The sequence below is a fragment of the Parus major genome, chromosome 1 (genome assembly GCF_001522545.3).
Source record: "Parus major isolate Abel chromosome 1, Parus_major1.1, whole genome shotgun sequence".
Lineage (NCBI taxonomy): Eukaryota > Metazoa > Chordata > Aves > Passeriformes > Paridae > Parus > Parus major.
Window position 1 is genome coordinate 74,681,931 of NC_031768.1, and position 62,658 is coordinate 74,744,588.

Below are 62,658 nucleotides of genomic sequence, written 5' to 3' on the forward strand. Positions count from 1 at the left end.
ATAGTACAACAAGCAGCAAATGAATTCTCAAATGTGTTAACGTTTCTGATGGGTTCTTTGATCATGCACATATAATGCATAAGCTCTACTCCTCTACTATCTAGAAAAGCTATGATGGGGACTTACCCAGTCATTTTGGTACCCTGAACCCACTCCATCAACACCGAGTGATATTCTGTGAGGGCAAAATCAATAGCTGCTATACCTGGTATTAACAAGGGAATAAGATCTCAGAAAAATAAAATTAATGCTATCAGCAGCCTTAGTAATGCATATTGATGCTGTCACACATAAAAAGTACGCAGATATGTGATGGAAAAGTCCTGCTGCAATAGTGTAAGTATGCCCTATCCCAATAATGTCCTCTTGACTTTTCCTTCACAGCGTTAACTGCAAATTTAATCCCAAATCCTTAATATTCAAATTTAAAGCATTTGAAGATGCCTTTTTCTTTTTTGCTTTAAAACATTACACCTTCAACAAAACCTGCCTCAAACAGGATGCTCTTAATGGCATCATTATGGTGTTTTCAGTTTCAGTAATGCCAGTATGAAGTACCTCCACTGAGGTCAATGCAATCATTTTGGGTTCATCTATTAGAGTAAAAATGTTAGCAAAAGACTAGAGAAAATATTATCTGTTTCGGCTATTTTTTACAGCAGGAACCACCACAAGCCAGAGAGCTACAGATAATCACTGTTTGTTGGAGAAGGCTGAGGAAAATTATTAGAGGGTGAAAATTGTTACTGTTTTCTGTCAGCCCTAAAAATAAAGTTTTTATTTAAAGACAATAATGCAAAAATCATAGAGAGAAGCAGCAGCCTGCTCGGGTATGCTGAAAAATATGGAAGTCTATACACATCAGGAAAACAGAAAACTTTAGAAGTCGTCTACTTGGCCACATGAAATGATCTGAAAGAGTTGCTGTACTGTGTGCAGTGAGAGAGACAGTATTTCTTGCATCTCAAAAAGCAACACACTCCCAATTAAATTTCGTGTAAGATTTTAAATGAAGAAGGATGTACATTTTTACATAGCAGCAATTCAGTTGCGGAATTCATTAACGCAAGGTATTCAGTGATGACCCAAATTCATGAATGGAATTTGGAAGGTTTAGATAGATTTATGTAATCTAACAGCTACTACACGTGAGGGTATGGTGGCAAACAGTGGCTCATTGTTTTGTTGAATACCAAATAATTTGCTGAATACCATCTAAATTTACCCAGTTGTGCTAACACTGCAAGACTTACTATAGAGGAAAGGAAGCACCTTTTCTAGTGCTGGTTAAGAATTGCATCTAACATTTTAGTGACTGTTTCACATTAGAAGATCGTGTGAATCTACTTATCTACCAAAATTTCAAGCTCTTTTCAGAATGACTGTCCCACCACCAAGGCACACCACCCTGTTCTAAAGGCCATAATGAGGCTGAAAGGGATCTGTGGTACTACTGTGGGCTTTCTCTAGATGAATTCCAGCCTCAAAGCAGAGATATCAGGGAGCAAAGTAAGGTGGTGCCAAAAAACCTGTTTGCATTCAACACCAATTGACACAGTTCAGGCATGAGCTACAGAACACAGTATAAGTAAGCATTCTCACAGGAATGCCAAGAGCATGGGAATGCCACTCCATTAACAGCTGTTTGTGCAAAAATTCTGAAGGTAAAATTGAATCTCTAATGTTAAATACTGTTTTTTTTTCAATTACAAGACAGTGTCATGGTAATGCTCCTGATTGCATACTTTTGACAATTAATTCACTCCAAGTTCAACCAGTATTCTGAAGTGAATGGCTCCCCAATATAAAAACTGTTTTTTCATTACAAAAATGAGATTTGTAAAAGATCAAAAACAAGGTTCTTGTCATTTGGGATTGGACATAGGATCAGGAACAGCCTGAATCAATACTGTTTCATCTTTCCTTGAAGGGAATCACTCTCATTATGATCATTATGCCTAGCAGAGCCTTTCTTTCTCATGATGGTTATAACAACTCACAGCAGTTAAGGATGAAAGGAAAAAACATTGCAAAATACACTAAGAGACTTCCTAGTTGTTACTTCAATGCTTCCAATTCTCCTCTATTTTTGAATATCTGGGGGAATATGCAGTATGGGCTGACATTGCTTTGAAGTGGAAAAGTATATAATAATGGTGCTGTTGTTGATAATTTAGTAGATTTTGTCTTAGTAGAGACATTTTTGCTTCAAAATTATTTTAATAATTTCTAGAGGTTCCAAATATGGATGGAAAGAGCAGTAGAAGAGGTGGGAAAGAATCATAATGAGCTGAAGAGTTGTTGTAACTTTTCCTCTTGGTTATGTTATTTTCTTCATTCCTACCTTCATTGCCAGAAATAGGAATGAGGATTGATTCTTTGCATAAAAAGATTTAAGCTTTTACCTCCTGGGAGTGAAAAGTTATGTAATATTTTGAGCAAAAGTCAAAATGCTGGCACTGGTCTAGTATTGGCACAATATTCTTTTAAGTGTGCCTTAACTTTGCAAATAAAATTAAACCACTAAGAACTTCTCCTTGTCATAATTTTCCAAACTATTAGGTGGCCATCCAGTCCTGATGCAAAAATATATGATTTTAATTTAGCAGTGAATAAATACTTTATGATCATAAGAAATACAATCAAGGAAAAAGTCACTTCTCTTACTCATGTTTGCTATGGTTATGAAGCAGAATGTTTGTATCATATCACTATAAGTTTATTTCTATAGTTCCTACAGCTCAGAGTTCATACATTGCAAATCATCATCAAGAGGATGGATAACTAATGGTTAGTACTTTCCACTGAGCTACTTGCTCCCACAATATGATGTCTACAGCACAGAAATGTGGATATGAGATGCTCAGTACACAATGGCTGTATGTAAAGTGAGGAATGAGACCACCTATTTGGACATGTCTGCCAGCTATGCAGATCTAAGCTGCTTGCCAGGTCAGCTCAATCATTTTTCCATGTTCTCTCATACAACCTTTAGAAAGGCCCATGCAAATTCCATCCCTCATTACACTGTCCATCTTCATATTCTAATTTAACACTGGGTTCCAACAAAAAGGGTGTTTCGAAATCCAGCATACCTATCACTTAAAACACTAATCCTAACTTTTGCATGCTGTCATCCTGAAATTTTTATTACCCTGCTATCTCTTGGCTCTAATTATTGTTGTAAATCTTTCAGCTGTTAGCTGTGCTTTCATCATGTTTATATGGTAGCTAAAGCGATTGGCCCACAGTTCTGTTTGTTTTGTTGGCCTCCTTGTTATTACAGAAGAGGAAGCAGTAAAAAATTATATTCACCCCTTTCCCACAAATTAATTATATTCTAGAAGTAGTACCTTGGTACTAGTTTATTTAACAATCAAAAATCACCGAGCAAGAATTTCAGTGTGAATGCCCTGGAAATGCCTGATCAGACCAAACACGTTGTTAATAAAAGGATCCCATGTCTAGAGTATTTTTATCAATCTGACTGGCATTCCTCCAGGCACCTGCAGCTTCTGTACTTCACATGTAAAATGTTGCCACTGTATCTATTTGAATAAAATATATTGCAGTGCAATCCACTTATCCATTCTGAGAATAGCACAGTTTGTTTGCATCTTCAATCTATCCCATTTATTACTCATGAGATCAAAGTTTGTTTTTGCCAATCAAATGATGCAAAGAACCTGCATAAAAATAAACAGAAGTTTCATAAATCAAGCCTTAAGTGCCTAAATGTATTTTTTATTTCAAGCAGTAATTTAAAGAGTTTAAGAAGAAACATAATCTGGTAATTTGTGCTAGAGGTACAAACTGTGAAAGTTACATTGTTCCCTGTTGGCAAGTCATTTCCAGGCTACATCTATAAAGCACAGGAAAAAGTAACATTTTTGTAATTACTTCAAATTCAGTATCAGATGATATAAACTGTGCATTCGCAAGCTGATGTGCATCATCCACAGCCACAGATGTTTAGAAGTGTACCTGCATCAGGTAGGCCACAATCCCTTCCATAACCACCAACCACAGATGCTTTGAGGTATGTTCTGCTGGGGATTTGGTCGCAGGTGTTTTGCAGTATCCTGTTCTTGAGTGGATTCATCCACAGGTCACAGTCCCTTCACTTTGAGTTCCCACTGGAGTTCCAGCCTGTCCAGCACAGCAATACAGACAGCAGCGATGCCCAGGCCATCTGCCAGCCCAGATGTGTTTCCCTTGCTGTTATCAAACTGTTCCCAGAGTCAGATGATCAGCAACACAACACTGCAGCAAGCAGCAAAAGTCAAATGCAGCCATGAATGAGCACTGGGCTCTTGCATACAGTCAGACAAGCAAGGACAGGGGCCTGTCAATGAATAGATAAATAGCAAGAACAGCTATGAATTCAATCTTGCACATTCCAATGAAGTCTGTCTGTCGTTATCTCAAACCCTTAGAGCCCCCCATTAGGTGCCAAAAAGGACTGTTGTCATTTAACCTCAGAGGACTCCCAGGAATTTGTGTCAGCAAAATACTTAAATGAAAAAGTGAGATTAAGAGAAGATGGATGTACAGGCAATCACAGTGAGAAGTTCAGATATTTGGAAAATATCACTGTCTCAAAGTAACAAGAGTTACTGATGGCAGTTTCTTGTGATACTGACTTTTTCCTCTTGAGTCCTGTAGCACATTTTTTCAGTTCAGGACCAAAGTCTGATGTTTCACCCTCACTGTTTCAGGAGAATGTGCTTTCCAGCTACTTTGTGTCATTGTTACAGTATTGGTCCATGTGTGCCAATATCATGGTTCTCAGGGGATCAAAACCCCAAACGAGTTAGCAGCTCACAAACTGTTAATTCCCCTAAAGGTGAATTGTCTGCCAAACAAAATGACCACCTGATTGTACTAACTCCAGTATAGATATTTCATCTTACTATTAAGGTAGATTTTGAGCAGAAACAGAAGTAAATCCTCTGGAATCTAAAACATTTACAAAATGAAGACTCACATTCCAGCATATTGCAGCAGTGACCTAGTTCACATGCATTTTCATAGCAACAGCAGACATATCTCCAGTCTTTGCTTAAAAGACATCAGTCATAATTACTATCTGGAAAAAGGATCAGTTAAATGAAAGTATTTTAAGACCATCAATACTAAAAGCATGGAACTCTGTGACAGACATAATTTAAAGATTTTTTAGCTGCTAAATCACAAACAGTATTCCTTGCTTTCAGAAAGAGTTTGGTCTGTGTTTCATACCTCAGGACTGATTCATTTTGTCAACTGGTTTTCCTCAACATAAATAAGAACAAACAAGGAAATATATGAAATCTATTAAAAATTCCATCTTATTTCAGGATACTCAATAACAATAAAATTAAAAAATTAGGAAAAAAAAAGGAATAAAATTTGGCAGCCTTATAGTTGAAATAGAATGCTCAGTGCTGCCTTCCTTCCAATGCAGCCACATATTGCTAGGCTCTGAATTAATACAGGCTGCTATTCTGGATTTATTAATTGAAATATTACCATATAGTGCATGAAATCCAGGGCAGACTTTATTAAACAGTTGAACAGTTTTCCTCCAATATTTCATTATACAGATTTTAACCCTCTTCCAATTCTCAGAAACTCATAAATCTAAGTCAATGACAACAAGACAATACCAGTATCTTATGAAAATATATTGGCAACTTCCCAAAATCATGGTACAATCTAAATTTTGGCATAGCATGTTAGAAAATTTTTTATGATTCAAGGGTCTCTACAGTAGATTATATCATGACAGCTGGCACAGAACCCTTTTAATTCCTGCTTAGTTGAATCTTATTTGTCATCTTTCTGTGATTAATTTTTATTTTAATAAAAATAATAACAGAAATATTTGAATAAAAGAGACTGCTAATCAGATAATACAATGCAACTAATGCACATGAAGAGAATACTGCCTGGAGGAGACTCACAGACTTACACTGGGAATGTGTTCAATACACACCTCTCCCAGAAATGTCAATGCACAGAAAATAAGTGAATAAAAGTCATGTTCTTCAAAGCCAAGTGTGACACCTACATGTCACTCAAAGTGTTGAGAAAATAGATCAAACCTAGAAGGACTGTTGCAAAAAGATCTGTCAGACAAATATTAGTCATGTTTCCAAACCAAACTCTGAATTAGCTTTTTGCCTTTTTAGCTGCAAGGGCATGCCAACCTGTGAGAAGACACATACTGCAGCTCGTAGTAAGCTTAACAATTGCACCAGACCTAATTAGACTGGGTTCAGGATTTTTGTTATGAGGTTCAGTGCAAATAGAGGCCAGAAGCAGTAGCAGGAAGACTTAATCATATTCAACAAAGAGCATCCGTCCCAAAGCAAAGAGCTTACCTGGCTACCCTATCACTGCAGTGCACCCATTTGTGTTATTCAGCTCCTCTGGACTCTGACAAGATAAGCAAAAGCTGCTTGTCCCACTTCTTTTTAAATAACATCATCATTTAATATTACTTTGTTATTAGTTTTTATAATAATAACAACTACTAAGTTTTCTTATTATATCTACTTCTTCCTCAACCTGTGTGTTTGCTCAAGAAAAGTAGAAAAGTAGAAAAGAAAAGTAGAAATCCTCCCCAATATCAACACAATATTCAGCTGGGGGAAAAAGGACAAGTATTGTTTTCCAGAATATACTAGAAACAGAAATATAAAGGAAGCACAATTTTTATTGAATTGTCTTCTGCAGACTCTTCTAGTCCCTATTTGAAACCATTTTCTGTCTAATTTTTGATTTTTTTTTATTTTTTTTTTCTTGGTAAATGGCCTTGATGTACTATTAATTTTCTAGTAGGTTTGCAATGTGATCAGATTAGTGTCTCTGGAACACTTTTTTCACAAAACTTCACACAGCAATATGTTCATAACAGTAGTGGATGAATGAGTAATGGAAACAAGAGGAGCACTAGGATCCTCCTCCTTCCCAAACACAAGAGAAGAAACCAAAAATTACAAAAAGTCAGTGAGCACAAGCCAGCCTCAGCTCCAATACAAATAAAAGAGAGCTAAATACTCCTTGCAACAGCAGAGGTCATGCATGACTGGCAAAGGTCAGAATTAGGGCTCAGGTTCTTTACAGCTGATGAAATTGCAATAATGCAAAGGCAAACCAATAGATTGGTAAGTCAGGATAGTTTTAGCAATGGGAACTGTAAGGTGCTGATGTTTCATGTGGGCACAGATTCTTAAAAAAATATAGCTAATCCTGGTTGTGTCAATATAATTTAGAACTTAATTCCTTACTTTAAAAAAAAAAATTGAATGAAGAAACACAGATTTGCTAATGGTATGGATTAAGGAGATTGACACTTTGAGTCAAACTGTGTTCTTATCTCTCCTTCTACAAAACTCAAATGTTAACTTTGCATTGCCAAGAAGCAAGGATTAAAGCTGCCCTTGCTAGCATTTCAGCAAAACATGTTGCATGTTCCTGTCTTTTCCTGATTGAAATAGTTTGCTGTAAGCTAGCAGTCTAACTCCGACGTCTAAGAATATAAAAATTACATGGGGTGTGAAGCAAGGTGTGATCTATTATGTTTGGAATAAGGCATTTTGGGATGGAGAATAAAAACTAATTTAAAAGTGGGATCTGTACAGAGCAGACATTAAGCTAAGTACAGGCTGGGAGTGACTGCTCTGGCTGTAACCTAAATTAATGATCCTTAAGAGAGTAAGACAGCCCATCAAGTATGTCAGCTAGGAGAGATGACATATTATAGAAGTGAATTTCTGTGGCACAACAATGGGTTACTGCCTGATGAGATGTACAGAAAACTACAGTGCTCATAAAACTTTCACTGATCAAATACTGAGTCCACAGTTTTGAACACCAACTGGAATTGGTACTTTGGGTTCCCAGATTTCCCTTTGTAGGTCTTTCCTGAGGACCAAGTTTCACATGTGAATAAAAATAGTTTTCCTTCTTCAAGCTGGGTGTTTCTGGTTTTTCATTGATCATCCTTGTGAGTTAACTCTATGCTGGACCTATTTTGTTTCACCTTCGCCATCTTCCCAAAGCCATTTTAACGTCTGATGGATAAAATGGATCTGAGATGCTTATGTTTAGGATGTTCAGGTTTTTGATAACTCTGTTGTGAGGCTTTAATTTGTAATGCTTGTGTGAATGTCCTAGCAGTTACACCATCTACCTCAACAACATAAGATCAACTCTTACCAATCAAGGACATTCCTCTAAGAGGTCAGATTGCACCTCTGAAAGAATTGCCTTCAGGCAGCTCCTGCCAGGGCTCTGAGTGTTCTGGCAAGCCTAAACTGGTAATAACAAGCCCTGACCAACCTCACCTGTGACCTCCATCCACATGCCTATGCTCATTCACCCAGCAGCTCTATTTCACCTCTTGCCCGAGCCTTCAGTCCGTGCCTGAGCTGCAGCACAGCTGTGCTTGTCCCCAGCTGCCCTGATTTAGAGACCAGTTTTGCCAAAGGAACTCCAGACTGACAAAGGTGGTAGCCTTGTATTGTGTCCCCTGGAATGACATTAGACTTATGACATAGCCTTCTTTTTAAGCCCTCTCCTGCTGTTCCTTCCCAACTGGACTCCCAGGACCAGGCTCACCACCTTGACTGGGGCTGCTGGTGGACCTTGTCACTACCACCACCCTGCCCTGCTCAGGTCCTGTGGCTACCCTCAGTAGCCATTCTCACTGCTCCCTGCCACTGGATATCATACAACACTGGGGGGAAAATAATCCTCTTATCTTTATCTGGGAATCTATATAGGAAATCATTATTTACACCATGTACAAAAGTGCATGATTACTCCTACCAAATTTTCCCAGGATGTTTCCTTCTCAGGGTAGGAACAACTTCCAACTACTCCAACACCTTGCCAGAAATTCACCTTCCACAGAGCAACAAACACCAAAATGAAACAAGACCCACACCAAAGCAATCAACACAAGAACTTCCAGCACCTCTGCCTTTATACAGCAAAGAGCCTGTGCAATTGTGCAGTGTGCCTCAGTGTCTGCTAACTCATCACTTCTAGGTTAGATTCATGTTTATCTCCCACAACCCCATGACTGCTCTTTGTTCCATCTATCTTAACTACTCTTTTCCTGTAGGTACACAAGTTAAGCAATGTTAATTAGGATGTTCCCAAATAAATTGCTTCCAGTCTGGTTAAGCCTAATGTTCACTTGAGTTGTGCAAGAGCTGAAAGACTTAGATATGTTAGATACAGATACATCTTATACATAGATATATATCCTCTAAATGTATGTTAGTTTAATAAAATACCTTTTTTTTCTCACTTTAAGTTTTGTCTCTGTAACAATCAGAGGCCCTTGTGCCTAGTAACATATGGATTACTAGTAGTTCTAAGCTTTTCTGGAATGAGGCTAGCTGAAGATATACAGCCATCATAAAGAAAAGCTTTGGAGGATCACCTCAGAAAATTCACAGTAAAAAGGTGTATACTGATCCTTGGATACCTTGGTCATGAAAACCTCACAGGAAGCTCTGCAGAACAAAGGCCTAAGAGAATGCTGGAAGTATAATGCATGCAGTTATTTTCAATGAATGCAGACTGAGGAACCTAATTAGGCTAGAATTATAAAACAATTAAATATTTATTCAGCATTTTAATTCACCACTCACTTGCTGAGAATTACAGAGTAAATGCATGTCTGCCCGTAGGGAAGCGAGCTAGGTTTCACACAGTACCCGAGTACAGCTTCACAAACTGCTTGTAAGCTCTCAGGTGAGACACTTCAGCCTCTCTGGCTCAGATATGTGGCTTAACATGGGAACACCGTTGTGCTGCAGTGAACATAAATGTAGTAGTACATGCTAACTATTCTACTGGGGCTTTGCTGCTGATCATTAACTATTCACATTAAAAATAGTTATTTCCTCTGATAAATATTTTTCAAGTTGTTTTCACTCTTAAGAACATATTAACAAATTCCCTTTGAAAAACAAATTCCCAACACCACTTTTATGTTATGAGTACTCAGGAAAAATTTGAAAGAACTGAAAGGGTTATTCCCTCTCACTTTTCCCTATAGCCTTTGTGGACGGTTTCACAATTTTCCAAGTATATCGGGAAATTTCAGGATGCCTCCACGGCATTAGTGCTGGTGACTTCAGAGCCTCCAGCAGCCGGCGGCTGTGTGACGGTCAGCAGCAGGCACCTCGGGAAGGCGTGCGCGGTGAATCCAGGTGTTGGCTCGGTGGATATGATTAACGAGGAAGATAAATCCTCGCAGTCGAGGCTGTTCTGGTAGATGTCGAATGGTATTTGGGAAACAGCCTGACATCGCCAGCCGTGAGCGCTGTTCTCAGGCGGCGCTCCCGGAGCTCGGCCCTGTTCCCACAGGTGCTCACAGACCGCCACTCGGGTGTCACCTCTGCAGCACCTGGTGAAGAACACACATCACTCCGCATGCTAGCCTCCCCTTACGGGCACCGCAGCGCTTTGCCGCCCAGCCTGCCGGAAAACGCTGGGAGGAGGGAAAAAAGAGAGAAAGAAGATCCCACCTCGCCGGGCCCATCCCCGGCCCGCTCCCCGCCCCGCGGCCCCGCCCCGGCCCGCCCCTGGCCCGGCAGCGCGCAGACCGCGCCCGGCGAGCTCGGCCGGTTCCTCCGTGGCCATGCGGCTCCTGGCCCGCGCATCCTGCGCTCTGTGGCTGCTGCTGCTGCTGCTGGCCCGCGGCTCCCGTGAGTAGCGCCCGCGGGGGGACGGGCCGGGCTGGGCCGGGCCGGGCCCAGCCGAGCTGGGGCGGGTGGACGGGGGGGAGCCCTGCGCCCCTCGTAGCCGCTGTGCCTGGCGGCTGCCGCCGCATTCCACTGGGCTGATCCAGGCCTTGTCCCGCCGCTGGCGGCCGGAGCGGGGCCGGGGCTGCGCCTGGCTGCCCCCGGGGGCGCGGCAGCGGGACAGCTCCGAGTGGGAGCCGGGGTCGCACGGCCGGCGTGTCCGGGAGCTGTATCAAAAACGGAGAGGAGGGGTTAATATTCGGGATGTTTGTTCAGTAGAAGCCACAATGCCAGGAACCCCCCGAGAGTGTTTGGGTTGGGGGTGCGTACGCCCGCAGGGATGCGCGGGCGCGGCCCAGTCTCGGCTCCGCCCCGGGACCGGCCGGGGGACACGGGGGAGCCCCCGGGGGCCGGGCTGGGAAGGGCCGCTCCGTGCCCCTTCGGGGTGCTGCTCTCTGGGGCTGTGCTCGGGGCTCCGGCTCACGGTGGCGGTGCGGATGGGACAGCCGCTGTGCTTTGTCGCGTTTCTGTCAGGTGCTTACAGCGGTGCTCTTTGTAGTTAGTGGTCGGTTCTAGCAAATGCACAGCCTTGTACCCGGGCTCAGAACACCACAGTCAGGGGACCAGAGTTGACGGGCACTGAAATAGACCGAGAAGCATACAGGTCTGACCTTCTGGAATTGCCTTTTCAGAAGACTGAAGTGTCTCATACGGTGCCACACAATTTTCCAAAGTAAAGAAGCCAAAAGATGATGGGTATTTGGATAAACCTGCTCTAAATACTGCTGAGGAATCTCAGTCCAGCAGTGTTTATATGCTGTTGTTTAATCTGGTGAAGTTGTAATATAAATTGATTTTTTAAAAAAGAGAATGAGGAATGTAAACAGCCTTATAATTGCCCTTCAAAAACAAGGGCAAGTTATCTTTAAAAGAAGCTTACAGGTAACCTATTTATTGCTTTGCTAAAATCCTATGGCCTCCATTTAATAACAGTTGCTTTTCATTTCATGTGGTATAAGATTGCACTGATCTGTCTTCTGTCATGCTGCTTCCTGAGTGCATGTGATTTAACTCAGAGTACAGTCACTGCTGTCTCCTGGAGCAGGGCTCCTCTCATCTAACTCCTGAAACTCAAATGTAGTCCTTCCTCCGTATGTGAATTGGTTGTCTGGGGTTCAATTAGGATATGTTGAAAGAAATTGTGTCCTTTTAAGGCTCAGTTTAATGTATCTGTTGAAATAGCTTTTTTTTTTCCCCCTCTGTCCACTTAGAAACTTCCAGAAAGTACTGCTGAGATTTGTGTTGATTTCAGCAGAAGTTTGTGATTATCTAATCAACACTACAGGAGGAAGTGTGAAGTCCATCAAATACTCTTATATACAGGAAGTGAAAGTGGCATTAAATGTGTCTTCGCTCTGCTTAATATTTTTGTGCAGACTGGTTATTTCAATATAATGCTGTGCTTTTACTCTGCTGGGCAGTTTGTTTCTATGTGTCAGTCAAGTCAGTGGAAGAAACATCACCAAAATAATATGGTTTATAAAAAATCTTTCCCACTGTTATGTAAAATCCATCTGGCTTCCTGGTACCTGAGTAAGGAAAATCCCCTTTCCCTGTCAGGAAGTGGCCGTCACCCCTTTCCTGCTGTGTTGAGAAAAGATAGCTTGTGACATCTTCCAAGCGCTTGCTTGTATACAGAACTACTCACAGTAAAAAATCAGCAGCAGCCTCCAGCCCTGTAAGCAGGCATGATATTTTGATTTTCTGTATCATCTGCTCTTAGAAGAGGTTACATTCATATTGCTCTAATGTCTCTGCTTTAACCATTCCAGCACCTCAACTCTTCCTCATCTGGATTTCTTGGAGATTACTGAGCAAGTGTGTGATCTTTCTGATGGACTGCACATTGTCATTGCTTCTCTACTTCTGGGTTTTTTAAACCAACAACAGCAGAATTACTTGGGCATGAAACTCCCCTCTGTGCCTGCCATGCATTAAACTTGAAAAGAGAAAGTGCCCAGAGAGGATTTTATATATATCTTTTGACATGTCCCCAAAATGAATAGGTAAAGCTGTTCTTAGTAAAAATGAGAGTTTATATACCAACATTTCCCGCAGCATAAAGTTTAGCTACACTAGACGTAAAGTGTGTGAGTCCTTACAAATGAGTTTGTCTTCTGTGTGAAGGTTGGAGTGAGCAAATTGACCTTGGTCACATGCAGGTAGTTGAAATGACTACTGCCATTAATTTGTGTAGGTTTCTACTACCAGGGTTCAGCTGTGGAGAACAGTAATTTGGTATGTGTCTGAGCTGGAGACTACAGTTTGCAAACATGAATGTTATCCACTGTGTTGATTTTTGCAGGACCTGGCAAAATCAAGTCCATTTAACATCCTGTCCTTTTTAGCAAGTCTCAGAGCTATTCCTATCACCTTGTATGCATTTGTTTAACTTGCAGGCACAAGTCTTCAGTGTCTGCTACTTCAGAAAGCCCCATTCCAGATATAAAACTGGAATAACTGAACTGATTTTGCCCTTTTGAAAGTTTGCATATCCAAATTGTCCAATTCATGACTTTTGACGCACTAGAGCAACAAAACCACAAGAGGCCCTGAAAGCACTTGAAATCCCAGACTCTGACAGGGGCTTTCACAGGAAGCACATTTGCCTTCAGATAAACCCCAGCCAGCCACGGTTCTGTGTTTTTTCTGCTGCATCTGCGCCTGACCTTAAACAGAGCAAAACAGGGTTGTCAGACAAAAATCATGTTGATCCCTCATCCCTGTCCTTTTCCGGTTTGTGGTGTTCTGATGCAGTTTTAGGTTGGGGATATCCTTGTGTTGGTTCTGTTTAATCATGAAAAATGGGAGCAAGAGATCCTTTCTTTCTGTCCCCTCTCTTCTGGGTCGCAGGCACACAGCACAGGCAACTCAGCACAGAGTTGCTCTACTTAAGGTTCGTAGGCCCAATGTTGCAGCCGATGCTGTGGCCCCAAGAGCTCTGCTTGTGCACAGGATGCTGCAGCTGGCTGCCAGCTCTCTCCCCTCTTCCTTCCTGTACCAGCCCATGTGTGTCTACACCTGGGTCAGTGTGGATTTCTAACCCTTGCACTTCTGTTTCCTGGAGAAAGCCAGAACCCCTCCCTGTTTTGCTTTGGGACAGTTGAGCTGTGAAGCCTGTGGTCTGGGATAAGAGGTTCTACTTGTCAGAGCCATGGCTACATAAAAGCTGTGGTGCTTTTTACTGTGCTTAACCCAGGCATCCTTTCTGCCTCCTTTTGAAGTCTCCTGTTTGCCACTGTAATGATACACGCAGCTTCAAATTCAAAGGCACAGTCTCAGGATAAGAGAACACTTGGGGAATAGTATCATTTTGAGGTGTTCTTTTATCTCCCTCATCCCATTCACTGCCATGTGTTCCAATGTGGCTTATGTTTATGCCAAACCCCATTTAAGGAGTATTTGTATTCTGGAGCCAATGCATGTTATTCAGATTTGGATTTGTTTAGAAAGGGAAGAAAAATAAGAATCTTTTAAGGTGGATAAAGTCCTCGATATCTTTCAAGGTGTGCAGTCCAAGCTGATCTGAACTAAACTAATACAGTCCTGCCTTTACTTCCGCCTCTATTTCCTGCCCCTCTCTTTCAGCTGGTTATAACACAGAGCCCTTTCTGCTGGGTAAAAAATTTCTCAGCAGAAAAAAACATTGTGTGCTGTTGAAGAGGGACATAATATCAGTTCTGTGGTGGCTTAGCTTTCCCAATCAGATCATTGTTTAGTGTGGGGGAACTTGCTGTGATATAGAACAGTTTTTTTGCAGGGTTGGGTTCTCTCTGGGGAAGTTTAGTTTCGCAGTGTTCCATCCTTTGTTTGTTTTCCCTAAGCTCCCTAGTTAAACAGTGTAACATACCTTGCAGTGTTGCCTTCGGTCTTGATATTGCAGGTATGGTGATATACAATGAGTTATTTTGCCATTTGTATTTGCAAACTTCACCACTTTGAGACCTTGACTAAGGTTTTGTAAGCACAAAGAAAATGGCCTATTTCTGTGATACCCAGTTCAGATTATTTGTTTGTCTTTTACGTGATATTAGGTGATCAGAACTAAACTGCTTAGCAAAGGCAGAACCCACAACTGATGATCTTGTATGTGTGTGAATATCAGTGTATTCCTTCTCTGTGATTTATCTTTAAATTTTACCTCTTCTTTGGATGTGTGATCCTTCTCAGTCCCATTCCCCACCTGCCAAATGCTCAGTGGATGCATTAACTTGCTCTTAGTCCCAAACTGAGTAATGTAATTTCTTAGTGGAGCTAGTTGTGTTATCATGTTGTCCATGTAGGGCCAGAGTAAGCACCTATCTGCTTGAAAAGGCCTGGAGAAGATTTTTTTACAGGAAAAGATTTAAGTGAGACGTTCTTTCTCTTCTGCTGTAGGTGACACAGGTCAAATGGTATTACTGAAGGAAAGTGCCTGATTTTTGGCCTCTTTTGCTCTCATTTCATCTCAAGGAAGATGAAAACTTGGCATGGTGTTGATGGAGAAGACAGAGGATGGAAGGAATTGCAGTTCATTTGGTGGTTGGATAGTATAAATGGTGTCATTTTTAACGTGTTCAGAGCAGGCTGTTGTGCTAACATGCTTTTATATCATCATTATGACTGTCCATGGTAAAGTAGTCATTTAAATGCCCAAAGCAAGTGGCAGATGCTATACCTTTTTTTTCTTCTTCCACCTAAAACTATCTTATTATTCTTGTGTTTTTTAATGTAGGAAACGAAGACGTGAACAGCACGACTCCAATTCCAAGCAATGGGTTGCCAGGTAATACTTTTGGTATTTCTGTTGCTGTTCCTCATCAAGTAGCATCAAGAAAAGCAGTCTGTATTATTTTCCGTACTATAAACTGTCTTTTAATAATTTGCCCTTTATTTTATTTTATTGAATTGTGGGCAGCTGTAGGGCAGAAGGGAGGTACTGTGGTTGTCACATCTATTCCAGGACAAATAAAGATATTTAAGTGAAATAGTAAAACACAATTCAGTTTTCCCATATCCTTGGGAACCCCAGAGCAACAGAGAGAGGAGAAATAAAATGGGAAAATACTTTGTATAGAACTAGAAACACCTGTCAACATCAATTTACAGTTAAAAGGCAAGCCAAGAAGTCTGCTAGATTAGAATTCAGTGATATTCAGATAAAGGCAAGGCATTTTTTCATTTGAGTAATTTTTGCCCTCTACTACTTGAGTCATCTCATTTGTTGGCCAACAGTACTCTGCTCATTAACTCACTCTTGTGAGTCTTGTGTTAATTGCAATACTGACTCGCACCCAAATTCCAGGCAGTAGATGTGGCTTCCTTTTACCTGTAGGAACATGCAGTCCATGTCCAGACCTGTCCCAGGACTGCAGAAGTAGGCGCTTAAAACCTGGTGGAAAACTAAAGATGTGTTCTGGTTACAGTACTGGGCCTGTGTGGGATAAAAATCAACATATGCAAGAAAGAATGTGTTTGTACTATCATAGACCCTTTCTCAAAGGCATTTAAATCTGCAACTTAATGTCCCAGTTATGTTAGTATAATGGTTGAGTGTGCAGTACACAGTGTAGGGGGCTACTTGGCTGTGATTATACCAAAGAAAATAGCAAAGTAATTACCTCTGTAATTTTCACTCCCTACCATTTTTTTGGTATGAAAATGTAAATTTGTTCTTAACCTGACCTTGCTCATAACATGAATGCAATTGCAAAGGGTTTTAGACTAGACTTTTCCAGTGGTAAGAACAGCAGATCCATTCAAAGGAAGTAGGTAGAGATCTGCTTCTTTATTGCAGTGGCTCTGTTTCTCTCCTCTTAATCTCTGAGGTTATGTGCTTTGTTTTTCAGCCATGCTAAAAGCAGCAGAGCTGCTGCAAGGCACATAACCCTGCCAGTGTGGGATGTTGCTGTAAAAGATGACTTACTTCAGAGAAAAGAATGATCATAGAATGGGCATTCACAACAGTGCAGAATGAAGGGAGGAAGGTATAGACAGTAACACTCCCAAAAACAGCCCAGGTCTTTGCCAGGAGGAAGGGATGCTTAATCTGTGAGAAACACAGAAGAGGGACGCAGCAATGAGGACAGAAGTGAGTGGGGAGGTGCCTGAGAAACCTAGAAATAGGCAAGAGGACCATGAGGACAAGAAAGAGAACTGGAACAGGAGAAGTGAAACAAGGGAGAGAAAGGCAAAACCACTAAGACTGGGTTGCATTTTATGTCTGGGAAAAGGTACTTTCTTAGGACCCTTTTTGTTAGAGAACGTAAGTATGCAGGAAGATGTTGCTCAGAGTTAACTGTCTGCCCCTACTTGACTACAGTATATTCCCAATATCATCCCAGTTTGCAACAGAGATGCAACAAAATGAAGGGAAGGGTCAAGGGACAGAAGATGGAACTGAAATAGAGGAATAAAAATACAAAACTGCTCCTCCCCCCACCCCCCAGTGCATAAGTAGGTTAAGAAAGTCAGTGACAGTATGGTTATTTTACAGCAAACGGATTAAAACAGGAGATAGAAATAAAAGATGACAAACAGAGGATGTGTAAAGAATCAGATGCAGACCATTTGGACACTGCTGTGCATACAGTGTTAACTATTCTGTACTGAGATCTAGAAGTATTTTGCAGAGAGATAAAAACCATCTGCTTTGGGGTGAGCTATTCTCTGCTGTATTCCCAACTATACTCCCCAGGCACAGATACCCTGAGGACAGTATTGTGTTGTGAGTACCTTAATTATAGTATGTTAAAATGAAAAATACTGATTTTCTTGTTTGTTTTTTTTTTCCTTGAAGACAATAGCAGTTCATCCACTGTCACTTCATCATCCACACAATCTACAGCAGCATCTACAGGAGGTATGTATCTGTTCATCTGTTAATTAGTGTGAACCAGGAAGTTAGTTCCAAAATTAACCCCGATCATACTAAATTCTAAAGAATACGCCTAAAAAACAAAAATTCTAAAGAACAGGCTTTTTTCTAAAGAAAAGTGGGTATTTGAGACAGCTCTTACTATTTTAAGGCTGTTTATAGCTGTTACCATTATAAGGGAAACAACATTTAAAACAACTCTGAAAAGCGGCTGTCTTGTTTTTCAAATTTAGATACCATACTTCATCAGTAATTGCATTTGTGATGCTATTTAAACACAGGAATCAAAATTTAGCTTTGAGGAAGAATTGCAAGAAGTAGGGATTTTTTATTGTTTACTCTTCATCTTTAAGCAAACTTCTTCCATTCTCATGAAGTAAAGATGAATAGGTTGTTATGAGAACAGTGCATACCTATTTAATGTTATTTCACAGTAAACAGATTTAGGGTATAGTGGAATCCTGGGAGCTTGAGTTTCAAGAGTAGGACTCCATTTCCTTTTACATAAGACTCATAAAATCACAGTGTCAGGGTTGAAGGAGAACTTCAAGATCATCTGTCCAGCCATCAGTGTAGCATCACCATAACCACCCCTAAACCATATCCTCGTGTGCCACATCCAGGCTTCTCTTGGACACTTCCAGAGAAGGTGACTCTACCACCTCCCTGGACAACTTATTCCAATGCCCAACCACTCTTTCAGTGTTTTTTTTTACTATCCCCTGGCACAACTTGAGGCCATTTCCTCTTGTCCTTTCATTTGACACATGGCAGAAGAGACTGACCCTCACCTCTCTACAACCTTATGGCACCTAATACATAAAAAATAATTCTTAGAGAGCTCATAGCACAAAATAGTGCCATTTAAACCGGTATCAACTAAGTGGAACAATTTGTCATGGATGTATTTACATTGTTCTAGCAGTACCATACTTCCTTCAGAACCCGTCAAAACAACTGTAAATAAGTTAAATTAGGAAGTTAAAACATTAATCTTCTGGAAGAGCTTGCACAGGTAGATTTCACTGCATTAGTCAGGACTGCATAAGAGTTAACGTCATGCAGTTGTTCAGGCTGTGATGCACAAATAGAATACTGTATCTGAGAGAAGCTAGTTCTAGAAACTGGGGCCCCTTTGTGCTAAGAGCCATGTGAAAGCAGGGCAGAAATGTTGTCTCTACTTAAGATGCTTTGTGTATTTGTGGAGTTTTAGGCTGATCGTAAAGTCCCAGCTATGTAATTTTACTTCCAGTACAACTCTTATATTCTGTCTCGGTAATTTCCAGATAAGCTCTGAGCTACTGCACTCAGAAGTTGCTTGTTTTTTTTCATTTAAGTATAAAATGCTCACTGGAATAAAAAATACCCCCACCTTTGTGAAGACCTTCCTTCTGATAGGAAGCAAGTGGTGCACTGTCTCGTTCCATTGCCTGCAGTGTAGCAGTTCAAGCATGTCTAACTTGGAAAGTCCAGAGATTTCTGTAATCTCCTTGTTGCCTTATGGCCATCCCCTAAGTGTGTGAAACCACAGTGTTTCACCCATCCTGTGCTCCTTCTGACTTCTGCTCCAGCCCTTGCAGGTTTCTTGGAGAGATCCGAATTTTACTAGTTTTGGATTCTAACATTAAAAAGAGGCTTGAGCCCTTTACTGTTAGGCATAGGATAAACCTAACAGATAGCTCTGCCTTGCTTTGCAAGGTTTGCTGATTCCCATCCTTTCATCTTTTTTTTTTTCCATTAGAAGTGTCATAGATTTTAATAGTGTTCACATATTTTGATTATCTGTCTCAACCTCATCATAGTAGAGATCTAGTGGGTATATGTACTTAATTCACTTTAAGTCTCTCCCATTTTTTTGAAGGAGGGGAAGGGAGCTCTTTGTGAAGGAAGCAAAAGTGTTTCATTCAGTCATTTTCCATGCAAGAGAAAGTAGTTATTTTAGAAACGGCATTCCATAATAATCTTGCATGTTAGCACAGTGCTTACACAATTTTTGTGAGTTTTGTGTTCATTCTTGTTGAGTTAGAACATTAGGTGAGTAATAGCACGTACTGCTAAAGATTCGTATCTATATCCTATATATATTTTTTTCTAAATTGATTATTATAGCATAGCTATTTCATGCTTAAACACAGGTAGCAAACTATGTAAAATGCTTGCTTGTCTCTTTTAAAAACAAAGCATCGTAAACCTGAACTATATTACTGGCATGCATCCTTTTTAAATAATAAGAATTAACACAGGTAGTCAAGGTTTGTTTAGTGTAGTGTTCGATGAAGCCCAGCTGGTCTTCTGGGGGAAAGTAATTAGGGAAATAGAAGATAAAAGGACAGATGTTGCTAGCAAATATTCTTTCATCTTTGCTCTGTTTGTAAAATAATACAGGTAAGATTTTCCAAAGATGGAGAAGAACAGATTAGTGCCTGATTCATGTCAGCTTCCCAAATTCTCCAGCTGCCTCAGATAGCCTCCTAATGATGTTTTGAAAAGACTGATGTTAAATACACCATGAAAGATAGGTCTAGAGATTACACAGATATTACTGTTAAAGTTACATCACCAAGGGCTATGATCTTGATTAAGTGAAAAAAGGATTGCTACTAGAAGAGAGGTGGGGGGGGAAGTAATGTGCAAATGTACTGAAATTCCTCATAGATGTTTGGATTTTTTTCATCGTGACTCAGGTTTTCTGTAGGGTAATTTAATACCCATAGAGAAAGTGCCAGCTTTGTGTAACATCATTTTATAATGTTACACATCTAACAGTTAGCCATTGTATTGCTCAGAAACAGAAGGCCCTTTGGCACTCTGAAATCTCGGCTCAAAAACCCACAGAAAACTGCTTGACACTTGTAAAGAGATTTGTCCTTCTGTGGTATCACTTATGTTGGGAATGTACTTTACCAGGTGTGGTTTCATGTCATGTAACTATAGATGGGTTATATGTAGACATTTCCTTGCTTGCTTCCTACAATGAGGAACCATTTGGTATCTGTGGATCATTGTATCTTTGGGGAGTTTTACCTGTCAGTATTAAAATGTGCCCTGAATTTTATCTGATGTGTTTTACGCATGCTTCATAGAGGAACTGAGTTTTCGTAATTGTAACAAGGTAAGCAAATGAATATAGTGTTCCAATTGTTCCACCTCAATGGATGCTCATTTCAAAGGGTTTTATGGCACAATACAGTTACAACATTAAAGAGCAGGAAAACAAATAGCATTTACAAAGGAGTCTGTATTTTGGTATTTCAGTAGTTCTAATGCTAAATGTCTCGGAAGTGTTGTGTAGGCTAGTTCCTTTCTGCATGTTTACATTGCTATATTGATGAGTTTTTTGAAGTTTTTGATGCTTATATCAGTACTGGAAACTGTGATAGTTAAATCTTAGCAAAGACAGTTTTGTATGTAGTTCCTCATGTTTTACACAACACAAATTTTATTCTACAGAAGCATTTTAAGTGCAGTATAAAAAAGGGCAGAAATTTGGTATCAAGGTTACTCTGTAATTGAGATGAAACTATCCTTCAATTACTCTAATTTTAGACAATTTCAAGAAAACATGGATATAATTAGATATTTGAAATTCCATATTGAAAAGCTTTTGAGGTGTCTCAAATGAGCCCAGTTTGTGTGAAGCTATAGAAATAATAGAGAAGTTGGCAGCTGCTGGAAAGGAGCTCTTTCTAGAATTCTTTCATACATAAAAGCTATTTGTATCCTATTGTCTGCTTAGAGAAATGTTAGTTGCATAACAGACTCATGTTTCTTGTTAGTTTCTTCTTAGAAAAATAAATTATTGTTTTACAGTCATTTTTAGCTGGCTGCCTTCCATGAAAGTTCTAAGGATTTTGCTATAAAAAGCAATTTCTATTATTCTTGAGTTTTGTATCATGGTATTTTTATTCTAAACAGTTCATTAGTGTTTTCTGAGGAGGGAAGGGGAAGTGTTAGGTAAAAGTAAAGTAAAAGACACTACGTCAATGAAACTTAAGAAAAAGCATTCCAGCCTTTGTTTTAACCTTGGCAAGACTAAATAAATTACTTAAGCATACATTTACTGTAGTTGAAATTTAATCGTGTTTATCCTTACCACATAAATGCAGAATTCTCTGTGGTAAGTTTTTAATGTACATGGAACCCTAGTAATGCTGGTGTTTTGTTCAAAAACAAATGAAAGAAGAAATCATTGCTAAAGTTGGGGGGATGATGTTTTCATGCAAACCCTGTTGTTACGAAAAAAACCAAAAACTGACTCACCTAGAAGTCATCATATCTTGTCCAGGTTTTCTTTATAGCCTTTCCTTTGAAGAATTCTTGACCTTGAGGCCCAGAAATCAGAGCCTAGGTCTTCCCAGAGGAAAGTCTGTATGCAAGTCTGGATGGCATGCAGTGGCATTTTTGTTGCTACTCTGTTGTTCTATTTGGGCATGATAAATGTGGTCTTACTCAATGCAGGTACAGTTGTTTATTTTCATGAATTTTTCTGCGTGGTATCACAAAAATTTCCCAGGTGTGTCCACCAGTACTATTCATCTGACCAGTAGCAGTCAGCCCAACACCACCACCACCACAACTGTGATCATGACAACTCAGCCCACCAAAGCCAGCCAGACAGCAACGCCCACCACAGCTGCACCAGTCACATCGCCACAAGGCAATATTACAGGGGTGACCACTTCTAAGACTTCCTCCGCTTCTGTAACAGGTGAGTTTGCAGTTCAGAAAGCTCATAAAGGCTTGGATGCATGTTCACATTGGTTGCAGAACAGTTAGTTTTACAGGAGTGTAAAAAAGAGAAGAAAGTATTTGCATGCTGAAAAATAAGACTAAAGTGGGAGTTCATCGCTAAGCTGGATACAGTAATGTTGCTCTGAGCACTCCGCTTACTTAGGACTCACTTTAACCTGAGAGACCTGACAGATTTAAGGAAAAGAAAAAAAAGTGCAGCCACCAGCAAGGAGATCAGCAATGTGAGGGAGAAACCCTTGATTTTGAATATTTTGAATACAACTTCTGTGTTCAGCTCTCCTTTCTGCAGTTTATTTGAACTCATTTCTAATGCTTCCTTTTTCACAGCTGACTTGTATCTCAAAATATGTCTACTGGCTTGGTAAAAAGACTGAGCTCTGTTAGCAATTTAATGATTGTTACCCTAACAGAGAATAGAGCATGACTGTGCACGAGTCACCCTTTATGTAAAAGTTGTCAAATACAGTTTAACTGTACCTGGTAATACAAAAACAGTGAGTGCAGAATTCAGTATTTCCTTGTACTTGGCTGTGTTCGCATCACTTCAGGCTTGCACTTTTAAACACATCAGGAATGCTTACATATCAGTGAAGCATCATTGGGTAGGTGAAGGTGTCACCAGAAGAAACACTCTGTATGTAGCAAGTACAAATAGAATTGGGCACAGACTGGGTGTTTAGGTGGGAGTTTGTATGATGTAACCAGTTCTAGCAGCAAAACAGCTATGGATTATCTGAGATCATGTTGCCTGTGTCAGTGTTTATGTCAAGCTGCAGAGCTGATCTCACTTGGGACTGTGAGGGTACAATTCCATGAGACAAGGTAAAGCAATCTCAACAGCTCATTGCTACCAGGTGTTCTGCACCCACAGAACTACACTGACAGACTTGGTGGCTGTTGGTCCCCTCTTGCAGGATGACTCAGTATGTTCATCTGACTAAAAGCAACTTCCTTTTATGCTTGGGTTTATTGCAGGCCAGCTTAGTTAAATTGGCTTATGGAGGGTATGAAAAACACTAGAACTGGCCTAAGGAGGGGGCAGGGGAGATAAAAGGTAGGGAGAAAAAGGGAGATGGAGAGAAGGAGCAGTCAGTCTTTGAGAGACAACAAGCAGGTGGACCTATGTCACCAGAATAGGACACTTAAAACCAGAGCCCTAGATTTCAGTGTGCTTGGTTTGTATCTTGACAGTTGATCTTGGTTAAATTTGTCTAATTGGGTCTTCAGGTGGTAAATCAGTGGTGAGGGCAGGATGTGGAGTAGTCCCTCAAAACACAATTTTGCAAGCTCTGTAAAATGTGCATTTTGTTTTCTTCTTTTCAGCCACATCAAAATCAGAGGCTGTCATAGTCAAAACCTCCAGATTTGATGTGGGCAGTTTTGTAGGTGGCATTGTGCTGACTCTTGGAGTCCTGGTCATTCTCTACGTTGGATGCAAAACTTACCACTCTAGAAGAGGCATTCAGTACAGAACCATGTAAGTTCCCAAGGGATTGTCCCTTGGCCATTTATTACTGTCTTGGGGGGGAAAAGGAAAACCAAATGGGCAGAACGAGCTCTGAAACATTTGTTTAATATGTGTTATATTAATAGCAATAAGAGATTTAATTCTGATGTTTTCTCATTCACTACTTCTGCCATTCACCATTAGGCATAAGCCTCTCTCCTCTGGGTTTTTTTCTCTGATCTATTAGATAAAATAATTCTATTTTTTCAAAAGGATCCTTGTCATTTAGCTAGTCCATGAATAGTTAACATTTCATTGAAACTTCCTGCAGCTTGCAAGATTTCTTTCTCTTAGACTCTTTTTGTCTATTCATTCTTCAGTGTTGTCTTCCCTCTTGCCATTAATTTGTAGTGAATTCTAATCAAAATTGTACCATCACACTTGCTATTTATGCTCAGTTCTGCTCCAGGCTTCAGGACTTGCCCACATTTAGTTTAAGAACTAGGTTGCTTTTGTTTTCCTCTTCAGTGTCATCCATCTCAGCCAAGAAGTTTTAAGTGAGGTGAGGTCATAAGACTTGTTGGGATACTGGTGTTCAGGCCTTTTTTTCTCTCCATCTTGACTCCTCATTACTGGTCATGGAATGAAGCCAGTCCCTGCTGCACCTTTACCCAAAGTGGTGTTTGTGAATAGGTATTGTAAAATTTACATCAACAGTCTTCAAAATGTAGAGAACCTGCTGCTGAGCTTGTACAGTGGCTTTGATTAATTAGTGTTACTCCTGGTGAGATAGAGGATAAACAGGCCTGAGCAACAGCTGATGTAAGAATATGTGAATGATGTGTGAAAGACAAGTTGTTAGGGAAGCTGGAGGAGTGTTAATAAAACTGTTCAGCTAACTTCAGGCTTGCCTCAGAGAGGACTGTAACTCGCAGATCAATGCATCCTTACTCCTTCCTAGCAAGGCATCCTCTGCTCACAAAATAACCTTCTCAGCAGGAGCTGGGTGGCTCTTTCTCATGTGGACTGTTGCTTGTAGTGCAGAACATTAATTACTGTGTTTCTGTTACAGTGATGAACACGATGCTATCATTTAAAGAAGACTTCAGAGAAGACAGTGTTGGAAACCCACCCTGTCACAGCTGTTGTAACTTCTGAAAGAGTTTCTTTCATAAAGATGATCACAGTCTCTAAACCTGTCTTGGGTGTTATGCAAAATGTGCAGAAGCTTTTTAAACATCCTGATTTTTTATGTTGGCTCTTGTAAGAGGAGCTCAGCACTTTGTAGACAGTATTTTCTTTTTCCAATTTTTGTAACCAGATTTAGAGAAAACCACATACTGAGTCATTTTAAGGTACACACACAGCTCTCTGAAATAGCTAGTTACTAGCACAGGCAATTGCATCAATGAAATTCTAAGTAAGTTCAGGGAGTTTTTTCTAAAATTTCATATTAAATTGTATTTATTTTGAAGTTTGATGTGACCTTAGTTTAGAAATTTTGGGTTTTGAATAACTCAGTTAATTTTTAATAGGCTTCAAAGGAGGTGTGGTTAGATAACTGTATAGAAGGTGATAATGAGTACTCTAAATGTCAGTCATTAGCTTGCCAGTGAGCTACAGATGCTTTCCTTAATAGGCTCTATAAGGAGAGTAGCTGCAGGAAACATGGACAGAATGGAGGTATCCAACCATAACCCTTTTCTCTAAAAGCTTCTTTTTTTCTTGACTGTCCTAATGAAGCTTGTGCAATTGAAGATTTAATAAAAATGAAGAAAAGTAATTTTGTCATTATAAATATAAAGAAATTCTAAAATTGGCTTTTAAACTGAAGGTAGCAATCACTTGGCTCTTGATTTTTATCATTACAAAGCTGTCTGCAGTGTTTCAGCAGCATTTGATAATTGTTCAAAGTTATATAGAGAAGGGAAAACCTATAAGACAGCATTTTAGCAGACTATAAAGTGCATTTTTACAGCTGTTTTCAGAACTTGATCCTGCTGCACAGGTGTACAGAGCTTTTTGTGTGGTCAAAGGCCCAGCTGATGGCACTGGGGCATCTCTGAGCACACATTTAGCTGAAGGCTCAAATGCTCTGGGGGTGCTGTGCAGGATGGTTGGTGCTGTTCCCATGTCACTTCTGCAGGTCCACTCAGGTAAATCTGCTGACTTACACTGCTGTAAGGAAAACTAGAGCAAATATCAGGAAACACAGGACTGCATCTCTTTAAGTCACTGAATGATTGTTCAGTCTTGCTCAGGCTTCACTTGTAGACCTGTCCCCATGGAAGAGGGTGTGGTGGGGTTTGACTGTCCTGGTTACTGCTGGCACCAGTCTCTCCTGCTGGGCACAAGGGAGATGGTGACAAGTGAGGACAGTCACAGTGGGAACTGCACACAGCTCAGTTGGGGGCTGCAGAACTCTTCAGGGAAAATGTAACTACTCTGGAACAGATTATTTTCTTAAGCAGTTGTTTATTCTGACATGCAATGTTAAAGTGCCTGCTTGGTTTTTTTTTCCTTTTTCATATGGAATAATAAAACTGTTTCCAAGGCAGAGCCAACTCCAGCAAACCATGGCTAATGAGTCATTTTATAGCTACTCACCTGAAAAGAAGGTAACAGGGCTGTTTAAATTTTTTAGTGTTTGAGGGTCAGGGGGAGATAGAGTGATTTGGAGTAACTTTTGTATTTTTTCTTAATTGTATTATTTGGTGGAATTTTACTGGATTTGACTTGAAGAATTATGGAAACAATTCTTTCATAGAACTGTAATTCCTTACTTTGTAAAAATTAAGCTAGTAAAGTGCAACTCAGTTACTGGGATTGTCTCACCTCTGCTGTACAGACAAATGAAATTAAATCTTTGGAGTTACGACATTAATTTCAGTTGATTTTTTAATTTGTTAGCCAGTTTTGTAATTCCCTCAGTCCTTTCCACAGTCATAGCCATTCGATAAGAAGCATTCACTGTATATATTTTTAAATGCTAGGATACCAAACCTAGTTCATTTTTGCCTAGTTCAATAATTTCTGATTAATTCTGTGATCTCATTACTACAGTAAAGCACAAGTATGTGCTTAAGACTTCAGAAGTGTCAGTGCAAACATAAAACCAGACCTCCTTCCAGGTGTTTGGAATCTAGACAAAGGGCAGTGCAACTGATAAATTTTACCTTATCTTTGCTTTCCAGCAGAAAGTGAAAGCCCAGATTTGTTACTAATATATAAAAGAAGCTGATGCTCTGGTCATTCAGCCCTTCCTTAACTGAGTTTACTACCACTTGTTAAGATGACTCAAGTGTTTGTAGTCCATCCCCTCACAGGACTGTGTGTGTGTTTCTTACAGTGCTGGTGGCTGAGCAATGCAGTTGCTAATTCTGTCTGCCTTAGGAGCCCCTCTGGTGACACATCAAGGAACTGCATTTGCAGGGTCATGTTTTAAACCCCTCACCAGCATTCGATTCATTACTATAGCTCTTTCACACAGCCCCTATGCAAACATTTTACCCTTCATATTCATGAACTTGTGCTTCATGTTAAAGTGTTTTTATCTAATACTACAGGGTGGGAGAGTCAGTCACTGACCACAGAACATGGCCAGCCTAGGTTAGCTTTTATAAATGTTACTTTTGCCCTTCAAACACATCAAGATCAACCTTACAGTCGCATTTCAGGGCTGCAGTATTCTGCCTTCATCCCACAGGTCCTTTCCTTTCCTTTTTATGCAGCTCTCCTTTAGCCTGTATTCCGCTACCAAACTTCCAGCTTAATTGGTTTGATGGGGCTCTGTATCAAGGGCTTCAAAGCACTTTGGAAATGCTGCAGTGTTATACCTGTGTTTTTATTTAAAAAAACAAACCAAAGAAACCCCACTTCATACTGTTAAAGCAAGATCATGCTGCTGTGATAATATTCAGTAACTTGAACATTATCCTTTTGTAAATATTTCTTACCTTTCTTCTTTATTCAGAGCTCTTACATACTCTTGCCACTCTATTTTTGCCCTGAAGAGTTACATAGCATTCTTAACATGCTTTGTTGAAAAATATGTAAATAACGTGACAGTAATACCAAAAGTGAAATGGATGGGCATGAGAGGCTGGAAATTGCCTAGAGAACTCAAGAGGTTAAGAATTTAGCTGTGATACGGAAACAGAGGGAATGAGGATGGAGAAAGTAAACACATTTTCTAGACAGCACTGAAGGAGTCCCAGCTGGTGGTCCTCACAGCTGCTGTATTTTCAAAAAACGTTTGTGCTCCAGCTGGGAATACTGGTGTACTCCAAACACAGGATATGTGCAATACCCCAGACTCTCGTGCTTGATGGGTCCCAGCAAGGAAGCTGGGCTGGAGCATCAGTAAACACTGTGATCACATGTTCCATTAGAAACAGAAACACAGGACTGGGGATTTAGTTGTCTCAGGAAGTTGGCTGTGCAACAGTAACCTCTAGAGCAAAACTGACACCAGTTACACTTGAAGTAGCTCTGCAGAACAGAGAGTGCCTTCCCTGTCCAGAATAGATGTTGTGCCTGAATTCACATACCTGAGGTGGGATATGTGGAGAACTGAATTTCAAGTTTAGTCCCTCTGCAGCATTAACCACGACACTGCACATCTCAGCCTCACTAGATTACAACTGCCACAAGGCAGAATTCAAGGCAGATGAATGCACTATTTATAATTTTCATGTGCCTTTCTTCTGGTGTCTTGTGAGGAACATAGCAAAAAATCAAGTTCTGAAAGTATGATATGCTATGGAGATACTACGCTACCACTAACAGGCACAAAAAGTAGCAATATAAAGATTTTTCTTTTATATCATGCTAATGGGGTTCCTAGGTGTTTCCTGCATAGCAATTCATTTTGGCATGTAATAGCAGTGCTCTGTTATGACTGGTGGCAGTCTGATCACCTGTGGGCACTAGAACTGCATGATGCCTTCAGTTTGAAGAACACTAGGCTTCCTGGTTCATGTTTAAAAGCAAACAGAAGAGAGATGTGCATTCAGTGAAAAAAATTACTCAAAAAAAAAAATTCAGGATACTGCTAATTAGAATAAAGCTGCATGGCACTGGCTTCACAAAACACGGAGTTCCTTGGAGAGCTTCTGTATCTTGCAGAATACAGTATCAGAAATCACAACTGCTTCAGGTTAGATCCATTGCAGCTGAGGTAAACTTCAGCAAAGAAATGGCGCTTTTGCAGCAGCTGGGAATACGAAACAGCTGGGAATACTGTCTTCTATCTTCATCCCACAACAAGTCTGACCACTAAACTCCAATGATACTGAAGTTCACATCCTCCACACCCTCAAAGCCTTGCAAACACTCGCCGGGAGCTCATGACAAGCTGTGGGGCTGAAACACTGATGTCCAAGAAGTTGAGCTGTTCAGCCAGCAGAGCTGCACAGGATGCTGGGGGTAGGGGCCTATTTATTGTTCAACCCAGTCAGAGCTCTGGAAAATTCAAAGGAAGTGGATGCAGAATGAAGTCTGAGCACGGTCAGCTGGTTCTCAAGTGACAGAAGTCACTTGACCCTCTCCTTATGAAACACTAGACTGTTACCCATGGTTTAACCCTTTGCCAGGGTTGTTTGCAATGTGCTATAGACAAGCCTGACTACAGCTTTCTTGGAACAGTCCTAAGGAGAACGTAAGTGCTCACATGCACAGCATTATCAATCAGGGCACCCAGTCATTATAGCAGGGTGTAGCAGTCATAACCTACATCAGCCTTCCTGCCAAAACTAGGTCACAGTTTTACCCACCAGTTTCTAGATCAAGTTCTTCCACTTCTCAAAGCAGTTCAAGTGAAAACCAAGTGCAGAGAGCCAGTGCTGTTTGAAGGGATATTCAAAATACTCAGTGATGGACTGACTGGTATGTTGCAGGTCCCGAGGGAGGTACACACAGGCATCACAAATGACACTGAACACTTTTTAAAGCCCTGTATATCCTCTCCTCTGATTTTGATATAGTTAATTGCATTGTTTAAAAACCCTATCCTCTTCCCTGCTCAGAAACAAGGCATACCTGCTAGCAATTCCACACTCTTCAGATGAGCCTGACCTCCCCAGCTCCCCATGTAGGTTCATCTTCATCTGTAGAAAGTACACTTGGTTCTAATATTACTAATTTCTCGCCTGGAACAAATTAATGAAATTTCAAGTCCTGAGCTTTCTTAAGAAGCTTTCACAACCTCTTAAGTTGCTAGACAAGACAAAAGAGCTTTCAGAGGCATTTCAAAACCTGAAAAGTGCATTGATCAAAGCTATTTAAAACTACATGCTAGGTTTGAAACATTTTTACCTTTTTAGTAACAAAAACAAAGGGAAGATATGTACATGTAATAAAATTGGACAAAAGTCTGCATTTGAAAGAATTACAGCAAGCCAACCTACAGGTAAAGAATCCAAGTCTGGACTGAAGACTTTGTTATTATCCACACTCAGGCTCTAAGTGTGGGCAACTGTGGGCTGAAGATAACTGACTTCAAATGAGAGCCAGACCAACTGACTCCTGCAGGACCTGATGCCATTAACCTGGCACTATTCCTCCATGACATGACACGAGATCCTTGCAAATTACCTATGAGCATCTCTCTTTGTAGGTATCCACCATGCAAGTCTAGAGATACAAGGCTGAAAAGGGTAATGAGTCAACCAGTAAGTGAATAGGAGCTTATAAATAATACCAGCTTACGAAACAAAACCCAAGACTTCAGAGGTGCCTGGGAGATCCTATTATTTAACTGCACAATCCCTGCAAAGTTCCAAACACAGAAAAGTAGCTTTTACATTTAATCCCTAGCATAGACCGTATAGATACTCTTTATCTCATCTTTAGGGTCATAAGGACAAGGATTTCTGTCATTTGAAAGACCAAACCAGAAGGAAGTATCAGATGCTATTGGGGTTTGGAGAGGGGGAGCTACTGTTTGTTTTTAAATAAAGAGGAAATCACCAAACAGCAAAGAAGTTCATTTACCTGCTCAAAAATGAAATAAAGACAAATGGAATTAAATTTTATTGTACTTTTTCAGGCAAACAACCCCAAATTTTTTTCAGGAAAAGACAGCATTCTAATCACTGCAGTCTACAGAGAAAAGTCAACAATGGTGACAGAGTAAACAAGCTCAACTTTGAGAAGTAGAAATATTTTATTTCAGTCTTCATATAAACTATTAGTAATATATATTACACAAGTATCAAGACATGAAAAAACTTTAAAAGTCCTGCTGTTCCTGCAACAGTTAGCCTCTTTTCTCCTTAAGTCAAGAAGAAAGCCAAAACAGAAGTCGCTGAAGTTAATTAATATTAACTATTAATAACAGCAATTTTAGTATATTTCCTCACATCCACATAGAGGAAACTCATGAGAACAGTTATGCCAAGCTCCATTTTAGGAACTTAACCAAAAACTTCTTTGAATAAAAGTGACACTAGTGAAACTCCCTACTCAGAAAGGAACGCCACAAAAATCTCACCCTAATATTGAGTTAGTTTTATGAACAGAGAATCTTTGGCAGTGAAGGCCTTCTGTACATAATCATAGACATATCATAATGAGGATATACTTTACTATCACAAAACTTCGTTAGGTAGTTGATTAATCCTCTTCTGTACCACAATTTTCCATTCTTAAGATACTGCTGTCTTAAGCTTCAGCAGTTGGAGGATGGCAGTAACAAAGACATTTTGCAAATTTCCCTCTTTATGAAAGAAATGTCCGGACTGTACCCTTTATTGTCCCCCTGCAAATAGGGCATTTCCTAAGAGATGGGGCACATTCTTTGCACACCACTAAGTGACCACATGGAATAAAAACAATAGAAACTTCTTTGTCCATGCAAACTTTACATGTTCTTTCCTCCTGCAATCTTCTTAATTGTTCTTCCATAGGTAAACCTGGAAAAAAATAGGTAATTTTTTGTCAGCCTGAATACATGTGACTATATCAAAATGTATTTATTTAAAGTGTAGCCATGCCACTTTTCACCTTTTACTTCCCTACCTGTAATGACTAAATATAGATGGCAGTGAACATTTTTCAGAGCTCAGAAAGTGGCATGCAAGGAACTAGTCTGTACTTTCCACTTCTGTGAGATGACAGTCAGGTCACGGTTGGAGGCCAACCAGTGTTTACACTTTAGGAAATGCTGTACTTTTCTTGGTTGGATATCAAAAACAAACACAGCCTGACTGGTGGGAGTGAGCTATATCCAGGCTTGTGTACTTTTCTGCAGTTTATTAACAGATTAAACTGCAGGACCAGAGCAAACTCAATCTCATGTCTGTCAAGTTTTTATCTACACAGCTGTTGGTCAAGCTGGATCTCAGGACATCTAGAATCCACTCTGGAAAAGCAGAGATGATAGCTGTTCTGAAATGCTAATGCTATTTGTTCTCCAGTCTTTACCAAATGCCTGAATGCTTGTATCAGGATCAAGTCCAGCATGTGCTACTTGAATTGCTGAGCTCCAGAAAGCTCTACATCCTGTGATATGCAAAAGCATGAGCAAGGCACAAGGTACAGCTTAGAGTTGATCGACCTACTTGCAAGTATGCACATGCACTTAACTTTTGGTTAACTTTTTCAGTCTGTATTACTAAAGCAGAATCAGAGATGGTAAAGCACCAAACCTATTTCTTAACCAAAGTATTTTTTTTGTGTTAGCTGCTTGTTGTACAATTGTCTCTAAGATAAGAAGGTAGAATTAAAGGTACCTGAAACATCCTCTGTGGGGACATACTTGATGGTCTTCTCCACTAGAATAAAAGAAAAAGAATCCTTATCATTTAACTAATCTATGTTCAAACAGCATCTGTTAGTTTCTTTTTCTTTAGACTGCTCTGAGAGCACTGATAAACTTCTATAAAAGGATATTCGTCAAAAACAAAAGGAAACCAGATAGACATACCAAATAAATCTTTGTAGAGGACAGGGTCACAATCTCGTAGACAGTTCCTGAAGATGCTGGCTGCTTCATTTCCTTTCACTAAAATTGTATCTATCAGTTCCCTTGCCTGCAATGGTATCTGAGTCTTCTGCTTAATAACATCATGCTCAAGTTCTGTTATCACTTTAGCTGATAGTAAACTCCCAAGGATTGGGAGTACACATGTTAAACGTTGGAATAAAGCCATTCGATTCTTCTGGATCAAGTACAAATCATCTGCAATGTAAGGAGGAATTAGGTAAGAGAATTAGGAATACAATACTCCAAGCTGCACTTCTGTTTAACAATAATTAATACATTCTTCACTTGCAATGTTTGCTTATTACACATCATTAATAAATCCCTCAGCAAGTTTTAGTGGTATTCACGTAATGAACAGACTTAAGGAAACCACATACAAGCAGCTCCTGAGCCAAAGCCTGCTCACAAAGGAAACTTCCTGCAAAGAAAAAACTAACACCAGTGCTAACTCATCAAGATGCCAGAGGTTAACTTTTGTCAGTGCTAGGCTGCAGATAAATGAAAGCTCTTCTAAGAAGTGTCTAACAAAATTATGCACAAGAAAACCAGAAGTACAGCACAACCAGACGCCGGAGACTATTTTACTACTCTACCACAAACAAGAACAAAAAAATTTCCAGTAGGATTAAATGCTGAATCCATCTATGGTTTTTTGACAGAAATGCAACTAGAAAAGAAGCAGCCTTAATTACATTTATAATTGAGAAGTTTCATCATGATTCATAGACTCAAAATCAGAAGGACTTCTTCAGGCTTCAAAACTTACACAGCATTGAAGAAACAAGAAATTTTAAAGACACATCAAATAACAAATTGCTGACATACATAAGCCAGACAGAAAAGCAATCTTTGGCCATCTTACAGAATCTGAATTTATAGAAGTTTATGGCCCCCTCTAAGAGGTGGATATGGTGGCTTACTGATTCAAGCAGCTTAAAGAGTAGAAAAATTTGGATAAAAATTAGTAGAGTGCACCAAGTGTTTCATTAACAGCAATATCAATGCACACAAATGAAAAAAAAAAGGCTTTGGATGGATGAGGTGATTCTGAACCCTTGGCCTCTGCTATTCTCTGAACCATTCTCCCAAAAGGGAATGAAACAATTCTCAGACTGCTAGTTCCATACAGATATCCTGACAATGCTTTAAGAGAAGCTGATCCTAAAAGCAATTAAACTAAATCACTTAATGCATAAAAGCAAATATAAAAACTATACGTATTACTAACTGCTTCAGGTTTCACTTTTATTTATGCCTGATGCCTACCTGATGCCACTTCTTCCAACTGCTTTTCTTTCTCTTCCTCAATCTTCTCATCTTCAGCCATAAGCAGATCAGACACAAGATCATTAACAGTCTTGTAGTTTTCTCCACTGGCCAAGATTTTACTTTGCACTGTTTGCTTTATTAGCCTTCTACTGAATCCCATCTCCAAGGCAGCTTTAACCACAGGTGTATTCATCATGATTGCATCTTCTGAATGACTCTCTCCAGGTTCAAAACGAATAACTAATCAAAAAGGGAAATCCTCATTTATAATATAAAGAACAAAATACCCATACAACCCCAGAAGCTAGGCACATCAACATTACCTACACACATGAACACTGAGCAGTAAAAAGTTTCAATTGTTTAAGGAGAATTTTGTTTAAGTAGCTTTAAAAATGGAAGCCAGTCACTCAGTCATGGATTGAATCCAAGATAAACATCAGTCCATGTTAGGCCTTTGTTAAAACCTAGGTTAATCCAGAGAAACCACAGAGAATTCCATTGTGCGTAGCAGCTTTTTTTATACTTAGTTATTTCTAATTTCAGCCTTGAAAAATGGCCTGGGGGTATGCCAGGGGTGGGGGAGGGAAGTCAGAGTTTATAGCACAAACAATTGCTCTATTCCAGCTTTTGATCAGTAATTTGCATTTAATTTAGTAAACACTAGACACATGGGATTCTGACTCATTGTCCTCAGCCAGCAGGGACTAAGACAGCATTAACTCCCAGAGGGTGAGTGGGTTTTTCCACTATAACTAGAGTCCAGTCTAGAAATAGTGATACTTCAGCTTGTCCTACCTTCTTCCTTAACTACTGCTGCTCAGCTCAGAGCATTTACCTAGTTATGTGCCTAGAGATGGAACTGCGTAACTGCATAGTCATGACACCCTCTAGCAACTGTTCCACCAAGCCCAACACTTGTCTTACTTAACCCAACACTGAAATGAAAAAAAACACAGCAACCAAGTGTGCAAACCCAAAAATTTCAGTATGAGGTGCTAGCATGAAAATAAGGAAAATGAAAAACAAGATCTCTTGGAGGTGTTTCCTTGGAGTTTGTCAACACAACATCAGAATGATTAAACTTTTAGGAAACAAATGTAAGAATTGGCTATTCAAAGCTAACTTGCTGAGCAATCATAAAGTTTGCAATAACTTCAAAATGCTGAGGAAGTTTAAAAACATGCTTTAATATACATACTTGGAGGATCAAGGTTTTCATCTACAGGTGGATCAGAGGTTGACAAGAGCTGTAGAATACAAGAAAACTATGTTAGTATTGAAGTAATGCTCTTCCCTCTATGTATCTTTCTAACATACTGTTCATCACCAATCCTGCTAAGCTTTCTACCCATTAAATATTTCACCAGCAGTTACACAAGTCTGCAAATGTGTACAACTGTATTATCAACACAAAGCTGGTGCTGACCACTTTAATGAAGGGGAGTCTGGTTACTCTTGCCATAAGAATTACAAATAGAAATAAATCACATTGTCCATGACTGATTTCTGAAATAATAATTACTGATCTGTACTATTCAGTGTATAATCAGAATTTCCCTATGCTAACATAAAGAAGCTCACTGCCTCATAGGGACTCTCCATAAGTAATCTGTAGAGGTTAAACTCCACTAGTCCAAGACTAGCCATGGTTCAGCACTAGTTTCTTTATTTGCTCATGAAAAGCATTTATAATACTAGAAACTCAGGAGAAACATACATAGAAATGAGGCAGAAGAATGGACTGAACTCAAAAAAAAGAGCTCAGCACTGTTCAACAGGGGAAAAACAAAGTTACAGGACAGTAAAAGTTTACCTGTTCAAGGAGATGGGGGAATCTGGCCTGAATTTGACTTACAAACTCTCTTCCTTTTACACGAAGCAGATACTCACACCTGAAACATGGACAAAAGTGTATTAAATCACACTTTCTACTTGCCAAAGGAAAAAAAAAAGTAAAAGAATGAACAGGTTTACATCCAGTGTAAGTTAAATACATTTCTCCTCCTTCAGAAGAGAAAGAATACTCTTATTTGGAAGCTTTGGTGCAGCCTAGTGTCCAGTGACACTTAGATAAAGTTTTTCCATGACATCCAGCTGTCAGGAGGCTTATGTATATAAATGTATTTACATTGCGTTACATTAGCAGCTTCACATTCTGCTACCAGTTGTAATCAAAATGGCATGTCATGAGAAACAATACTGTGTCAGAATCACTACAAAGTGCAATGATAAACTGTTTCTATCTTGCCTCTCCCCATTCTAATCTCCTACTAAAAGAATTTAACAAAATATAACACCATTATCAAAGCCACATCTGCTTCACTAACACAGGTTTATCTCTTATGTACATTTACTGACAGGCTTAACAGAGTAAGAAACAACAGTGACATTTAACCCTACATACATCATACAGTCCAGCAGTAGCTGATAAATTGTCCATGAAAGCCTAGCTGGAGATCTACAATGAGAAGAACTATTAGCTTTCCTGAAATTAAGTGCAGCTATTTCTATAATGGAGGTGGTGATTTCCAAGGGCATGGATAGCAATTAGGTATGAAATTGCCATTTAATTATAGGTGACATTAAAAAATTATTTCTGTCCTTTTACCAGTAGAGATGTACTAAAGAGCCACTGACACCTTTTTCACAAGCCCTTCCACATATAGGAAACTAAACCTCACAAGCACAATAACTGGTTCAAGAGCATTCAGCATGGGCACAAAACCAGAACCAATGAGTTAAATATTCCTTCTACTTAATTTCTCAGCAGCCTTTTCTCCCCACGATCAGTTTACTGACTGCTTCTCTTACAGAGAAAAGTACGCTCATTAACAATGCAGTCTCATTTGCTGTTGGTGATCTGGGGATGCACACAGCTTTTAATGAGGGGGAAAGCATTATACGCCATGATTAATGAAGAAATGTTTTAATTACACCCACCTACACACTTGAGAGCTTTTAGACATACGTGCAATACATCCAAATGAAAGAGCGAATTACATCAAATAAAGTTGAACAAAACTATTAAGTTTTGTTCATTTGTTCATACATTATCTGCCAAAATTAGAACATTTAGGAATATGAACAAATTATGATAAAGATTTTGCAAGTTACCTTGGAAACCACTTTGCATGCTCAACCCATGGATCATCTCCAGACTCCCAGCACCTTAACCCACCATCACAGCAAAAACATTTCACATCATCATTGCGACCTTAAAAAAAAAACAAGGCAAATTATCTAGCAAACATTGACACAACTTACTTGAAAGTAAACGTTGACATAGCAATATGAATAACACCGGAGAAGTCTGGGTTTCTTACCTACATAGTAAAAGCCAGCATCTGCAAGCTGTTCAGGCTGAACAGGAATTCTGGTTGGCCAGTTTACGAATGTTTTAACACGTGCTTCATGGGTTTGCATGGTCACATTTGAAACATTGAAACTCTGCTGGTCTCGGATAAGGTTTTCCACAAAAGGGCAGTTGGGGTAGTGTCTCCGATGCTCTGACATAGCATTATCTTTTGGTTCCCAATTACACAGCTGACCACCACAGGTAAAACAAGCAACTTTGTCCGCTGTCCCCAAGTAATAAAGTCCAGCCTTTGCCAGATCAGTGGGTGAGAGAAACGTCAGTGGCCATGAGTGAAAGGTGCGTAGCCTAGCATCTTCTGTCCTCATAGAAGGATTGTGAAGCTTGGGGCTCAAGAATGGAAGGTCTTCAACTGCCCTGGTAGTTACTGGGTCTTGAGGAAAACTTGAAAACGAGCCACTGAAATATCCAACCTGTTCCAAACTTGGAGAAAGTGCTACGGAAGGTAGAGATGGTGAGAGACTGCTTGCAAGTGAGGGTGAAAAGGCAGACCGAGACGACAATCCAAGGTTACTAACTGAAAGCATTCTTTGAACAAAACTGCAGCTAGGATACATCTGCTTATGTTTTTCCATAGCATTATCCCCTGGCTGCCAGTTATCCAACGTTAAGCCACAACTGAAGCACTTGACTTTATCTTGCACACCCGTGTAATAAAACCCAGCCCGGGCAAGGCTCCGCTCTGACACCGGCGTGTTCATGGGGAAAGTAGAGAACGTTGACATTCTGTAGAGTTCACAGGATAGGTCATACTTCAGTTCATCACACAGAGCACTCTGCCTCATGATGCTGGCCAAGAAAGGACTATCTTCCACTATGTTCATAATGAACAGTTTTGGGAAAAATGGGACAAGTCTTCCTCGGGGAGGTAGTTGTGTGCATTAAAGGCAATTTGGAACAACCCGCGCCTGTACAAAAGCAATAAATACTTTAAAGTGTAACTTCAAATGTGCATACAAATAGAACTGACCTCATGATTAACAGCCTTTAAACATTTGGGAAGTTCTCGTACCTTAGTTTAGCAACTGCTTTCACCACAAAAGCTTCTCCATCCCATTTTAACAATTGAAGAGAGCATGTTGAAAAGCAGTTTCCATCAATTCATATAAGCATCATATGCTTTACTTGTTCTGTATATTGGGGAGAGCAGTAACAATTTGTCAGGCTCGGGGAGGTGGGACCAAAAGAGGAAAAACCTCAAATGGGTTTATCAAAATTCCTTGTCAATAAAGAAACTAAACTGGGCAGCAACTAAAACATTGCTCTTATGCAGAACATATGTTAAGCGATTTAAGCCACAATTTCACCCTAGATAGCTGATAATTATGTAACTTATACACATACAAAGATTTTACTTTGTAAAACTCACTAGGAGGCTGAAAAGAAGGGTTTATCAAGTTCAAAGGGCACACAAAAAATAGAGACCCTGAACTGACGTTACTGAACTGATCTTGTATACTTGCTACCACTGGACTCCAAAAAAAAAACCTCTCAAGTTCTGCATATTGTTGTATCAAGTTGTTAAGACTGAGTAAGTTCGTTTATATTCAACTTCAACACGTATAAAATATTCAGCTATTAGAGAAACAAATCCTATACACTGTCTCAGACAAGGATGAATTCTCTTTATTAAGAAACCTGGGATAGCCCCAGGCTTGTCTACAAGTTAGCACCAAACTAACAGAGCACTTCAGTTTTAACCTGGTGCCTTAGTTACAAGTACAGAGCTATCAAATTTAACATAAATTAATTGCCTTGTGTTGAGACATTCTGATGCTTTATGCTGTTGAATAAAGTTTTTTCTGTATGCCATGTTTATGGCATACAGAATCAAACAGAACTCTCAGATTTTAAAAAAAACAGTATTTGATGCCTTAGTTTCTTTATTTCTGCACAGAACTACCTCCCAGAGGTAAGACTGAAGTCCCTTCTAAGGTGTCTACGCCTCCATATTGGTACTGACTGTCCTCAAGAAGAAATTTTAAGTATTTGTAGTTTCAATCATTCAATTTTTTGTGGCAGAACAAAACCTATAAGGAAGAAAAAGAGTTTTTTAAAATACACAAGATGAGGTGCATGAAATGTCTATGCAAACAGCAATTACATAAACATAAACAGCATAAGCTTTTTGCATTAATAGAATGTTAAGGGTTGGAAGATAATTAAATCATCTAGTCCCACCCCCCTTGCCAAGGGTAGGGACACCTTCCAGTAAACCAGGTTGCTCAGAACCACATCCAACCTGGCCATGAACATTGCCAGAATTGGGGTGCCCACAACCTCTCTGGGAAAGCTGTTCCAGTGTCTCACTACCCTCACAGTAAAGAATTCCTTCCTAATGTCTAACAGCAATTTCCTCTCTTTCAGTTTGTACCCATTATTGCTTGTCCTGTCACTACAGTTCCTGACTAGTTCCTCTCTAGCTCCCCGGCAGACCCCCTTCAGATACTGGCAGGTTGCTATGAGGTCTCCATGCAACCTTCTCTTCTCCAGGCTGCACAGCCCCAAGTCTAATGTCTGTTCCTCTGCCTGTCCAATGTCAGCTAGAAAGTTCCAGGGAGTCAACTTCACACACATCGTGATAGGGAGTGGATTTCACACACTTCATTTCCCTGTTATTGACGCATATGCAAAACTGTTTAACCCACAAGCAGAATTTTCTGGCAGATGAATCCATCTATTCAGGCTATTTAATCACAAGCTGTATAACAGAAGGTATGATTCTGTACTAAAGAAGCTGCATCCATTTAAATTGGTTCAAGTTTGCAGATTCCCAGACAATGGAGACAGTTCTATAACACTGACTTATTGAGTACAGTATTTTCTTATTCAGGAATGAGAAATCGCTTGTATTTGAAGCAAGGACATCGGCAAAACTGAACTTCCCCAAAAATGACAGGTAATGACAAACACAAAGTTCAAAGTGTTTTTATATATGTAGCTATGAAAAAAATATAAAATTATATATTTAGTTGTCTGGTCTGGAGAATCGATTTGCAGAAAGTTTTTTCCAGGAACAACTCAGTCATGGTGACACAGCACTGCAGAAACATCCCCCTGAGCTGAGGCCCCAGATCCTGAGCACCAGACCCCGCATGGGCCTGAGCGCGGCCCCAGCCCCGGCAGCCCCAGCCCCACGTTCCGGTCCCCCCGCGGGCCTTGCTCTCCACTCCCTCTCCTCCCGCGGGCCCGGGCCCCAGCCCCGCTCCCGAGCGGGTTCCAGCGGGGCAGCCGCGCTCTCCTCCAGCGCCGGGGGCCACAGCCGGGGCCGCAAAGCTCCGTCAGCCCCCGCCACCAGACCGGGCCAGAGCACAGGCGCCCCCCGCCCTCTCCCAGCCGCTTCTACCCGCAGTACCCCCCGTACTCACCGCCTCCGAGGGGGCCCCCGCAGCGGCCCCCAGCAAGGCCCAGCCTATATGCGGCGCCTGGCAGGGCACGGGGGAAGAGAACCCCACCGGCACCGCCCCGCCGCGGAAACTCCGGCCCGGCTCGCCCGGTTGCCCCCGGGCCGGGCGCAGGCGGCGCCTGACGGGGCGGGCTCAGCGCCGCCCTTTTCCGGGCCCGCGAGCGCCCTCGCGCGGCCTGAGGGGCTCCGCGGGCCGGGCCTCGGCTCCGCCGGGCGGGCGCTCCGCCTCTCCGAGCGCTGCGCTGCGGGGGAGGGCAGCCCTGCCGTCAGCGGGACATTGGGTACTTTCCTCTGTTCTCTTCCTCGGGTGGGGGAAACCCGAGGGTGCCTCCCGGGCGGGGATTTCCAGCCCGCGGGCTCGGGGCTGCTGAGCAGCCGGGAAGGGGAGCGGCCGGAGGGGCGGCCCCGGGCCCGCGGACCCCGCGCTGGGCAGGCCGGGCCCGTCGGTGCCGGCGCCGCGCTCGCCGCAAACCCCGCGGTGTCACCCTTGCTCCCTGACACAGCGTAAAACACAGCTGCTCGGCCACATTTCCTAATTTAGGCGGCTCTGCTCCCTGCAGGAGGGGGGACAACATGACCGGTGAAGGACTTTGGTCGCTCGAAAGCACTGGGGAAGACCAAGAGGAAGAAAAAATAAGGCCATAAATTTCCACTGGAGGGGTTTAAGACGGTATCTCTGCATGTCGAAATCTGAAAATCTTCCACAGCACCTACCAGAATGCTGGCCAAAAGCTCAAAATGTCCCAGCAGAGTCACGGTCTGGCATTTCCTATGAACAAATAGCAGATAAGAGATTTTAAAAAGCCCCGTTTTGTAATGACAAATTGGTAGAAGGGTGTTTACACAACTGAGAACTGAAGAGTAAAAATAAGGAAGTGTAACAGCATTATGACACTAGTGGGTAATTTTCTGTATCAGAGTTCCAGTAAGATGAGTTTCTTGCAAGAGACTCATTCATATCTTTTCTAAACTTTAAAATTTCCTGCCATATGTGATGACATTTGTTATATATAACAATGGTATTAAATTTGAACTGTGACAGCAGCATCTAGTACAGCACAACTTCTACTGTAACATTACTTAACATCATATGATAGAGAAACATTTGCATTGCAGCAGTTGCAGAAAAGAAAGTTAAAAACTTCATTTTAAAGTTTCAAATGGTTGTCAGATCCCTGATACATTATTTTAAGGAAGCTGCTGACACGGGGGAGAGAAGGTTAAAAAATGAATCCAGCTCTCCAAATACCTTATTGTGAGCAGTGCTGAGTGCTGTGGTTTTGTTTGACATAGGGAACTGTTCAGTCTCACGCAAAGAACTGAGCTCTGTATTTATGTGTGGCTTTAATTGCAAGCGCTTAAAGATTTACCTTGACTAGTTATCTCCAGTTTCGGGACTTCAAGCAGGACTCTCCAGGTGAAGTTACAGATCTGAAGTCATATATATGAAGTTAATATATCTATTATAACAGGTTCTTGACGTTTTACTGTACATTCTCCCAAAACTAGTTAACCCAGTGCTCCTCCTTAACTCTCCTCCCTCCCTCTCTCCCTCCCTTCCTCCCTTATGCTACTCCACACCCAGCTACTATCTGCACTTGCCCTCTGTACCCTTGGCCTCCTGCTAATCTGGCTATATAAACTCCTATTTCCTCCCCTCCCAGGCCTCAAAGCAAGCAGTTTCAGGTTCTCCCTTTGTGCTTGGCAGCCTCATGTCGCAATGGAGGAAGGGAGGGGGAGAAAATAAAAAGCAGGCTAAAATGGTTGTGATAGGAGAAAAAGAGGTGTAGCTGTCAGGCACTTTCTGCTTGCCTCGCTTCATTCAGTATAGTAGCAGCCCCCCATTCCCAGTAATTTCTTCACTTTTCAGAGAAAGAGGTAAGAGGGAACTTTCCCCACTTAGCTGCAATGATGGGTTGTCCTTTACCCAAAGGACATTAAGTAAGAATGTAACTGAAGTGTTCTTCTCAGGGCTGAAATTCCTGAGGAACAGTGCATTATCATTAGCTTCTATGTCTGCCTTCAGCCTGGGGCTAGGGTAGCTCTCCAGAGGCAGAGTAAGAGGGCAGCAGTGGTCCTTAAGCCCTACCCAAGCTAAATGCATGCTTTGGCTTTGGTTCTCAGGCTGTAGCATATCACTGGGACTATTCCTTATTCCAGTCCTTTCACCAACTACATCAACCTTCCAAGATCAGTCTTGACCTAAAATCCAGTGAGTGGGTGGGTGAAACAAGGCCTCTGCTTTGCAGAGGGGGGAAGAGGACAGCGTTCAGATGAAGCTGTCCTCAACCAAAGGAAACCACAGAGGTCAAAGTGCTGCTGCCACCTTACCAGGGTTCATGAAAATAAACCTCATGGTAGTATTGACTGAAAGAGCAAATGTGAGAGAGCAAATTTCTGGAGGTGAAAGGCAGTGACCTGGCAGCATGAGTGCATTATCACACCAAGTAGCAGAGCCAGCCCTTGAACTACCTGATGCTGCTGCGAGTCCAGAAGCCTTCTCTGAAAGCCTTGCTTGATGTCAGTCTCCCCATGCTGTCATCCTTCCAATCCAATGCATTGAATCCAATGCATTCTCCAGCTTGCTATCTTCCACAATATTAAAGAATCTTTAATGGTGCCTCTGTAAAACACCTCTAAGCATCCATGAAGAGGAGAGATGGAGAAAACACACATTGTTATTTGCCTTTCCATTGCTACTGACTCCTGTATGCACTCTCCCACAAATCTAAACCCCCCTGTAAAGCCTGTATTGAAAAATAAAACCTGTTACCACTGGGTAGTGCCCACATTTTTCAGCTTTCCAAAGGTATCAAATGCCTCCATGGAACATGACCTGCTTATTCTGAGCTCGGTAGTGCTGGCTTCACTGCAAGCGTCAACCCCCATTCCAGAAGTAAGGAGTAGGCTTCATCATATAAACTGACCTAACATGGTGATTAGGGTTCCACAAAAACCTTTAGAAATAATTCCTCAACTCCTTCAGGACATAAGGGGAAGATAATGATGAGAGAAATAAGAAAAATAAAATATTAAGGAAAACTTTGGAAAAGCAAACTTGAGGCAAAAAATACCAGCTGTAGATAAAGTAGCATTATCTATTCAATTTACAAATGAAGCCAAGTTCCAAGAGCAGAGTAGTTCTGACATCCTGTAAACATGAGATCAGATAAACTATGTTATGATAATCTATGTGGGTGCAACTGCTCACTTCATTTTGACTGAAAACAGCAACTTTTAATTCTTTTTTTTAAATTTTATTTTTTTAATTTAGTTACAGGTTTGTTCACCTTTGCCCAGGGGTAGAGGAATTGAAATTTCTCTTCAAAACCTCTCTTCACCAGGAGATACCTGATGATCTTAACATCCACAGATTTGGAGTAGCCAGAAGATGCACAGGAGATAACAGAACATTAAGGAACATTACCCATTGATGTAGCCAGGGATACCTGGTCTGGGAACAGAACAATAAGAGAACCAAAGAATGAGGACCAGATTAGCATCAAAGGCAAAGGGATCAATAACCAATAGGAAATCGAATACTAAGAGTTGTGCAATTTAAGACAAATGAACAGGAATTTCTTTGGTGCTTTTATATATAAATATGTGAAAAGTGAATTATTAAATAATATGTGAATTATTTATTTATTTTATTCACATAAATAATATGTGAATTATTTTCACAACCTGGGCATGTGTCAGATGAAATAATTTCTGTTGCACATCCTGGCCAGAATAAAGTAATGCCTTGATTCTCTAATACTGAAAAGATGTTGTAGAGTTTCTGGTTTTCCCACAGTTTCGGTGACAAAGGCACTTACATCTACACCAGCAATAATGATTACTTTATTTCTATGAAATTTTTTCAATTGCATTTCAGCATAAAGCAAAAAAAAATTCAAATGACACAAGGGACAAATATAATATCTAGATATTAAGGGTATTCATGACTCATTGTGATAACTCTAAATGTTCAAGGAAAAAAAAATCTTGCTGCTCCCTTTCTGAAGGTCAGTACATTCACAGTCTGCAAAGTTTCCATTCTCTTTGCACACAGACAAGAGTTTTCTTTTTCACATCCTCCTACGTTAAGGATCACGAGTACAAAAGTTTAGGTTTACCTAAATCAGTTGTGGGCTTTCTCACATTTAGTGCTCAGATAAATTCTCCCATAAGCCATAGGTGGTCTCAAGAACATATCAAAGCCACACTGAATAAGCTGAGGCTTTTAAATCAGTCAGAAACTCTCATTAATATTTACTTGGAAGATAAAAAATAATTGGAATGAGTTGCAAGAAGATCTTGGTAGATGTTGAGTTCGATTCTCTTTTCAGCTTGGAGAATCTGCTTGCTTTTCTAAGTTTTATTGTTTGCTTCTAGGAAGACCATTTTGTTCTGGTGGTATAACAAATATGCATTCAGCAGGAGATAGGAATGTGAAGAATGCCAAAGCAGAGATGACTTGACTAAAATAAATCACAATCAGGTGTAAAGAGGACCACTTATATATCAGGGAAATAAAAAGGCTTCTATTCAACTGCTTCAAATTGTGTCAATTCAGAGCCCCACATTCCTGTTTTTTTCTAAAGGAGTTTTCTTTCTAAGCAGCAGGTTGTCTGCTTTGACTCCAAGTTACTTTTTGCTGTCAGAGTAAGAAAATATCTCTAGATCTGATTTCCCTCATTTATTCCCCATTATCTCTCTGCAGATCTTAAAACTTTCCCAAAGGTGTTTCATTTTCATTTAAGTTGAACCAGCTGTTGCTACTCATATTCTTGGGGAATTTTTTTATGTCAACACTCCTTCAACTGAAAGAGAATCAAATATGGCACTGTTTAATTTCCTGAGGGTTATACTGAAGGTTTTCTACTGCAACTGCTGCTGTGTTCAGGAAGATACAAGTGATTTGTAAATCATGCTAAATGAGATTCCAACACACTTTACCTAGAAAATGGGTGATTGCCTTGACAAAGAGTTCTGATTAAAAGGCCAAATACCTCAGAAATTAAAGCATCCATTCAGATGCTACAAATACAAGATGACGTTTCCCTAAGTATTTACATCACCGTTTCAAATGGCACAAAAGCACATGGGAGCACACTAACTCCCACAAACCCAGATACAAAGAGAGGAGATAAGCCTTCTGTTGCAACATGCAAAATAAGCCCCAATTCTGTAAGCAAAATTAGAAATCTGATCTCTGTGCCTGCCTGAATTCCCAGTGCAGCTCATGGGGAACTGATTTGTGATTTACAGTAAAACCAAAAAACCCCAAGCCCCTGTATGCAAACTGAACAAGCCATAAATCAGCTCTCTGTGGACAACGATGGCACAAGCAGTTGTAGTTGACACAGGGTTAAATGACAGGAGTGGGGGCTGCTTGGGTTAATCCTGGTACTAAAATTGCAGCTTTCCATTTTTATATTCTGCTGCACAATACTGTTTTTCTTAAGAACATAAGAGAAATTAGAGGAATCATAGTTGTACTGAAAATACTTTCACTTTCACTTCTTAGGACTTACAGGAATAAATAAATTAAAAGTAATGTAGCATGCATGACTGAAAAAAATAGTTTCTTTTAGACATTAAATTGTAATATTTTCATGAGAACATATTAGAGAAAAAACAGAAAAAGAGTGATGCATCTTTGATAAGGGGTTAAGCTAGAAATTTTTGGCTAGTAGCTACAAATGGTTATTAATTTACATACCAGTACCCACTAGATACACGTAACAGGGAGGGGATTCAGATGAGGAACAAGTGCCAATTGAGTGAATATAAGTGGCTATTTATGACAAGGTTAGAAGACTGGGTTTCTAGACGCTGGGATGTGCTGTCAAATTTTGACAGATTTGATGTTAAATTGTTCAAAGAATTGAAAAGTTATTGGGGTGGAGTGGACAGACAGATACATTATTATAAAAAAAAAGAAAAAAAAAATTCAGGCTAAAATGACATGAGATGTCATACTGAGTACTCACTTGGATTTTTTTAGAGGACTAGATAGAAAAATTTCTCTGTTCCCGGGGTACTTAGTCAGAGGGACCACCTCAGACTCAGAAAACAAAGATTATACTAAAAGGGCTTAATTTAGATCAACCAGTGGCTTCACTGACCTCAAATCCATCTATCCCAGTACCAGTCAGTACCAGACATCCCTGGTATCAGCTAATCTCTTTATGTAATGAAAACCATCTCAGCCTCTAGTACAATAATCTGGGCCTATTATCTGAAGTCCAATGTTACTAATTGTGATAATCCAAAAGGTCACTCCAGTCTGTATGAACAAAGATTTTGGGGGGAAAAAGAAGTCTGCATGCAAATTGAAACATTCTTGGGTCAGGAATTCAGAGTGGCAGTGAGCACAGCTGGCCTGGGAAACAAGAGTTAGATGCTGTGTTCATTACCCTACAGTGCTGCTGAGACAGAGGGTACAGTAGCCCTGGAGAAGCAAAGATTCCTTTGTTTCTCTGCTGAATTACTTCAGCAGAGGAAGACCTTTTCCTGCTGAAAAAGCACTGTCCTAAAGATCACTGAGATCAAAGAATGTGAAAAGGGCAGAGGTAAGATTCTCCCATCCTTCCATTGTGCAAGACTCAAGAAACAAAGCACCTCATTCCTAACACACAAGACAATAAGAACACATTTTGAACAGAAAGAAAAACCTGATAAAATGTTCTTGTGCAGCATCTGGAAAATTAAGCCCCAGCCTCTGAGGCTTTAAATCTCTACTTTAAGAAACATTAATGTAGTAAGTTGATAGATTTTATCCTGCCCTGAGAATAAAGTACTTATTTAAAACAGACTAGACCAACAGTTCTGAGGCACAAGGTGCTGTGCTCCCTTCAGGCCCTGGAATAGTGGGGATTAAATTACCGTCTAAGGGCCGACATACAAGAAGTCTCAATATCAAATTTGTTGAAGCTTTAGGCACACAACATTATATCTAGCACCACCTGCACACTGAGAAGTACAAATGCAAGGGTCTGAATAAAGTACCAGTGTCTTGAGGCTTGATACTGGCCTCTTGCCACTTCCTTATGACTTCCTTAGTTTGATTTTAAAGAAAACTAGCTTTTATCCTGTCTCAAAGCTCTTCCTAATACAGTTTTGAATGTATATCTAACTAAAAACATGGTTTGTGTCTGAACTTTGTCAAACACATTCTGTAGGTCTCCAGAACAGTCTCTTTCACTTGGCCACACAGTTACAAGCACAAAATAAGCTACTGTGAGAACATTCCCAAAATGAAGCAGGTTATCTTCCTTTGAAAGTATATACAACAGTTTGGCATTGGCCCAGGACTGTAGGAGTTTCTGTTTTTTGTGTTTCTGTTCTTCTTACTTGGAAACAATAGTGGTATTCATGCCTAGGCAGTTCATGAGGTTACAGCTTCTGAGGCTGCGTTTCTCAATACGCAGCAATCACTATAAAAGATGCAGCATACTTCAGTGTTACCACAGTGATTTCCCTTCTGCTGGCTCCTGTGGAGTAATTAAAAAATGTATGTGTTTTAAAGTGAAACATTGCTTGTACATACGAAGCTACTCAGTCCTGCATCCAGACATGTAGACCTGTGGGCCAAGACTTGGTAGACTGGAATACATGTACTTTGTGATTGTGAGCGCTATTCTTTTGTTTTTGTCCTTTCAAATTTCTTTTCCCCCTCCAGTCAACTCCTCCCTACCCAGTGCTAATCTCCTGCACACAGAAAATGAGTGCATTTATACAATATCCTGTTTGTCAAACGTTGTTTTGTCCCTTTAGTTATTGTACACAAGTACTCTTCAGCTGACAAGTTGTCAGCTGCATTGTTCGCAGGTTGTCAGGCCTCCCACACTACAGTGTACTTGCCCAGCCTCAGAGAGAAAGACTGTGGCTTTTTCATAGACCAAAATAAGCAAAAAAAAAAATTCACTGTAAACCAATTTTTTCTGTTCAATAAATAGTTGAACAAAAGACAAGTCATTGCAAAGCGATGTGTGTTTGTCTTCTGTAACATAACGCTGTGGCAGGCACTGCAGTGAGCTAGAGAGGACAGGCATGCCACAGCAGCTCCAAAAACAAAAAGAGCTGCTGACCAACAAAACTCTTGGGAAACACCAAAAAAGGGTGCAGAATCTGAATGTCAGGAAAGAGAGGAACAAAGGTTACAATGATGCAATTGCCAAGAGAGAATCATCTAGTAGAACGTGTAAGGGCTATAGAATAGATATTTATATCTGAGCTGGTCAGTCTTTACAGTGGAATGAAAGAAGGACATGCCTTTAGGATGTGTTTTTGTATTAAGTCCTAAACCAGACATTTAAAATGGATTACATGCATCACCCAAAGTGTGTTTTTCTTTCTGGTGATTGCTAAGGAGATGAGAATGGTAATGCACTAGGGAGGTTGTTCCAAGGTCTTGCATTTTTGTAACATCGTTAGGAAGTGAACATAGCTAAAATCAGAGGACAAGGGAAAATTATAAACGAGTCAATGGTTGTTCCAGATATAGATGTTTTTTAGTGCATGGTTTATGTAGCAAAGGCAGGAACCAAACAGTTGTTCTCATGAACCAGACCTGTAGTCTGCTGCCATTTCTAGGAACCACAGAAAATACAAGAAACTCTATAGCAGGAAATTATGAGTAAACACAACAGCTCTTCAGATACTTTTTTATTTTTGTTTCTGTCCATTTTTCACTTTTGTTCCATCAGGGAGAGAATTTGATTAAAAACTGCAGAAAAACAAAACTAAAACTCTTGGTTTTTTGGGGCAGGACATCAGAGTCCTGCCCTGTCCAGAGTAAGAGTTAGTTTTTTGTTTTCTTTTTTAAAGCTCTGTTTTAGAGTGTGTTTTTTTAGAAGCTAATCAGGAAAGGGTCGTTGTTTTACTGGTGCAATTACATATAATGAGCTATGGCAATAGCATATTTTTAGGAGGACACTATCTGTAGGTGTCCTTTGGCACGCCTCAGCTCATAAAACACCAGCCCAGGAGGCCTAGGCTGGATAGCCACATGCACTGGTCCCAAAAAGCCTTTTCTGAGCAGTAAGTACCTTCTCTTGGATTGGACTAATTGCCCCTGCCCAGTAAGGGCACTGTTCCCACTGCTCCCACTGCCATTTCTGAACATGAAAATCCAGGTATGCAGCCATGGCAGCTGCATTTCACATTACCAGCAGTTGTGCCATCTCATCCTCATTCTGTATGTTCAGCAGGTAAAATAAAATGCAGGAGGTGACTGCAGCTGGGGCAGCCAGAGGGAGGAGAGGGCATAGGGATGAACAGCTCATTGGGAGGGTGGTCCTGCAGAAGAGTGCAGGAGTGCATTTCACACATCAGAATTTTGGAAAGCTGAGCAGTCCACAGGCGGGTTCAGGCTCATAGAAACTTTTGACATACAAAGTGTGGCACGGGGCCAGATTTCACAAACAAGTAGTCAAGATAATCAAAATTATCTGGCTGCTCCCACCAAGGGCTGTGTTTTCCAGAGTATGATCTATCATGCAGTGTAAGAGTGTTATTTTATTGCCAAAGAGGCTTCAGTGGAATACTCAGTGAGATTTCAGATTGGTTTCTGGGAAATGAACTTTCCAGAGGGCAGGGTATTTGACAGCATCACCCTCAAAAGTTGTGGGAATTGTCTTTGAGTCTGAAAGGATGTGAGAGTTCGTGGGTTGAATATGGATCTCTCCAGTTCCTGGAGCCAAGGACTCAGAGGAGCAATGCACATCACTGCTGCAGAGCTGGAGCGTTTCTATGGTGAACATCTGCTATTCCCACGGAAGTGTATTCAGCAGGCAAAGTCCATCCCCAAGGTTCCTTGGGGTAGCTACAGTCATCCTAAGTGCTGCAGACCACACACCTCAATGGAAAGCTGTTGATAAGAGAGGGAAGCCGCACAGGCAGACTGTCTCACCTCCCCCTTGACATTCTCCACCATGCACCCAGCCATTGCAGAGCCCACAGGACCATGTTTCCCCATCTGTGCCCCAAAGGCAGCTGCAAACAGCCATCTCTGCCCCTGAAAGAGAACTTACAGGACCTTGGTGACTTGCATCACAGGAGAGCCCAGGATTCAGGTAAATCTCTGTTTCCTGGGGAGCCGTGAACTGGAAGAGATCCAGCCTGGGCAGAGTACAGACACTGTGTGACTCAGTGTCACCCACATGCATCAGTGTGGTATCCAGTTCAAAGGACAACTAGGGCAGGTCATGTCCCTGCCACGTGGCCACATTCCTGGAGCAGGAGATGGTTCTTGGGCTCTTCAGACAGAATTTGATTAAGAGGTCTGTGCAAATCAGCAGGTCACTTAGGCAATGAACCTCCACGGCTGCTTCTAGTCACAGGAAGTTAATAAGGTAAAAATTTATATAAAGAGGAAGAACAAAGTGCAGCATTATCTGCAAGGATTTAACCACCATTTAACTCAGCACTTGTGCCAAGTGCTGAGGACACCTGAAATTTTTTCACCATACCAGAGTTTAGAGGTACTCTTGCACTTTTCAAAACAGAGATCTGTCACAAGAATTCATAGAATTATAGAAAGGCTTAGGCTGGATGGGATCATAAAGATCACTTAGTTTCAGCCCCGCTGCCATGGGGAGGGACACCTTCCACTATACCAGATTGCTCAAACTGCCACTAACCCAGCTTTGAATGTTTCTAGGGGTGGATCATCCACATCTTTTCTGGGCAACCTGATACAGTGTCTCACCACACTCACAGGAAAGAATTTCTTCCTAATATCCAATCTAAGCCCATTTTCTGTAGTCACATCACATGCAATAAAGGTTTTTCCTTAATGACTGTAACTTCAGAAAATCCTCCACTTCAGTCATACTCAGCCACTTGCCATTTTTTGAGTGTTGACTCTGAAAATCATGGCTAGAAAACATTCCTGGCAGTTCAAAAGCCAATCCTTCTCATAGTATGCCACTCTACACAGTGAGCTCTCTGCTGAATGCTGAGATTCAGCTCAACTACATGTTAGTTTAAAAGAAATTGAACCTGAAGAGAACCGGGTATCACTGACTAAACTTTGGGAGTTTTCACTTTTTTTTTTTTTTTAAATCAGTTAGTTAACAGAAAAAGAAAATATTTTACTGTGACAGTCCCCCCCTAATTGTCCCCAACAGAGTCAATTCTTCTCAGTCAACTCTTTTTGATAACAAAGTAGTGTCCACACTTCATTCACTTTTTCTCTAAATTAACACAGAATCCCAAATTAATTAAATTATGATCAACATTAGAGAAAAAGATCATGGATTTGCTAATCTCATCCTATGTAATTAGGCATGACAAGTCTTATCTCTATTCCATTGGAAATGTAGCAGCAGGGTACAAAGCAGAGCCCCAGAGAGCTAATTTGGTTTCTTGACCCTCAGATTTGCAGAGGTAGTTTTTTTAAAGCGGTGACTTGAACATTGCACAGAGCACAGAACTCCCTGACACGCCAGTGAGGAAATGCTAAAATGGGGCTGGTGGTGTTTTAGCACCACCGGGTGGACAAATAAGGGAAAAATATTCATTTCATGTATGCATGGGTGTCCTCACAGGCAACAGTCCCACCTCGGAGCAGGAGCCCTTAGCAACCTCACCCGTACTGTTCTTATTGACAAATATCTCAGGAAGTTCTCACACATCTCTTCACCAAATCAGGCATTTCTGTTACACTGCATGTGATCCCAGAATCTGGAAAGTCTTCCCAGAAAACCTTAGATTTGCAAATACTAACATAGTATCTGTAATAAATATGACCACAATAGAAAGCAAACACTATAATCTATAACTTTTAATTCAGAATTTCAGTTGCCTCAGAAACAGCTCAGATATTGCTCAGACACTTCTCAGTGTTTTCTGCCAATTTTGTTTCTCCCTTGAAATAAGTGCCCTGGCAGGTAAATGAGTGGGTTCTTTAAATCACAGGAAAAAAACACTGCTTAATGTAGTGTTTCAGTGTGTTTCTTACACCTTGACTGTTCTTTGGGCTTTTGGACAGTAATTGTTGTGGGTGGCTGACCTTGCATAGCTTTTAATGCTGTTCACAGAAGATATATGAAGACATATGAAGACATGTAGCAGCTGTAGCTATGTAAGACCTGCTTTCCCCTGGCACCAGATAAGATAGTTTGTTGAATTAAGTAAAACTGTTCTCACCCTCCCACCTATATTCTATGTGCTTTACTGGCACACTTCTGCCTGAAGCTTTGGCAGCTCTGTGCCCTGTGACTTATCTGTTATGGATCTGTTCTTTGGATTACATTACAGCCCAGAGAGCCCTTTGTGCTACTCCACAAATGCACATGCTGTCTGTTTTTGGGGCACTTGCCTTTGGCTGACATTAGCCAGGGAGAAAGCGAAAGCACAGGGCACTCCGGCAGCAGGACCCCTACGCTGGCCTGTGTCCCCACACAGCAAGCTGGTGGAAAGCAGAGATGGCTCCTTTCCAAGAGAGGATCTTCAAGTTGATGTGGGAGACAAGGAGTGGCAAAGCTTCCAAGAAAGAGTATCACTTGGGTGACTGGTGAGGATCCTTTGGGGCACCTGACCGCAGTGCTGTAGCCAAGAGATCTCTCCTGGCAGCAGCTCCAGGGCATACTACACACACCCTTTCTGCAAATTCCACATTTAACAGCACGTTTGCTGCTTGCTTATCACACACAGCCTGCTTAAAATAGAAGCATTTGAGCTGACGCCTCAGGTCCTCTCAGCTTTGAATGAAGGAGGAAAAAAAATCCCCTTCAGAGATTGTACAAGTGTACAAGTTGTAGTTCTTGCCGATCTGTGTCAGGTACTTCTCCTTTGTCCTGCTGACACAGCTCTGAGGGTCAAGTGAACTGCTCAGTCAGGTCTGGCTGTAGATTTCTCAGCTCTTTCTTTATATGACATCAAAATACTTGAATCCAAAATAATGCAGCCAAAGACAACTAGTCATATGCCTAAAGAAAGTGAGGAGGACTCTGACTAGTATTTTGCATGTTAAGTAGTTTGGTGGAAGAAAAGCCATCTCCTTCCTATCTGCCAGTGTACCACACCAGACATGGCATGAGGTCTTCAGCCTCAGCTCTCCATAATCCTTGGCTGCTTGATAGTCGAACCATCTCTAGAAAGATCGGAAAATCGTGGCATTATTGCAAGTTATCTACAACCCAGACATGTTGGTTGTACTCAGCGCTTCAGAGTAAGGAGGGAATTCACAACAGGCTCTCTGGGTACCTGAGCTGTGCAGCAGGCTACCAGGCCAGGGGGGCTCAGCACGATGGCCCAGGAGCCAGGGCTGGCCCACCCTCTCAGCTGATGGTGCACAAGTGCAGCCACAAGGGCACCACTCCTCCCTTGCTCCTGGGCACTGCACAACTCAGGGGGCTGGAGACCTGAACACAGTGGGACACTGAAATTACTCTAAATCAGCAGGGATGGGCAATCAGTATGTTAAATCCTGTGCAATATTCCCTATCACAACAACCTCAACCACCTTCTCTCTTCTAAAACAAATAATAAGTTGCAAAGACACCTGGGCTGAAGGGAAGCCTCTAAGCTATGGACTTCAGTAAAGCAAGGCAATGAAATTCCAGAAAGGCAGTATTTTAACAAATGTGTGTCCCTAAAACTTCTTGCTGGTTCATTCCAAGAAGCTTCCCAACTCTAGCTTTACCTGTTGGCATTTTGGATCATTTGGATCATTTGAGTCCTCCTAAATGTTCCAAGGGGAAGGTGAGTGCCTAAAACAGGGTCCAACCCCTATTTGGAATAGAAAGATCCTTAAACATCTGGTTCTCAACATCTGGGAGATCTATTATAGAGTTTGTTTAGAAAGCAGACTTGATCTTGGTTCTGGCTGGAGCAGAGGGCCTGCATTTTTCTCCCCTCACTGTGCAGTACCCTCACTGCTGTTTGTGTACCAGCTTTCTGTGTAAACAGAGCTGCTGCTGCCAGGTTCATTCAGCAGTTTCACAGGCCAGCATCTGTGACCTTGCAGTTCCCAGGTCTCCCTTGGAGCAAGGCTGATTAAAGGAGAGATTGTGCTGTCTCACAGCTGTCCTGGTACCTCACAGAAATAGGAAAAGATAGGAATGGAGCACAGATGCATTTGAATACAATGAAATTATTGTTCCAGCTCACCCAGCTGTGACAAGGACTTAGGGAAAGCAAAGTGTTTGTGCCTTGATTCTCATACTAGTAGTACAAAGGCTTTAAAAAGACCTTAGAGTATATGAGTCAGGTCTCTCTTACCTCTCTTGCTGTGTGGCTGTCTCAAACACTCAGGCTCCCTCACCTACTGCAGTTCTATTCTGAGCTGTAGCAATGTATTTTATTTCCCAACTGAACTTCCATGGAAGTGCAGCCTAGAGACCTGAACCTGTCTGACTTAACAGCACTCACCATTTCCCTGCCTCTTCCCTGCCTTGTGACCAACCATCTTCTCACCCTGTCCCCCACCCCAACCCTCTGATCCTCCCCTGGAGGCATCAATAAGCAATTAATGTTCTCATTCTGAGCTTGTTTCTCACAAACACCATCCCATAATTGGGTAACAGAAAACAAACATGGAAAGGAAACAGGACAAGACCCAGCCAGCAGGTCCCCACACCCCACATGCATCACACCACGCCATACCACACCCTGACACATCCCTCTAATCCATGGTGCCACCTACCATGCACCTTTTCCAGAAGACAGCAAAGGAAGAAAGCAGAAGGGTAGAGCATGTAAATAGAGGTTGAAGTCATAGAACCCATAAATAAAGAAAACTGGATTCCCTACAGTTCTGATTTTCTGTCTTGGTCTCCTTTCTGACAATGTCTGCAAACATCTTCACAGCAGGATTCAGCAGCTGTGCAAAAAAAGGCAATTGCCTCCTCAATGCAGTGTGCTCCCTTTGCTCTAAGTGAGTGGGAAAAGAGGTTTGCACTCACAGAAAACCCAGGTACTTGAATTGATTAGTGTAGACTAGGTTAACAGCAAATAATGTAAAGGAGCATGCTGTTGAAATGTAATAGGCTGGTTGCAGCTGGTGGAACAGTTCTCAGCCCAACAGAGATGTCCACTGCAATGACCACGATTAAACTACTTGTGTTACTCAGCAGCTGGGTAACTCCACATCACAGGGATTCATCAACATTAAGCAGGTGCCAGGATTTGGGAAACTCAAATTACACCCACAGTTAACCTGAGAACACTATAGGTGCAAAAACTGGGGGCTCATATCTGGGGGCTCAGTGTGAGAAGTACCTAGAGCTACCATAAAATAGTGCCTGGGTATTGCTTTTTCATGAAGATTATGGTCTAATTGAGTAAACATCAGTCCAGGGAAGCCCCACAGCCTGTGTTATGCTAGATATCAGATTAGATAACAACAAACTTGTCTCCTGGATTTGTAGCTGTGAAATGGCTGAATCCTTTCTAAACTGACTGGGCAGACGTTTAACCCTCTGTGAATCCAAAGCAGAGCTGGCTAACCAAGTTGTCCTGTAGGTAGTTTATCCCATGTCATTGGTGAGCAACAAATCTCCTAAATATGCCACTCGTATCTACTATCTTATTTTTAAGCTTATATCTGAAGCTGATATAAAGAAGATTCAAACAGTGTTGGTAGATGGGTGTTATAAACAATCAAGTTTTTTAATTGCCTTTAGCTGAAGCTCATTCATGTGCAAAATTTTAAGTCAATACTTCTTCCTTGCTTCTCACATGCAGATTTTTCTCAGCATCAGGAGTTTAAAAAAAACATTACAAAATAGGCAGGGAGGGAAATGAAGCATCTATTAATATTTCTGATTTTGGGAAGAAACTAGATTTTACTAAAAGTGCCTCTTTAAAACGGAGCTACTCTAATCTAAGACATTCATGTCTTCCTCACTGATTTTTTGCTTTCTTCCCTTAAATAATGGTTCATGATCTGAAAGTAGCTTTACATAAATTGCCAAATGAAGTACAGTATCATAAATGTTACACAGATTTGTGTATTTGCCTCTTTTTCATAACCCTTTTTAAAAATGAACCCCAAATGTTCTCAGCTGAGTTAAGCAAACCTTCTCATCTTTTCAGAGATGAATATTGGCAGAAGAGGGAGAAAAGAGCAAAAGATAAGAGATCTCAGATACAAATGTCACCCAAAGCTGACGTTAGAGAGCTGGTAGGAGAATACAGGAGCACTGCTCCAGATGGCAGGAGCTGCAAAGGAGGAAGAGCAGGGCTGTGAGAAGCAATGAAGGGAAGCTAACGATAGATGAAGGAGGATGAGAAACAGGCACTTCAAGGCACACATCCAACTCTTCAGGTTACATAAAATGATTTTTACCATTTATGCACTTCCCTCCTTTTCTGGGTGATGTACATTGCAGATAGAATTGGTAGCAGTGCTTGAAATTAACCCCACCTGACAGTTCTTATTACAAGCTCCTGCTTTCAATTGCTGCTAAGTTTGTTAGATGTTACTCATCCAGGCTGAAACGTTTTTTGCCAAGATGGCCTCAGGCTGATTCTTTCCCCTTCCATTTTCTTTTGGGAGGAGGAAAGGGGAAAGCAGTTTCAGTAAAAATTATTCTACAGTTTCCAGGGCAAGATTAGGCAACTGTTTATTTGAGCAAGAACTTGAAATTCGGCAAAACAGGGGGGTAGATCACCCTGATGCAAGAAGACATAGCCAAGTTATAAATGTGTTTTAAAAATTCTCAGCTCATGTAGTTTAGCAGAGACTTGTCAGCTTGGCAGACGGATTTTCAGAGGGTTTTGTCAGCACAGGGCACAGTGTGTCCCCTGCCAATTTCCAGGCCCTCACAGGACTGTCCTGAGCAGAGCTGGATGATGCCTGCCTCCAGTGCTGCCACAGGCCCTGAGCAGGGCAGGAGATGTCTCTGGGTGCCCCAGCTGCCCCTGCTATGGGGGGCTCAAGGATGCAGGTGTGAGCAGGGAGGTGGGGCAGAGGTACCAAGGTAAAAAGGCACTTGGATAACAAACCACGGAGAATCAAACTGTGATGACATAAAGAACTGGAAAGATAGCTACTAATGACCCAGCCTAGCAAAGAGCCCAGGACCTGAAGCAGGATGACTGGTGGGAGAAGAGGTGCATGGTGGTCAGGAGGATGAGGAAGGAAGGAAAGACATCTTGGTGATAGCTATCTTGTCCTTTCCAGGGCCCAGAGCAGATTTGAGGTCACCTCCAACAGAAACCTGGAAGTCAATTGGCATGTGTGATGTTTCCTGCTTGCAGGGTCTTCTGCACTGGCTGAAAACCTGCAACTACTCTTCCTTGATTAGGTCTAAAGCTTCAACTCTCCAGCAGAGAGATGGATTAGCACTTCTCCTCATTGGAGCACCTCAGCTTGGGATCAGGGCAAGCTGACAAATCTTTGCCATCTGTCACACAGCACTCCCCTACTGCTGCAGGGGGAAGAGGAGTGAGAGGTGGTGCAGAGCCAGACTAGCTGCTTGTGCTCTCTTCCTTGCTGCTTGGTGAGGAAAGAAGAGCAGCTGTCCTAGGCTGGGCTCCACAGAGGTGACAAAAGGCCCTTATTCCAGGCCAGGTGTCGCTTCCAGCCCTGAAGCACAGCACAGAGCAGCTATGGAGGAAGAACTGAAGAAAGGCCAGAAGCAATGGCCATTAACCCTTTCCTTACTCCTGAGTCTTAATGATCTCTTTCTTCCTCAGCCAAGTCAACAGTCACTGTTCTCTCTCAAGCCCACCAGCTCCCCACCCCAATATTTTCAATCAAGATAAAGCTAAAACTCTGTTCACATCACACCAGTATGTCTTTGTTCTGAACCTCAGCATCTTCCCAATACCACTGCCACCTGTGACCATTATCCCTCAGGCCTCAGCTCCAGTAACATCTGAATATCCCAGCATCCTCCTGATAATTCAAATCCAGTGACAGCCCTGTGGAGCCATTCTGGCTCTTGCATTAAATCCTGTTACTCTGTAGCCTCCACCCACTCACACTCCAGTGATCCCCACATCACCATTGACCCTTCTCCAGCAACCCCCTCATCCCTGGTGCTGCCCAAGGCTCTGAGGTTTAGCTCCCAGTGCCATCCTGAACACCTTCTCCAGCCGCCTCCTCCTCTTCATGCAGGGAGAGGAGGACACAGAGACTCCACCAGGAAAGCAGCACAACACTTGTCTGACTTTCCTAGATACAGCCCACTGTTCCCAGGGTTGGGGGTCCTGCCAGCTGACCTTGAACACCTGGACTCAATCCAGTGGGCATCTGTTCCCTTCACAGTGATGAATGGAGATCACTGGGTACTTTTAAGGTACCTCACTTTAGATATTTACTTGGACTGCCCCAAATGCATCATTATCTCTCTAATCTTTCTAAGTGGAGAGAAGAATTATCTCAGTTTAGGTGTCCTTTGCTCATAACACAGTTGAGCACAGAAATGCCAGGGTGGTAAGAGTTATTGGAAAGCAGAAATAAGGGAAAGTTCCAGGAATTATTTCCCTACCAATTCCACCCTTGTTCCTAGAACACAGGGTGGAATTCTCAGTGGGGTGTTTTTTAGAACACATTTAAGTGTTACCTTTTGATAAGGTCAGTATGTTCCAGTTTGATCAGCTTGACCAGAAAAGTCAGTTGAAAGTTAAAGAGACTGGAGACTGGAGAATACAAGAACACTATGCACTAGAGAACTCCGGGCTGGGCTCATGTCTGTAATTCTCTGGGCAGTTTTCTCTGTTGAAAATGATAGTGTTGGAATGGAAAGGCTCCAAGAAGGGATGCAATTGTTTGGGAACAATTTCACACAAAGAGTATTTGAATGAGCTACAGTTTTTCTGCTCAAGAATAGAGAGAACTAAGGAGAAAAAGATGAAATATAAATAGGAATAAAGTGAACAGGAAATTAGTCCTCACCCTTTCTTGTGCTACAAAAAAAAAAAATAATCAGACAACATCAAATGAAATTTGTAGAGAACAAGTTCAAGACAAGTAAGATGCAATGTCTATTTTCACAAGAGTTAATCAGGCAAAGAGGTGTGTGACTCCTTGTCACATGATGTATTAATTACTGAAATGCTCACTGTCCATCAGGAGAGCATTCAGGGCTCCTACACCCACTCAGTGTGCAGTGGGTGACAGTGCTGCTGTACTCTGGCCTTCAAACAGATCTGTGTGCATGCATGCCTCCCAGAGCTTCCAGCCTCTGCTCGTGGCCACAGCTGGCAAGGGAGTGCCTCCCTCTGCAGAGCTTTGCCCTAGGTGTTTTCTAGGAGAAAAAAATAGAATTTAAACAAGAAAATTCAGAAATAAAAACAGTGCACAAATATGTAGAGATCTTTTGCAGCTGATCTTAAACAGTTGTTTTCAAAGTTTTACAATAGAAAAACTGGAGGGTTTTGATTGTGTGTGTATTGGAACAAGAAAATCTGAAGTAACATTGTCTTTCAGAAATTAGTCTCAGCTCCACACTTCTTTTGCATAGCACAGGCTGGTTGCTCATTCACTGAATATTTTCATTATGCACTTCTGTAGAGAAGTTAATTTGTTGCCATATTTACTTGAAGACTATATTACAATGAATAAGCATAAATAATGTATGTGAGAAGACAAGATAGAATTGCCTGGCAGCCTTCAATCTGTTCTTCCTTTGACTGCTAACTTGGCAATTTGTGTGGGACAAGTTATAAACCAAATAATCCTGAGGTAAGGCTTTCAATGCCTACACAGTGTTGAATGTATTTACTTTTTAATTCCATTCAGGTCCCAAGTGCTGTCAGAATGCCAGAGTTTCAGTCAATATGATTTTTCGTACTGCAAAATCTTCTTTGTTCAGTTTAAAATGGAGCTGTCAAATCTGTGATGGGGCAATGTTATTTTACAAAGATATCAAAAATGATTGTAACTTTTCAAGGTCTCCTGAAAGTTTCTGCACAAGATAAGGTTGTTGAGATGCACTGAGCCACATCCAGTCATAGCTTCTCTGGAGGCTGACAGAAAACCTTATAATCTCCTGAGGTTTTTCTCTCTTTTTTCTTTTTTGGTGGTTTAGTAGGTGACATGGTGCCCAGTGAGACCTGCATGCTCCTTCCGAACACTTCCAGTGATCGCGATCCTACCACTTCCACTATCCTGACCACCCTTTAGGTGTGGCCAGGCATTTTTTAAAAAATAAATATTTTTACCTAATTCCCAGTCTAAACCTCCCCAGTTTCCTCTTGTTCTGTCATGAGGTCCCTGTGCAAAAGCATCACCAGAAACTAAAGGCTCTGCAGGTTCCCCTCAAAGTGCCTCTGCAGCAACACTGAGTAGGGAATCTCTTCATGGCATCTCAGCAGAACCCACTGTCATGAAGGAATATCAGTATAAGTATCCTTAATGCACATCACCCGCTTTCCAAGGGACTTGCAAAGGCTTCTTTCCCTCTATAAAGGGGCAGGCAGTGGATTGCCTCAGTTGGCAGAGAAGCAAATCTCCTAATGCTCTCCAGTTAATTCTCTCCATACAAATGAAAGAGGGAATGAAGCAGGAAACTGAGTCTGCTTCTGGGGATGAAGCAGCTGAAGATCCACTTAAAGCTGCCAGAGAGATTTCTTCCTGAAAGGTGGCTGTAGTCAGGTGGGGGTTGGTCTCTTTCTCCAGGCAGTCACTGACAGAACAAGAGGACACAGTCTCAAGCTGTGCCAACCTATGGAAATATAGGTTGGATATTAGGAAAATTTTTTTTACAGAAAAGGTGATAAAGTATTGGAACTGTCTGCCTGGGGAGGTGGTGGAGTGACCATGCCTGGATATAAAAAAAGACTGGATGTGGCACTTGCTGCCATGTCAAGTTCTTGGAATTAGGCATGGGTTGGACTCAATGATCTTGGAGGTCTCTTCCAACCTAGTCATTCTGTTGAATTCTTTATTTGCTACTGCAAAGCAGAATACAGTTGCCAAGAATTTAGTTAATCTATCATAAAAAAATCAATCGACCTACAAGGCTGATGCTTTTCTTTGTATCACTAAATGACACATCCTTTTGCTGCTTCAACATTGGTGGCATGAAAGTTTTAACAATTAACAAAAAAAGCTGAAGTAACCACATTAAATTTGTAAGTATGCACTGTGAACAACATAAAAATAGCTTAGGATGCTAGAATCGTTCCAAACCAAACACAACCTAAAAATAAAGATGTTAAATTTAACAGAAATCAAATATATTTAAGATCCAGGAAATGTTAAGCTAAAATAACCCCACTTTGCTCTGACTCTGAAAAGTTATTTCAGGATCATAAACACTATTTATATTTATACTGAGCTAGGGTTTTTTTGAGGTTTCATCTATAGATTTTCTTCTGTTTGAGATTCTGGCCTTTACAAATGTTTAGTATCGGGCATTCAAGAAGCAATTTAGCATTTAGAAATGGACATTCCCATTTGACTATTATGTCTAGAGCATTTTTCAGGAGGCAAAGGATTGAGGACAAAGGAAATTCTTCAGTTTAAGACATAACCATTTCACAAGTTAAGCACTGCTCTGCATAAGAATTTTGGTTGAATAATGACATTTTTAAAGAAAATCAAGAGACATGCTGCCATTTATTTCACTCTTGGCAAAAATATCATTCAGTCATATTACTAATGTAATCTATGGTGAGAATCTCTGCTGATTTTCAAAACATCAGCTAGCCAATATTCAGATTGTATATTTGGGGTCCATGCTTATATATTACCTTTTTAAAATGAGTGTGGTTTCTGCCAACACTTCTCCATAAAGCTTCAAAGCTCCTGAATTAGGAAACACTATGTAGGATGCATTTCCTTTCTCTTTTTTTTTTTTTTTTTT

General features: G+C 41.0%; 2 protein-coding genes and 1 long non-coding RNA gene across 7 annotated transcripts; 2 read left to right on the top strand and 1 right to left on the bottom strand.

Annotated features, from left to right (window-relative positions):
* The first annotated feature begins 10,589 nt into the window (after positions 1-10,589).
* Positions 10,590-26,747, top strand: TMEM123 (transmembrane protein 123). Its single transcript, XM_015645705.3, has 6 exons — positions 10,590-10,712; positions 15,523-15,573; positions 17,587-17,649; positions 22,178-22,372; positions 23,740-23,893; positions 24,936-26,747. The coding sequence occupies exons 1-6, from the start codon at positions 10,646-10,648 to the stop codon at positions 24,958-24,960; spliced, it is 555 nt and encodes a 184-aa protein (XP_015501191.1). The 5' UTR covers positions 10,590-10,645; the 3' UTR covers positions 24,961-26,747.
* A 4,257-nt stretch (positions 26,748-31,004) lies between these two features.
* LOC107210777 (inhibitor of apoptosis protein) lies at positions 31,005-42,408 on the bottom strand. Of its 5 annotated transcripts, XM_015642074.3 has the most exons (11): positions 40,863-40,974; positions 39,398-39,524; positions 38,507-38,624; positions 37,445-38,402; positions 37,236-37,335; positions 35,935-36,013; positions 35,320-35,368; positions 34,116-34,358; positions 32,790-33,044; positions 32,596-32,637; positions 31,010-31,776 (listed from the first exon to the last, which is right to left on the bottom strand). In XM_015642074.3, the coding sequence occupies exons 4-11, from the start codon at positions 38,316-38,318 to the stop codon at positions 31,583-31,585; spliced, it is 1,836 nt and encodes a 611-aa protein (XP_015497560.1). In that variant the 5' UTR covers positions 38,319-38,402; positions 38,507-38,624; positions 39,398-39,524; positions 40,863-40,974; the 3' UTR covers positions 31,010-31,582. The 5 variants fall into 5 exon arrangements, with proteins under 5 accessions (XP_015497532.1, XP_015497560.1, XP_015497541.1 ...); XM_015642046.3 differs by lacking the exon at positions 40,863-40,974 and adding exons at positions 41,615-41,669; positions 42,271-42,408 and having other exon boundaries at positions 31,005-31,776; positions 37,445-39,524; XM_015642055.3 differs by having other exon boundaries at positions 37,445-38,624.
* On the top strand, positions 41,065-41,944 carry LOC107210796. The gene is made up of 2 exons (XR_004498239.1): positions 41,065-41,181; positions 41,461-41,944. It is a non-coding gene; the product is annotated as an uncharacterized LOC107210796 (long non-coding RNA).
* Positions 42,409-62,658: the final 20,250 nt, after the last annotated feature.

What these genes read in the sequence shown, in the direction of transcription:
- LOC107210777 (XM_015642046.3), bottom strand. Translation starts at nt 38,318, where the DNA reads ATGAACATAGTGGAAGATAGTCCTTTCTTGGCCAGCATCATGAGGCAG. An exon ending in TGAAAACCTTGATCCTCCAA is followed by an intron (nt 34,359 to 35,319) that starts GTATGTATATTA and finishes CTTTTTGATTAG; the next exon opens with TTATTCGTTTTGAACCTGGA. An exon ending in CCCCACAGAGGATGTTTCAG is followed by an intron (nt 31,777 to 32,595) that starts GTACCTTTAATT and finishes ATTTTTTTCCAG; the next exon opens with GTTTACCTATGGAAGAACAA.
- TMEM123 (XM_015645705.3), top strand. Translation starts at nt 10,646, where the DNA reads ATGCGGCTCCTGGCCCGCGCATCCTGCGCTCTGTGGCTGCTGCTGCTG. An exon ending in TCCAAGCAATGGGTTGCCAG is followed by an intron (nt 15,574 to 17,586) that starts GTAATACTTTTG and finishes TTTTCCTTGAAG; the next exon opens with ACAATAGCAGTTCATCCACT. An exon ending in TTCCTCCGCTTCTGTAACAG is followed by an intron (nt 22,373 to 23,739) that starts GTGAGTTTGCAG and finishes TCTTCTTTTCAG; the next exon opens with CCACATCAAAATCAGAGGCT.